Raw genomic sequence first — 69,237 nt, 5'->3', positions numbered from 1 at the left:
TGGTTTCTCTTCAGCTGGTCAATTTCCTCATCCTTCTCAGCAATTTTCCTGTCGACCTCAGACTTGACTTGGTTCAACTCCAGCTGGATGCGCAGGATCTTTCCCTCTTCATGTTCAAGAGATGCCTTTAATGACAGCAAGGGGTGACATTAGCAGGGAATGGAAGTTTATATAGTATTCTAGAAATAGGAATTAGTTCTTGCTCTTGTGCTGCCATAACACATCTTTATTCCATTGTTCTGGAAATTTCTACAATGTGTTGTTGATTTTATATATTTCTGTCTCCCCAGCTAGATAGTGCCCTTGACGGCAGGGACCTTAACTTATTCGCCTTTGTTTTTTTTCAGTGTGTAGCGCAGTTCCTGACATATAGGTGTGTTAGTTGCATGCATGGTCGATTCTCCATCCCCATACTGAGTACAAAGAGTCAGAATTACTTTTCTTTTCTCTTAATTTAAGAATTTCATCAATTCTTACATGCGGTAGTCTCTAATTCCTCTTGTAATTGTTTTAGAATGTACAGTAAAATGTCTACCTCTGCCTCCTCTAACGTGGCCTGAAGTTCAGACTTCTCTTGTTCCACTTGCTTCTTTATCTTCTCCAGTTCATGGATACGTTTCCCTCCTTCTGCAATCTGCTCAGTGAGATCAGAAATCTCCTCTGTTGGTGAACAAAGATATAAAAATTTGTTCAGTGAGGGAAAACATTTTTTAGATCTTTGCTTAAAGAAAAGGTGAGAAGTGCTCACGTTGCAAATTCTTATTTTCCCGCTTCAAGGTTTCAAGTTGGTCTAAAGATTCCTCATAAGCATTCTTAATCTTGAACAGCTCTGTGCTAAGGGAGCGGGACTCCTTTTGGGAAGCTTCAAGTTCAGCATGAGTTTCTTCATACTTCTGTTTCCATTCTGCCAGGATCTGAGGGGCAAAGAATGGCCCAGAAATTTAATGGATAAAGTTGATGGGACGGACACCATCTATCCTGGCACATGTCAGAGTTGAGATGATCTGGAACTGACAGATCATTATGAATGAGACGAGTGGAAACCATAGGCATTGTCCCCCCCCCCCCCACTGCCTACCGTGGAGCAGGAGCTACTGAGAACAGCCCTCAGGTAGTTTGAATAAGACACACTGAAGATAGCAGGCTGGCTTTCATCCTATGTTGAATACTGAGGCAGAGACTACTGCATGCGTTACCTTGTCGAAGTTCCTCTGCTTCTTGTCCAGGGCGGCGCAGGCCGCGTTGGTTCTCTCCACGTCAATCATGAGGTCTTCCACCTCATTCTGGAGCCGCTGCTTCGTCTTCTCAAGGGAAGCGCATTTGGCGTTCACGGCTTCTACGTGCTCCTCAGCATCCTGTAGACGCTGAGCCAGCTTCTTTCTAAAAAGTGAAATAAGGACAAGAGAAGTGAATGGCCATCCACACAACTGGATGCTTCAAAGTAGGTACGAAAGAGTGATTTCCAGAACCAGACTCCTAATACTTTGCTTTTCCATCTTGTTTTGTAGGCCCAGTTCTGTGTTAATTCATTCCCACTCTCCTATGAACTAAATCCTGAAAACAGTCTAAATTTCAACATCGCCATACTTCGTACTCAGGTTTTAAGGCCATCTGTGATCAGCCCAAGCAAACATTTTACCCATCAGTGGCTGGTTTGCTCCTCCTCTCTAGAATAATAATATCTGCTTTGAATTACTGTTGTTTATATCTTGTCTCCACTGAATTCTCATCTCCAGAGGGTGGAGTGTGTATCTTGCTCATCTTTGTTTTCTCATAGGCTGTCACACATATTAAGCGCTCCAGTGTAGGATGAATTGAATTCAAATGAATGAATTCAACCTCAAATCAAATAGACTTGATTTTGGCTAATCGTGTCCCTTATTTTTCCTGGCTTTTCATAAATCATTTAATAAAAATAAACTTTTCCAAATCATTATCAGTTTTGCTTTGCGAGCTCCACTCAGAGGATCTTCTAAGGCATCCCCCCACCACGATTCCAACTACATGGTTGTAGATGAGTCACAGCATAAGTAACTAGATCTCTCCTGAAACTTCCTGTTAAATGAATAGTTTTCTTCCTGTCCAGTTTCTCCATTTTTATAGTTCCATCTTGAACTGTTGATTGCATTGAATATTTGGTCCTTTGTGAAATGTTGTGTATCCTTTCTTATTGCAGAATTTATATTTTCTTTTTAGTCTTTAATAATATACGTCTTTGTTCCCCTACGAATAGCTATGTTTTTACATCTCAGAAGGAGTTGCTATGTTCTGAAGCCCAGTTATTTTTCCCTTACACACCTAACATCTTGGACTGATTTTCCCATTAGTGGCCGAGAGGGAGGAAAGTTACAAGGAAGTACAGTTAACACTTACTCTGTCTACACCTTTATAGATAGAATGATGTCAAAAGTTGTCCTTCAATGTCCTCTTGCCTTCCTTGCTTTCTTTTTCTGCCCTCTAGCTTAATTTCTTTTCCTGCACCGCCTAGATTGTTTGTCGTGCTTTGGTTTATGTTCATGCATGTTTTTTTCCTTGGTTTTCCAAATTTGTTGTGGGAGCAATGGACATTTTCCCATATAGTGCTTATGGCAGATGTGCTTTGTTAACAGAAATATTTCCATTTCAAGTAAGTCTAGAACATACTTGGCCTCCTCCAGCTCCTCCGTGCGCTGGATGGCATCTGTCTCGTATTTGGTCCTCCACTGGGCGACCTCGCTGTTGGCCTTGGACAGCGCCCTCTGCAGCTCGGCCTTGCCCTCCTGCTCCTCCTCATACTGTTCCCGCAGCAGGTCACAGTCGTGGCGGGAGGACTGCAGGGCGTGGGCCAGAGCACTCTTGGCCTGAGAACATAGAGATCAGAGACTTAATTTGATATCTTTAAAGTGACATTTTGTCCCTAGGCTCCTGCAGACCATCAGAAGAAAATCTGTAGAAGTAAACGAAACAACCTCAAAAATAAGGATAGTGACAAGTAGGGCTTACCTTTATTTCCTCTTCAAGCTGCCTTTTCAGTTCCTCGATCTGTTGTGTGAATGCTTGCTTTCCCCTTGAGAGCTGAGAAACTAACGAGTCCTTTTCATCTAGCTGGCGTGAATATTCACCTGTTAAGACCAAGATGGAGAAATCTCAACCTCCCTTTGGAAATCAGAACTCTGGATTAAAAGCTGGATCAGGGAAAGGGAGCTGAGTTTGAAACACATTGGAGAGTACGGATTACAGCAAGCCACCAAACTCCACTTCAGTTCTGATGAGCAAATCTATGTAGAAATGAGAAGTATGGAAAGCTTGGAGGCTGATTACATACTTATGAGCCAACACAAAATATTTTGGAAGATATTTAAGATTATTTATCGCAGTAGAAATTGGTCAAGAAGGATGTAACAAGAGATGTTAGTATTTAGTAAGAATCACAACTTTCTTTTTTTTCCATACCACTAAGTTATAGAAAGGACTTAGAAAAGTGTCTACAAGGAGCATTTTGAGTCTTTGAGATTACAGGTTTTTTTTTTTTTCATGAAGTGTACTAACTACCTGTACAACAATAATAAAAGCCTGACTTTGAACTCTGTCAAAGAACAATATTTCAATGACTATGAGAGAGTAAAGTGGTTCTCCAACACGTTGATCTGCCTATTACTTTAATAGTCCAGGTGACCCATAAAATAATTTCTATCTTGTTATCTCTCACTTGGGGAGGTGGAACTTCGGTAAAAAGTTGGGTGGATTGATTAGGGGACAGAGGAAATTCAGAGACTCTCCAATTTGATAGTCAAAATTCCACAAACATCACTTAAGGCTCCTGGGCTGGGTTGTAGTGCTGAATATTGCTCTGTGTGACTGTGCCAGCTAGCAGCGTTTGGCCAGACTTCAGAAAGAGGAGCGGAGTAAGCATTCCTGGACAGTCACTTCATCACTGCCATAGTCTGTCATCTTTGAAATGTGGATTCCATTACAGAGACTGTTGAGGGTAATAAATAACTTATGCAAGCATTTTGAAAAGTGCAAATAAATACTGTGAAGCTACACTTTTAATTTGATAACTTGATGAAAGTCAAATCTGCTTTAAAATGTATAAAAACAGAAGAGCCTGCTCTCTTTAATGGAAGTCACAACTGTAACAAAAAAGAAAGCAATCCATGCCAGCGGTCAGTGATGTGTTCATAGTGGTGGTGATGGGTATCCCCAGGGGGTAATATGTGATCTCAACAAGTCAGTGCAGTTTTTCAGCAAATTAAGCATCCAAGGGAAATTTATCATTCAAGGTCAACACTGGTACATGGCCCACCTGCTTCCGTCTGCAGACGCGCTCTCTGAGCCGTCAGGTCGTTGATCAGCCGCTGCTGCTCCTCTTCCTTGGTCTTAAGTTCACTCATCTGGTCTTCTAGAGTGCGACACATCTTTTCAAGGTTCCCCTGCATTCCAAAAGTAGTAGAAGGCATCTCAAGCAAGCATTTGGACCACAGGAATTTTTCATAATCCAAGCATTCCATAGGGGCTGGGGCACTTATTTATTTTGAGAATACAATATCCTTATAAACGAAAACTAGAGAAGCCTAAGGTTATGAAGGAAAGAGTAACAGATGACATAGTCCAAATATGCTACCAGTAAACTGCTTTGTGAATTCAAGTCTTTACTCGACTGGCTTATCTTTGATAGGAGAGTAATGATACTTGATTCAATTCTCGGTGATTTTTTCGAAAAACATATTATGTATTTGTGCTTAAGGGGCAAAACAGAAGCTTCATCAAGGTGAGGTGTTTTTAAAATCCCAAAATGTATAGTTGAATTGTAGTTTTTATTTGGAAGAGCTAAACTTTTCACTCTGTATGTTCTTTGGGTGTGGCCGTTCTCACAACCAAGAGCGAGTGCTTCCCTCATCACACCTGAGTGTCTGTCTTTCTGCTTGCACTGTCTGTAGTCTCCTGCCAGTTACTGAGGATTCTTGAGCGGCTCACTCACACCTGTCTCACAGAAGTCTCTTTAAGACTTAAACCATGATTGTACCTTGGCTTTGGAGACTGTCTCCATGTTACTGGCAAGGTCATCAATCTCCATCTTCAGCTCGCTCTTCTCCTTCTCCAGCTTCTGCTTGACCCTCTGCAGGTTGTCGATCTGCTCCCCGAGCTCGGCCACACTGTCTGCGTGCTTCTTCCTCAGGGTGGCTGCCGTGGCTTCGTGCTGCAGGGTGGCCTCCTCCAGGTCTCTGCGCATTTTCTGGAACTCGGCCTCGCGCTTCTTGTTCATCTCGATCTGGGCGGAAGTGGCCCCGCCGGCTTCCTCCAGGCGCTCGCTGATCTCCTCCAGTTCCCGGGAGAGGTCAGAGCGCTGCTTCTCTGCTTTGGCCCGGGAGGCCCGCTCTGCCTCGATTTCCTCCTCCAGCTCCTCGGTGCGGGCCTGGGGGTGACACAGCAACGTGAATGCCAGCTCCTGGCCGTTGTGATTCCTGGAATGTGCAGAAGAGGTGGGGGGGGGGTCCGACTCACCTGTAATTCCTTGATCTTCTTCTGTAGCTGCATTGCGAGGGCCTGCTCGTCTTCAATCTTGCTTTGCAGATTGCTCATTTCAAACTCTTTCCTGTTAGGGGAGCATTTTATGTCAGTCACAGATATAATAACAGTAATTTCCCCATGGAAATGTTGTCCTCATTGCTTACTTTTTGAGTTTCTCATCGAGTTGCTGCTTGTCATTTTCGACATCCATTGTGGATTCTTGAGCCAATTTTAGGTCTCCCTCTAGTTTTCTCTTTGCTCTTTCTAGATCCATTCGGATTTTCTTTTCTTGTTCCAAGGATCCTTCAAGCTAAAAGTTAATAATGCATGAATACAGTTCTAGGACTGTTATCATCTTTTATCGCAGGTTGGACTTGTAAACATTTAACTTCTATCTAATCAGCAGCTTATTTTGATTTTTCTGTGCGTAAGACAAATTTGTCCCATTCATTCCATTCCCTTTGCTGTTTACCTAGTACAAGAGTCATTATTTAAAAAGTGAACCATGCCTCATTACCATATGATTATAGTAAACTGCTAGGGAGATGTCATGCCTTTTGAATCTCCCCACTGGAAACCATTGTGATTAGTGCTTCGCCATACCCATACTGTAGCAATGTTTCTAAACCATGATTTTTGCCGGTTCCTCCCTTACTCAGATATTTACAGTGGGTTCTCTATTCGATATCAGGTCACATTTAAAGCTGAATTCATCTTCCACATTCCTTATTTGGAATCCCCTTTTTTCCTGTGAGAGAAAACCTTATGGATATTTACTACTTCTTTGCTCTTGCTGTGCTCCCCGCTTAGAGCACCCTCTCTGTTTCTTCCCATAGTCATTTGCTTTTTGATCCCAACCAAAATCCATTTTGTTTGTACAGTTTTTCTTGGTAAACAGAATAACCTTTCTTTCCCCTAACCCTTTTTACCCATATCGACTGTTACCTACAACTTTCTTTATTGATTTTTTTTTTTGACTCTATGGGTGTTCATCTTAGACCTTGTACCGGGGATGATGTCCTACACTAATTCATTGGAAACTCTTGAAAAGTATTCACTACATTATTAGAATGTAAACGCAGACTTACTTAGTTTGTTACTAAATAAAAAATTATTTTTTATATGATGTTAGGCTTACATCATCCACTTGCTGCTCTAGCTTGATTTTAGCTTTGGTCAGGGTGTTGACTTTGTCCTCTTCTGCCTGCAGGTCATCCAGGGTCTGCTGGTGGGCCTCTTGGAGGGCCTTCTTCTCCTTGGTCAGCTTTGCGATGGTTTCGTCCAGGCCTGCCATCTCTTCCGTGAGGTTTTTCACCTTGAAAAATTAAAAGGGGAAATGGTATCTGCTCTAAAGCATCTTAGTAGGGTGGCAGAACCTCTGTATGGTAGAACAGAATAGGATTCATACCTTGTTCTCTGTGGCATGCTTCTCCTTTTCAACCTTGGCCAGGGTCAGCTCAAGGTCGTCAATGTCTTTCTTGAGCTCTGAACATTCATCCTCTAGTTTTCTCTTCTTGGCTGTCAGCTCGGCGTTGATCTCCTCCTCATCCTCTGCTCTCTCAGTCACCTCCTTGATTTTGGCCTCCAGCTGGATTTTGGTTTTGATCAGCTGGTCACATCTTTCCTCTGCATCAGCCAAACTATCGGCTTCCTGAAAAGGGATAATAGACACTTTTAGATTTTAGTTCTCTGGACATCAGATTTCATTAATATTTTGAAACCAAACAAGTAAATTTTGTTTTAAAGCCTTAGGCTAATTTTTATAAGCTTTCCATCATCTAGGAGATATTTATTGGGTACTTATTATGGCACTGCAGATTTTTTTTTAAAGGAATTTAAGTCAGCATTCCTGGTGAAATTATGATACACTTCTGTTTGCTAACGATGAGGTTCAGGACACACTGTCCCTAAATATGGCACCTTGGCATATTGCATACCGTAAACTGAAGGAGTTTGAGAAAATGGCTGAAGTAGGAAGCCCACTCTGACCTCCTGTACTCACCCTTCTTCCCTGAAACAGGTCATTAAACTCTCACGTGAAAAGTACCCTCCCTGTACTAGGAGGAAAGAAGACATTCTTATCACCAGAGATGGGAATTGGGGGCCAAGAAGGCTGCAGAAACAACCTTGTTAAAGTAACTTTTATCTTCTTTAGTTACTTCTTCACCATTTACTACCCTTAGCTCAAACCCCTTTGTCTTATCAATTCTTTACAAATCTATCATTTGTCTAAAAGATATACAAGCTTCCTGCAGTCTTCAGTCTCTTGTAAAGGCTCCCGTGTACATGTAAAAATCAATAAATATTCATGCTTCTCTCCTATTGATTGATTTTTAAATTTTCAGACTCAGCCAGGGACCTTATTAAGAAAGGCTCCAGGAAAACTTTTTCCTCCCCTGCATGATGTCACCTGCATTTAATGTGTTGGTATATAATTTCAGATCAGTCACCTTTCTTTCTTTAATATTTATTTACAGAAAAGCTTAGTGTACGAGAAGCAAAATGGCCAGGTATCCAGCGGGTTGCTCAGAGGGAGGAGTAATACCAGGAAAGTGACTTAAAGGGAAGATGTCCTACAGAGTAACTGGGAATTACAGGGAACACATGGAAGAAGTAAGGGGAACTGAACATGTTCAAAGGTGGTGCATAGAGAAGTAGCGAGCATGTTTCTCATGAGAGGGAATAAGGGTTGGAATAGAAACTCTGTGGGAGCAGGGACCATGTCTCCTGCTTCAAGCTGTATCCCTAGCGCTTGGAATGTCCTCATGCATTTATTAAATGTGGGGAGTTGAATGATGCTGAAAAGAGGTCATACTTCTCGAAGGAGAGGAGTATGCCCAGAACAAAGAGATATGCCCTGCGTTATCCACTGGTTCTCCAAGGTGTGATGAACCTCTTCTTAATTTGGAAAACCCTGTTGTATATGAACTACAGGGAAAGGCACAATGCCAACCTAGGTAGGAACAGACCGTTCATCTTTCTTCAAGTTTCCTAGTTGAGTGTCCCAAGCCTAAATACCCAACTGGACCAATGTCGATTTGCTTCTGAATACAGCGGACTACAGGGTCCCTTTCAGGGTTTAGATTGTTGGTCTTAGTAGCAAACTGAAAGTCTCTTGTCATTTGAGTCACAAAAGTAGGTTAGACAGTGGTGTTTGATCAAATATTTCTTCCCAATCTTCTGGATGTTTTTTGGGACATGAGAACAAGAGTATCAACCCCATCTCATGCTAGCTCAAAAACTGACACTATCTATAAAAAGTATTGCCATTATCCTTGCACTGACTCTATTCTTTCAGGTACTGGAGAGTTTTTAAAGACAAAGTTGAGAGGGAAGTTGCCAGTTGTTTTCATATTGGTTTCAAGTTGATGCATTTCCATCACAATGTCTCCTCCCTCTTCACTGTGACTATGGTTCTTTTTTTCACTGGTCTTATGTGCTCTTTTCAGTAGGGAGAATCTTAAGGAGCAAAGATCCCCTCACTTTTTGCCCATATTTTGCTAGGAGAAACAACAGGGGGAAAGGAGGAGTGGTTTCGTTTTTTCTTTTTCAACAGCAAGGGATCCTACCACAGTGCTTGGTAGTAATGTTGCATCTGGGATTGTGTAGAACTTCTAAGGAGTTGTGAATTAGGAAAGTTTGATAGTGAGGTGGAATTTAGACCTTCCTCTTGCAACTGCTGAACTGAAATGTTAGCATCCAATTGCAAGAAATGGGCTCAGATACTCACAGCTTGGACCTGGAGCTGGAGGTCATTTTTCTCTTGCATGAGAGCAACCATTTTCTCTTCCAGCTCTTTCCTTTTGGCCTCAGCCTTTGCAAGGCTTTCTTTGGTCTTCTCAAACTCTTCCTTCATGTTGGCCATCTCCTTTTCTGTCTCTGCACTCTTGAGGAGGGGCTTGATCTTGAAATACAGCTTCATCCAGGGCCAGTGCTTGACGTTCATGAACGCACGGATGTTGTACTGGATGCAGAAGATGGACTCTCTGTGATAGGAGCAGAAGTGGTCAAAGTCAGGTTCCAACAGGAAGCAGAATTAGAAGGGTCTAGGCTGAGGGGGTTCAGTAAAGCATCTCTATAATACCTTCTCTCCACCATCCTCTGGTACTCCACTCTCGCCAAGTACCCTCTGCACCTGGCCTGGGTTCTAGTAATCAGCTGGGCCAGCTTTTCATCTCGCATCTCCTCTAGGAGCCCCAGAAGACCAGCTTTGAAAAAGACCTGTGCGTGGGAGGAGTTGCAGATCACACACTGTACATAAACTTCATAGGGAGATGGATAGCATCAGGTAGGCTTTAGAGACCATTACCTTGGTGTGACCAAATTTATACTGGGTGTGGTCAATGTCGATGGATGCAAGGAGCTTCTCAGAAGCCTTCTTGCTGTCAATGAACTGTCCTTCGGGGATAGCACTTGCATTTAATACCTTGTATCTGTTTAGGCCAAACAAATAAATGATAGCGCTCTTGTCACCAACAAGATATCTTCTTGCCTTGCTATAGAAATGACATAGGTTTCGGATAGTCTAACAAACATAAACAAGAAATCATATCCGTGTCTTTATTCTCTGTATATCAAAGGGTGTCAAACTTTTAGTATGTCAATACAGAGTCTGTCGAATGTGTTTCTCTTTCCTTCAATTATAATAGAAAGCATATAAAGGATTTTTCCATTGAAAAAATTAAAATGAATAAAAGAACTTTTTAAGATAATTTTCAGTGAGAGAGTCTGACCTCTGTTTGAAATCTGCATAAAGGATCCTGCTTGGGAACCCCTTCCTGCAGATGCGGATCCCCTCCAGCACCCCGTTACACCGCAGCTGGTGCAGGACAAGTTCATGCTCCATGGCCCCTAAAAGGCAGAATACACATGCCTTACTTCATGGTCTCAAGCAAACAGCCTGGAGTTGTTTGGGTATCAGATGGGTCTTACCTGGAGTCTTGGTTTCATTGGGGATGATGCACCGTACAAAGTGGGGGTGAGTGCTCCTCAGGTTGGTCATCAGCTTATTCAAATTCTCCTGTGGAATTTATGAATGTTGGTTTTAAAAAGCACTGTTTTCATGCATTCATATTTACAGACATAATCATTGTGACATTGGTGCAATTCTAATAGTATCGAATTATAGGATCCAGTAGTATCTAATTCGGATACTATCTGAATAGTATCCAGATTTGAAAATAAGAAGAGTTATTTCTGGAATTTCCACATTCCCAAAATGTCCTTCTCTTTCCTGTTTTTGTGCATTATAAACATATTTTTCTATTAGTCGTTGACATGGTCACTGCTGTTGAATTTCCTAGCATGTATTGTAGATTTTGTATGATATTCTTTTTTTTTAAATTTTTTATTATGTTAGTCACCATACAGTACATCCTTAGTTTTTGATGTAGTGTTCCATGATTCATTGTTTCTGTATGACATTCTAAATGCAGGGAAATATTCTACCCGGACTCTTTGGTCTAGATGTATGATCTGACTTTACAAATAATTCAGTGTCTTTTCCTAATCTCTCATTTCTTTCTTTACCCTATTTTAAATTGTATCTGCTTCTCTATCACATTCCTATTCCTTATCCTAATTACAGAGCTGTGTCCTCCTCCTCATTCCACAGGAAGTGGCCTTTTAGTGCCTCACTCTGGGAATTGGCAGAACACCAACAGCCATGTTACCAAGTGTGAGAAGAAGTATTGCAACTTGTGGAAATCCTGGCTTTTCAGAGTCACTTAAGTTTCCATTGTTACAGATGGGACTGTCCTAAGAAAAGTAAATTTTCCTTCAAGAGCTATTTCTTACCACATCTGGTTTTTTACTTCCTTTGTTTAGAATCAGCCTCCAGTTCTCAACAGTGATCTTCTTTTTTTTTTTTTTTTTAAAGATTTAATTTATTTATTTGACAGAGATAGAAACAGCCAGAGAGAGAGGGAACACAAGCAGGGGGAGTGGGAGAGGAAGAAACTGGCTCATAGCGGAGGATCCTGATGTGGGGCTCGATCCCGTAACGCTGGGATCACACCCTGAGCCGAAGGCAGACGCTTTAACCGCTGTGCCACCCAGGCACCCCTCAACAGTGATCTTCTGTCTTCAGCTTTCAAAATCCACTCACTTCAGTTCTGAACCAGTATACACCAAGGCACGTACTTCATTTGGAATTTCCCACAGGCTCCAGCAAATCTCATGTTTTGTTTAGTCCTATCCTAGCAGAACCTTTTAAATGTCAAATGACCTTATTTCCTGGCCCCCAAATTTAATTTTACCATCTGATGCTGACTTCTGCAATTCACTTTCATCTCTCCTGACACCCTGTCTCCTGTATACTTAGGTGTCTCTTCCAAATGACCCCAAACTCTCTAAGACTCTGTTCTACCACCACCCACTGACCTGTCTCTTTGAGTCACGTCCAGTTCTGGAATCCTTGCAGGATTACTTCCCTTTCCCCACAAATACAGTAAAATTTAATTCCCTGAATCTAATAAGACAGAGCAAAGGAAGTTCATACCCTGAAGAGAGCAGACACTGTCTGGAAAGAAGAACCCTTCTTCTTGCCACCTTTCTTACCACCGCCAGCCTCTAAGGGGGGCAGAGAGTACAAGCAATCATAGCACAGCTTTCTCAGTATATGTTTGATACATTAAATAAAGAATAACTTCTGTTGGAATTTACCTGCTTCAGCAGTTGTTGTCCCAGAGAAGAGGAGAGCCAGAGTCTTCATTGCAGACTTCTGGTACAGCCCAACCACAGTCTCGTTCAGGGGGTCCTTGTTCTTGTCGAGCCAGCCGGTGATGTTGTAGTCCACGGTGCCAGCATAGTGGATCAGTGAGAAGTGTGCCTCGGCCTTGCCTTTGGCAGGCTTGGGCTTCTGGAAGTTGGCCGACTTCCCAAGGTGCTGCTCATAGAGCTTGTTCTTGAAGGAGGTGTCTGTGGCTTTGGGGAACATGCACTCCTCTTCCAGGATGGAGAAGATGCCCATGGGCTGAAAGGATGAAAAGAAACAAATGCCTTTGAATTTTGTGTGCTTGTAGAAATAATATGTGACATCTTGATCCTCTTTGAGTAAATTCACCCTTTAATTTCTTAAAATTAATGAAAATTCATCCCTTGGGTCAGAAGTTGTTAAATTAGCAAATATTTATTGAGTGCCTATTGAGATCCAGGTGCTGTGTCGGGCTCTGGGATGTGGTGGCGAGGGAGAGGAATGAAGAGCATACTCTCTTGGAGTTCATGTCTTGCGCCACAGCTCCACAGCCATATTTCTCCAAGTGTGACTTGCAGATTGGTTGCATCAGAAACACTTGGTGAAAATGCAGATTCTAAGGCTGAATCCCACACTTCCTAAAAAGTTTTCCCAGGGGTGAGATTAAGGAATTCTGAAATTTTATTAAGTACCGTGGTGAGCCTCAAACTGCTTTAAAGTACTAGAAATTTGCATTTCAGTTGCTACTAAAAATGAATCTAAGGATGACAAAGGGATGCTGAGTAAAAAATATTCTTTATAGTGCACTTTTATAAGGAAAGGTGGTTTTAAGTCCTTGCATTGTGAACTATCGGGAAATGGAGAGTTCTGGATGCTAGAGAAAATATTCACTCTCCTTTTAGCAGACTTTCTCCGTCAGAGTTAGCAAAAGAAGGAGCTTTCCTGATAGTATTTATGAGTAGAAGTGTTTTAAGATTTTTCTCAGCAGTATATAATCTGTGACCTGAAAAAAGCAAGCGGACCTTCTCGATGAGCTCAATGCAGGCAGCCAGGTCCATCCCGAAGTCGATGAACTCCCACTCAATGCCCTCCTTCTTGTACTCCTCCTGCTCCAGCACGAACATGTGGTGGTTGAAGAACTGTTGCAGCTTCTCGTTGGTGAAGTTGATGCACAGCTGCTCGAAGCTGTTGAACTAGGTGTTGGAAATAGCAAGGAGTTGGAGCGAGTCTGGAAAATCCAGTGGGGATTCGGCAAAGCAGACACAAAATGGAAGGGCCTTAAAAGGGCATTTATCCAAACAACTCACATCAAAGATCTCAAAGCCGGCGATGTCCAAGACCCCGATGAAGTACTGTCTGGGCTGCTTGGTGTCTAGCTGCTGGTTGATGCGGGTGACCATCCACAGAAACATCTTCTCGTAGACGGCCTTGGCCAGAGCGCCCACTGCATTGTACACCTTCGTGGACAGAGCAGTGATTGTTGGCGCTACTAAAGACATGCTCTGAAGGCCTGGGATGGGGGTCATTCACTGAGGTCGTGCACTCACCTGCTGCACCGTCTGGCCTTTGGTGACGAACTCATTGCCGACCTTGACCCTGGGGTAGCAGAGGGCTTTGAGCAAGTCAGCAGAGTTCAGGTTCTGGAGATAGGCCGCCTTGTCAGCAACTGCAGAGACACAATTCAGGCACCCCGCATGACCTACCGTGGGCCCCACAATTCATCGGGGCAGAGTGATGAGTGAACCACTTTATAGAAAGTCTGTATGGAGGTGAATTTGCATATGTTCATCAGAGGCTCAGCTGTAAAGAAGTAATGAATTTGTATGATCCAGCCATTGCACTACTGGGTATTTACCCCAAAGATACAGACGTAGTGAAGAGAAGGGTCATATGCCCCCAATGTTCATAGCAGCTTTGTCCACAATAGCTAAATCATGGAAGGAGCCGAGCTGCCCTTCAACAGATGAATGGATTAAGAAGTTGTGGTCCATATATACAATGGAATATTACTCAGCTATCAAAAAGAACGATTCCTCAACATTTGCTGCAACATGGACGGCACTGGAGGAGATAATGCTAAGTGAAATAAGTCAAGCAGAGAAAGACAATTATCATATGGTTTCTCTCATCTATGGAACATAAGAACTAGGAAGATCGGTAGGAGAAGAAAGGGATAAAGAAAGGGGGGGTAATCAGAAGGGGGAATGAAGCATGAGAGACTATGGACTCTGAGAAACAAACTGAGGGCCTCAGAGCGGAGGAGGGTGGGGGAATGGGATAGACTGGTGGTGGGTGGTAAGGAGGGCATGTATTGCATGGTGCACTGGGTGTTATATGCAACTAATGAATCATCGAGCTTTACATCGGAAACCAGGGATGTACTGTATGGTGACTAACATAATATAATAAAAAAATATAAAAAAAAAAAGAAGTAATGAATTTGGAATGAGCTTTTTGTTTGTGTTACCTTCGGTGCCATCCGGCTCGGCCTGCTCCTCACGCTGCTTCTGCTTGAACTTCATGTTCCCATAATGCATCACGGCCCCTGTGAGCTTGTAGATGGAGACTCTTTCATCAGAGGTGAAGCCCAGGATTTCAATGGCACTCTACCAAGAAAGATAAGAGGACAAAAGGGCAGAAGACACTAATTTATTTAGGGGAATTTATACCATATCCTTAACCATGCCTATAGAGGGGTGTTATTGTCATTCCCATACATAATGGATTTAAAGAAAAAAACTATGTATGTGACTTACATCTGTGGCCATCAGCTCTTCTTGGTCATCAATGCTGGGGACGGTGATCTCCCCTTGACTGACGAAGGCATAGTCATATGGGTTGGTGGTGATCAGAAGCATTTCTGGGGACATAGAATTCAGGGTATACGTTTTACATTAGAAGTTAATAAAATGATTAACTTCTAGCTTACAAATTTAAGCTCCTTCTTACCAATTAGGTCTGGCTTCTTGTTAGACATGATCTGATAGAAAATGTGGTAGCTTCTTTCTGCCTTCAGCTGGAAAGTAACTCTAGACTTCTCCAGAAGATCTGTAATGGAAAGTAGACACTGCTCAAGGGGGAAAAAATTATAAAGTTCCTGAAGTGATTTTGGAATTTGGGATGATTAACTAAAAAATCTCACTGGCCTGTTGAGATTTCAGCTGAATGTTGTGCCTCTACAAACACCATTACAAGTGCTCTTACCACCTCTAGAAAGAAACTAAAACATGCCTGGCCCAGGACAAAGACATTTCTCATGCAGAAGATCCTTGACATTTGGGATATAATTGATTCTTGAGAACCCCTCCCTCCTCGGGGTCTTTTCTCACTTTATACTAGAGGGACCACTAAGAGCACCATTTATCAAGTCTCAGGCTACAAAGAAATCACCTGTTCTCAACCGGAAGGCAACTCATTTACCTTGGTGTTAGTGTTTTCTCAGAGAAAGTTGGAATTCGTTCTGAGGCTGGAATGTCTCAGACAAGCCCCATGGCTCCTGGCAGTTCTTAAAGAATCATTAGCTCATGACTGGGATAAAGCACACTGTGGGCTATGGATAAGACTGGCATTAACCACGGGCATGTTTGGCAGCAGACTGGTGTTTCACAGGCTCCAGGCTCAGCAGGAGCTGCAAAATGTTCCTCCAGACCATCATTTGTCATTCTTGGATTCTGTTTAGGAGGTCCTGTTACTCACATGTTTCAATATCAGCAGAAGCCAGTTTTCCCGTGGTACCAAAGTGGATCCTGATGAATTTACCCTTGCAAGTAAAAATGATGATGTTAAATATAAAACTTGAAGCACTCAAAAAAATGAGATGGAGATGATAAATCAGGCATGCTTTCTCTGTCATGGAAGGGCTGAGAAGACCTCTGTGACCAGGAAACTTACAAAGCGAGAGGAGTTGTCGTTCCTCACAGTCTTGGCATTGCCAAAGGCCTCCAGTAGGGGGTTGGCGCTGATGATTTGATCTTCAAGGGTGCCCTGCAAAGGCAAGAGCGGTCCTCACCTCTGGGGCTCCAGACTTCCTGAGAGCCCTGAGAGTCTTGAGTCTGACCCCAGACCCACCTGTATTTTGCCAGAAGTAACTTCCTCCTTCTTCTTTTCCCCAGTGACTGCAATTGTTGCAAAGTACTGGATGACACGCTTGGTGTTCACGGTCTTCCCCGCACCAGATTCTCCGCTGTCAAACAGAGACCAAACATACGTGAGGAATTAAGCTATGTGACAAATGAAAGTACTTCCATCATTAGCATTTACTACCTTATGCATCCATCTTTATATGTCTTTGTCAATTTTTCCTAGCTCCTTCTCTTCAGCCTACTATAGCTCATATTATTTCTGTTGTTTTGCACTGACAAGAAGTAGGGAAATTCATTCATTAATCACCTAACACATATTTCTTGAGTGCTTAAAATGTGCCAGGCTCTCTTCCAGATGCTGTGGCCTGGGCTTGAGAGGTCCAAAATGCAGACACCCAACAGCTATGTGGGCGATGAAACCGTAAAAAACTCTATGAAACAATGGGTATGTTTTTCAGTTTCCTTAGACTAAAAACATAGCTCAAGTGAAGTCTTGAAGGACTAGACATTTCTCAAGTAGGCCTTAAAAATGAGCCACTGGGAACATTCCCAAATGGCTCAACGTTCAGAAGACTGTATGTTGTTCACTGCCATGTACCGGGTCCTGACTGTGCACAGAGAAAGGATTTGTAGCCCGTACTCTTAGGAAAGTTCTGGGCAGCTTTTAAGACTGGACTAGCAAATGACAAAGTTTAGGACTTTGTTATTTTACATTCTGATGCAGTCTAAACCCTACAACAAAGTACAAACGGTATCCAGGTCCAGGCTGATCGGCAAGGCTTCAGTATGGCAGCACTAACTAATTTCTTTTAGTTTGTCATTTTCCCAGTGTGAATAAAATACTAATACATCCTAGAATAGTAATACATACGTGATTAAGATGGACTGATTCTCCCGATCTAGAAGAAAAACAGTGGACAATCAGCATCATACCAGTTACCCAAACAGAACTTTCTATAGGGAAACATTTGGGGCATTGAGTGTAAATACTGTGTCATTTTAAATGGAGTTTTTAAATATATTATTGTTAAGTTATATATGATATTATTCTTAAATGTCTTAAGTTGAGTCCATAATCTCTCATGCTTATTATGGACGCTGGGAAACAAACTGAGGGCTTCAGAGGGGAGGGGGGTGGGGGATTGGGATAGGCTGGTGATGGGTAGTAGGGAGGGCACGTATTGCATGATGCACTGGGTGTTATACGCAACTAATGAATCATGGAACTTTACATCAGAAACCAGGGATGTACTGTATGGTGACTAACATAATATAATAAAAAAATATTATTAAAAAAAATAAATGTCTTAAGTTGAAGAGAAACATAAAATGTTGTTATATCTTAAATTCCTTAAGCCCTCATAGTAAGTGTGTCCTTCTGGTCTAAAATAAAGAGCAGTACTTTCCAAAGCCAGAGACACTCTCTGGTTGTCATCTGTGGATTTCAGTAGCATGCTGTCTGCTGATTCATGCATGGAACTGAAAAATGCAAAATGTGCAAAGGGCTTGGACTGTAGTGTAATAGGTTTAAACAGTGTTCATCAAGCCAAGGTTGAGATTTAGTTTCTAAATGAGTCATTTGGCCTCACAAAGAGAAGGAAAAAAAAAAGTATTTTACAGCCACAGCCTGCAACCCTAACTCTGATCAGTCCTGCCAAAAGTGTGCCATCAGGTCAAAGAAAGATCAGTTGAGAGAACTGACTCAATCAGAACAAAAATCCTTTTAAGGGAGGAGAAAACAACAACTTCTCTTTCTGTGCATGTAGCCCCCAAATACCATCTTTATTCAAAGAGAGGCTGTCTTCTCTGAGATGGTCTCTGATGCCGTTAGAGATAACAGTATTCCTCAAAAGCATCAAATCTGTAGTCAACAAGAAACTTAAGCACGAGAGGATGGAACATATATTTTTCATTTCCATTCAGATAATGTGATTCCACCGTTACTTAATCTTAGCTATTGTTACTTAAAGCTGTACCATAAATTATGTATTTCCAAGGAGGAGACTGCAAGCAAGTTAAGTTTAACAGGGGTAGAGCAGAGGTGTGGCCTGGTAAAATCATGGAGGTGGGTGGGTTCTGGAGGGCTAGGTTTTAATTCCAGCTTTGACTGCCTCTCCCTCTCGGTGCTTCAGTTACCTCTTCTGTACAACCAGGGACTTGGATTAGATTATCTCCGAAGATCTGCTTATCTTTAACACTTTGTGACTCTAGGTGGTCAGATAATTTGCATGCGAAACACTGGAGCCACTCACCAGTCAGCATGAACTGGTAGGCGTTGTCAGAGATGGAGAAGATGTGGGGCGGGGCCTCCTGGCGCTTCTTGCCTCGGTAGGCCGTCACCACCTCTGTGTTGTACACCGGCAGCCACTTGTAGGGGTTCACGGTGACGCAGAACAGGCCCGAGTAGGTCTACACCAAAAAGAAAATAAAAGAATATAATCGTTTCATGGGGACCTTAATCATCTATTTGTCAAACTAGTAACTAGCTGCATGAGCAGAAGGCCATGAGAATGAACTCACGTAGATCATCCAGGCTGCGTAACGCTCTTTGAGGTTGTACAGCACCGCGGGCTCGTGCAGGTGGGTCATCATGGCCATGTCCTCGATCTTGTCGTACTTGGGAGGGTTCATGGGGAAGACTTGATCATCTTTCACTGTCAGAGTCTGGCAAACAGGGAAGATAACGGTTCACGTCAACTGAGCGAGGAAACACAAGAATTGATAAAACGTGGTCAGCTCCAGGGACTCCACTCACCGCTCCAGCTTCGGTCTTCACCGTCACTTTCCCTCCTTCTCTGCTCTGGATGGTCCCTTTCACAAAGGATTCTTTGGGCTCCGCCACAAAGACAGATGTCTTGGCATCAAAGGGCCTATTCTGGGCCTCAATGCGCTCCTTTTCAGACTTTCGGAGGTACGGAGCTGCCTCCCCGAAAATGGCCATTTCCTGGTCTGAACTCATGGCTGCTGAACTCAGCCCAGTCGAAGACCCTGCCTGGGAGGGAAAGAAAAGATAGTCTAGAAATTCAGATATTTGATGTCACGTTTAGGAAAAGAAAACATTTTGATTCACTGAGCAGTTGAGCACTTAGCATTGTGTTGAGTATGACCACCTACCTCCCTGGCTTGGCTGGAGATGAAATGTCAGTGTCTGTGTTCTGTGCCAGTGCTGATAGGTACTTAATGGAGCTTCTGCAAAGAGACCGTGGTTTCTGGCTCACGGTATGATATTGCAGCTGCTCTCTGTGTTTTATTTGTTATGTATGTTTATTTCTATATGCAGCCTGTGATTGGTTTATACAGAACACAAAGCTAAGATGATGGCCGGGTGTCCTCCAGCTCTTTCGTTGAGAGCTCTTATCTTCCAATTGGATTATAAGCACCTTGCAGGCAAGGGAGCACTTTCTTTGAAGGCATCCTTTACGCCTCCTAGGACGCATGCTAGGTACAGGGAAGGGCTCAAAGCTGGCTTTGTGAATTAAAAGTACAATAGATTTATGTTGTGAAAATTCTAGCAACTATTTTGTACGTAGTGAAAATCTTTTCATTATAGATTTGGGTTCATTATAGATTTACAAAGGCTACCTGATAAAGGAAAGCAGAAATGTAGGGAGCTCTGCTTTACACTGCTTTGTTTAAAAAAAAAATTTCTATTTTACATCAGTTTCTCTTGTTTCCATACCATAATTTTGACAAATTTGGCTTTTTCACTTGTCTTTAGTATTTCAGTATTTCTCAAAGACTTATTATAAAATATTATTATCTGTTTTCTTTATTACCGAGATTCTCATAAAAATTTCACAAAACTTTCTTTTTAAGATCCATCCATCTCTTGCCATTTTAATATTCATTAATCCTGTCAATAATGATCAGAGGTAATTTGTTTTATAATAATAAAGATTTTTTTTTCCCCGAAGAACTCAGAGCACTTGTGTAAACTTTTCTACATTTTCCCATTCAAACTGCAGTGATTTGGATAACACAAAATGCTTTGTTTTGCTGAAAATGCTCACAATCATTTTTCATAGCGTTTAAAATTTTTTTTCCATTTTATGGACTGTGGCACAACATGTGAATTTAAGCCACTTTTCCAAGGCAAGGACTCAGTTCATTCAGACAGCATCTCAGGTTTTTTATTTTTTATTTTTTTATTTTTTTACATTATATGGTGCTGAGGAAAAGCTGTAACAGGAAATTTACATGTTCTCTATAAATGGATAATAACACCAAAATGTTGTATTGCACGTTGTCATTTATTTAAAAGACAGACTGCAGTGCTGGAAATAGAAAAAAAAAATTGTGCATAAAACTCCTCAAAACTCTAAGAAAGCATTTTCAGGTATTGCAGAGGATATAAATTAATGAGAACGAGTATCTAAAGTCCCTCTCAGAATTTTTCAGGGGAAGCATGATCAGCCATGAAATGAAAACGCTTTCGTTTTATAACCTCCTGAGCACTCTCCAACCCCTGTGGAAGATTTCTTGCAGCCTGTGAAGAGCGAGGAAAAAAAAAAAAATCAGGATCTTACCTTAGAAATGCAACCTGGAAGTGGGTCAGAACTGTAAGAAAAAGAGCAAATTTCTTCTGGTTAGACTCTAACCATTCCCAATAATAGCCTAATTCTTAAGTGAGAATCAGGAAATGACTGGGGACACTAAAGCAGCTAATTAAAATTGCTACGGAGTAAGTTGGAGCCTCGCTGGAAGGGCTGCCGGGGCAGTGGGAGCCAGGGTGTGTGGCATGCGTGCGGGCAGCCAGAGATCCCTTACCGCCTCCCACAGAGCCCTGTCCTCACACACACTTACCTTCAAGCTTTATGAGGAAAGACGAGTCACACCCATTCCAAGGGTCCTTTTATAGGGTCAAATATGGAAAACACATAGCCGCCGCCTCTTTCTTAAAACATATTTGGCAAAACGTGTTTTTGGCAATGAAGGTCTCCAAGCATAATTCCCCTCATATTAAAGATGTTTGGATATAATTAGAAGTATTTCCTCTCACATTCGGTTAAGTATATGAATCAATCTCCTATAAATAATTCGAGAGGTTGGCCGTGTGTAAGCGATCTGCCCTCGGAATAATGCAAGGTGTCGTGTCGGAGAGGCTACGTTCCGCAGTCCCTGCACTTTTGTTGCTGCCGCTGTTCTGTTGCGCCCATTCGCACGTGTGAAGTCTTTTCAACGGCCCGCGCAGTTGCAGATACTAGGCTGGAAGGGAAGTTGCTGCTCTTGACCAGAGTGTTAGAAAAAGATTGCCCGTTCCTCCCCAGAAGGCATGGTTGTTTGTTTTTGTTTTTGTTTTTTGTTTTGGTCAGCATATTGTGCTTTGTCGAGGGTGCTGGGAAAGGTGATTTTAAAACTTGCTTCATGAAGAGCAGCTGCACACAGCGGCTTTTGTTGCTTCTGGTCAACTGTCCCCATTCATTGTCAAATCAGACCACTCCCCCCCCCCCGCCCCCCGCCCGGGCGCGCTCCCCCCTGCTTTGCCTCGCCAAGCTGAGCTGTCCTGCTTCTCTCACTTCGAAACAATGCAAGTTGCTTGTGAAATCCTGTTTCCTCTGTGACAGAGCATTTAGACAACAGGGCATTTCTCTGTCTAAATATGCAGCATCTAGGGCTTCTCCATCAGCTGCCCATGGTATACATTCCACATTTTCCTTACAAACGATATCTGAACGTTGTTTTCTGTTCTGATTTTTAGTTTTTAAAAAATGATGTTATTGTCTCTTTTGTCGTGTCTCTCTATGTCAGCCTTGTCCGTCTGGGACGGAGACCAAATTTGCTTCATATGCCCTGTTTTGCAACAATTCCTGTATTATTATACTTGTATTTCAATCGATTTAATGAATTGGATCGCCTTAGGAAAGTGGATATCTGGAGATACTGGTTGTAATGCTCACATGATATATTACTGACTGGAAGGGACCATCTAACCCGTATTCCTCATTTGACCAAGAAAACAGCTGAGAGCCAAAGAATAGAAGAGAGTGACCACAAATCACACAGCAGCCTAGAATCTGGGCACCTGATTGGCACGACCGCCCAGTGTGCTTTGCTGCTACCAGTCTTCTACCTGGAGTAGATTAAAGCCATCAGGAAGATGGCTTTCCAGGAGTCATGTGTCTGGTGGGAGCCTTCCTCGCCATCTCTCAACCCGCTTTGGGCCCACAGGTATAGCATTTTACTTTCTTACATATCCGTGCTGGTTTTTTTTCCCACATCCCTTTTCTTCAGCAGGCATCTGAAAAATGTGGGCAATGCTTCTCAGGAAGAGAGGACATTTTCATAATGTTCTCAGTAGGATCTGATAGGAATATTAAGACCGCCTTTTGACCCGTGCTGGAAAGGTTTTGCAGTAAGCTTGTTAGAAGACATCGTTTTTTGTTTATTACTGCCAAGTTATGAGGCACTTCAGCATTTACAGGTGATGTGGAACAAAGGGAAAGGTGGGCCAAAGCAGGGAGAGGGGCGATGCCACACCCTTCCTTGGGCCAGTGGGACAATGGGAATCCTCATTACCTGCTAAGCTGCTCCCACGTGTCTGATGTAAGTCATGCCCCCACGGTGCGGTTTAAACCCATATACTCTTGCTTTCCATTCAGATGAATAGTTACCACTTAGCCTTTCCTTTATGCTGTCCAGGAAGGTTATACTTTGGGCTATGTGTCTCAACGGAACCCGGTTTAAGAAATCTTGATCATCTAGGAAAACTTCTCTGAGTAATTCAGATTGCTACCATTTCTGGGTTTTGCACCAAAGTCATACTGATGGTTGCGTGCGTTGAATTTGCACCCAAATTATCTGTTTTAGGACTCATATTTTATGGACACTTCTGATAATTTATTTTGGCCCTTCACATGATTATAAAGGCAGCCATCAAGTCTGGAAACATAGGCTAATAAATAGCTTATTGGTATTAAATTATAGTATATAGAATAATATTCTCTTGGCCTCCAGACCTGAGAGGCACCCTGTCGCTTTCATAGGGAAAAGGGTCACATCCCACTCATGTCATACCCATTACCTGGTGCACATTCTGTGACTATATGGTGTATGGGTATTCATGATGAAAATCTTTATGGGCTATTAATAATACTTTGGATTTGTATTCTTGATAACATCAAGGAGAAGTAATAATAAGGAGGGCACGTATTGCATGGTGCACTGGGTGTTATATGCAAATAATGAATCATGGAACATTACATCAAAAACTAAGAATATACTGTATGGTGACTAACATAACATAATAAAAATTATTAGAAGATTAAAAAAAAGGGAAGTAATGATATAGTGTAGTCTGAATCCCTTATTTGAGAATATAGCCAGTGCCATTCTTTGTGTAGACCTGGAAAATTAGATTCATGTCAGGAGGGATCAGGAGCTTCCTAGGATCCTATTATATCCTGGTATTAAGGAAAGGTTAGAAGGAAATAAAAGGTGACGTCCAGATTTCTTCCACAACAGGCTTCCCTGATAGGCGACAGTTATTCCTGTAGACTTAAAAGTGAATACTTCTTAGTGGCAGGTTGAGTGTAATTGTTTGATAGCCTTATGATTGTTCTAGCTTTGACACCACTTTAAGAAAGACCATTCTAAGGATGTTGTTTGCAAAATACCCTATGCTCTTTATTTCCTTTGCAATAGGGTAGAGTGGACAATGATTACAGAGGGGAATGACCAAAGGTTTCACATTTTGTGCCTCTCTTCAGTCATTCCATAGCATCCGGACATGATCACTCTTCACTTATGATTTTCGTGTGAACCTCTCGGCTCTTCACCCGCAGCTTGTTGACCTGGGACTCAGCAATGTCAGCCCGTTCCTCAGCCTCCTCCAGCTCGTGCTGGAGCTTGCGGAATTTGGATAGATTTGTGTTGGATTGTTCCTCCTGAGAATAAAAATGGAATTGTAAGGAACCCATACTGTGCATCTTTCTACACTCTGTGGGCTTAAGGGAAGAGAGGACTTGGTATCTGTGGAGAACTTAAAATACCCAGCAGGGAACATTGTTGCCTTACCACCTGCTGGGTTTTGGTTATCACTGAAGTGAACATTATGATTTATTTGGGACTTAGTGTCCCATAAATAATTGCATACATATTTTTGCAACAAAAGCCTATTAAAAGTATGTACCACAAGTAAAGCAAGAAAAAAATATAAGAGCAGAGAAGGCAAGGGTACAGGGCACATGGATGACTCAGTTGGTTAAGTGTCTGCCTTTGGCTCAGGTCATGATCCTGGGGTCGTGAGATCGAGTCCCACATTGGGCTCCCTGCTCAGTGCAGAGTCTGCTTCTTCCTCTACCCTTCCCCCCCTGCTTGTGATCTCTGTCTCACCCTCTCTCAAATAAATAAATAAAATCTTTTCTAAAAAAAGGCAAGAGTACTGAAATCTGTCTTCTTGTTAATGCTTGCTATAAGATGACTAGGCTTGAGGTAGATGTTTAACATCATATTAAGGATGAATTTCTTAAAGGTCTCTTTAAATGGAAATAAATGTTGAATTTTATATATCATATTGGAACATTTCAAAACAATCATTTTTCTCCTGTTGTGGATGTAATGATTCTACTGACAAATTTGCTAATATTAAGTAATCCTTACATTGAAGGAGTTAACCTGTTTAATCACTGATGGCAATCCCCTTAATAAAGTAAGGATTTCAGTGACTTAGTTATTTATCTTTGCTGAAATTACACTCATGAGTAAAACTGCCTTTAGTTCCATCCTTCCCCCAACACCCCCCCCCATTCTCTCTTGGACACGTTTTGGTATGAGGGTTACATGAGCTTCTTAAAATGATTTGGAAAGCTTTCCATCTTTTCCCATGCTCTGGAATGGCTTACATAGCTCAGGGATTATCTGTTACTTGAAATTTTGAAAGACCTGTCTGGACCTAAGTCCATTTTCAGAAGTAATTCTTAAATAAGTTATTCAGCCAACTTAGTAACTTATGACCTCCTATAAAAAATCATCAATTTCTTCAAGATTTCAACTTTGTTGACAGATTTATATTTTACATTAAAAAATAATTTTCTACTTGTATGGTTCCTTTCTTTCTTTCTTTCTTTCTTTCTTTCTTTCTTTCTTTCTTTCTTTCTTTCTTTCTTTCTTTTCTCTCTCTCTCTCTTTTTTTCTTCTCTTCTCTTCTCTTCTCTTCTCTTCTCTTCTCTTCTCTTCTCTTCTCTTCTCTTCTCTTCTCTCTCATCTCTGTGCCCAGTGTGGGGCTTGAACTCATGACCCTGAGATTAAGAGTCTCATCCTTGGGGCCCCTGGGTGGCTTAGTCTGTTAAGTGTCCGACTCTTGGTTTTGGCTCAGGTCATGATCTCAGGGTCATGGGATTGGGTTCCCACACTCAGCACAGAGTCTACTGGAGATTCTTTCCTTCTCCCTCTCCCTTCGCCTCTGCTCCTCCCCCTGCTTGTGCTCTCTCTCTCAAATAAATAAAATCTTAAAAAAAAAAAAAAAGTGGCATGCTTTTCTGACTGAGCCTGCCTGGCAACCCCTCTTTCTCATTTCTAATGTGGGCTTGTATTTTCTTTCTCTTTTTCCTTGATTAAGCTAGTTTTAAGTGTATTTATTTTATTAACTCACCAGAAATTATCAGATATTACTGAAATTATCATATTAGAAAATAGTATACTCTAATTTATCAATTTCCACCTTCAACAGTACTTCTTTCATTATTATTTTAAATTTCTTTATTGGACTGTCAATTTTTTAAAAATTTTGATTCATAAGCAATGAATTTTCCCCAGGGACAGCTTTGACTACATTCTTTAGGTTTGTAAAACTAGCATCTTCCTTGAAATTTTATTTATAATAATTATTCAGTGGTTTTTTTCTTTCCAATTTAACCCAAAAATTATTTAGGAAAGTTAGTTTTTTAACATTTAAGCATTTGGGAATTTATGTTTATATTTTCTAATCACTTTGCAATTTTATCACACTATGGCTAGAGAATGTGGCCTTCATTATTTCTGCTTTGAAATTTTTTGAAGTTCCTTTGTGGATTTAGAATTTACTTTTAAAATCAAGTTATTAATATTAAGAACAGTAAGCAATAAGTACAAAAATGTACGAATGTTTTTAAGAAGTACAGTCTTCTAAAAAGCAAATGGCTTATTTTCTACAAGGAGTGGTAAATCTAATTATTTGTTCATTAGCTTTTCTTAACAAGGGCCTTCTCTCTTCCCTTCCATCTTAAGGATACTTACAGCCTCCTCAGCTTGTCTCTTGTAAGACTTCACTTTGGCCTGAAGTTTATCTACCAAATCCTGAAGTCTGAGAATATTTTTCCGATCTTCTTCCGTCTGAAAGATAATGAAAACCACAGGGACCTTACTTCAAAAGCACTTGATTGTTGTTTCATTGTATATGAGTGTTTTATGTATGTACGGGGAGCACTTAGCTGATAACAACCATTGCTGTACCTGGTAAGTGAGTTCCTTCACTCTTCTCTCGTGTTTGCGCAGACCTTTCACAGCTTCTGCACTACGCTTTTGCTCACTCTCAACCTCTCCTTCCAGCTCACGCACCTGCAAATAAGTAGGCTCTTCAGAACTTTGAACTAATAAGGCACTGGGAGGAAATAGAAGTAGACAGAGATTGAGAGACCCACCCTGGCCTCCAGTTTCTGGATCTGCTTCTTCCCGCCCTTCAGGGCCAGCTGCTCAGCCTCGTCCAGACGGTGCTGCAGGTCCTTCACCGTCTGCTCCATGTTCTTCTTCATGCGCTCCAGGTGGGCGCTCGTGTCCTGCTCCTTCTTCAGCTCCTCGGCCATCATGGCCGCCTGATGAGCAGTAAAACAAAACCGGTTAAGAGAGCTGAGCGAGCACATCAGGATTCAAATGTGGCCATTATGGCATTGCCCTCTGCTTACATCAGTGATGGCCTTCTTGGCCTTCTCTTCTGCGTTGCGGGCTTCCTGGATAATGTCCTCCATTTCTGCTTGCATTTGGGAAATGTCTGTCTCCAGCTTCTTCTTGGTATTGATCAGGCTGGTATTCTGTTTAAAAATAAGTTACAATTTTTTTAAATCTTATTACCAAAGTACTTATTGGTAGCTATTTTTGAAAATAATTTCAGATAAAAATTTACAGGTCAGATGCCCTTTAGTTATTAGTCTGTTATATAGTATAATTAAATAAAATAGAAATGTTATAGAATATTCAGCATCTTCAAGTACATAGTCCATAATTAGACCAAATAGCTCTATAATTTTGTAATTGCCATTTACCAGTGAGACCATTCACAGGGACAAAATTATAACAGATGTCCAAACATACCATTTCTCCAAAATAAAAATGCCAATATTGATAACAAGGGTCAATAAAGATACAAACACAGGAAAATATGGGCAGCTTTAGAATATTTTAGGAAGTGAATCAATAATTTATGTAAAATTAATCAAAGATTTCTCAATAATACAGTAAAAACTTTGTAGAAGTATAAAACCTGGCTGTTACATAAAACATTTAAGCTTTATATGGTTTGGGAAACATAAGCATTTATTGAAGTAAGTTCTCTGTGCCAAACCCCACCTGGGTGTGGAGGAGCTGGACACGCTCACTGGCATCCAGGAGCTCCTGTTCTGCGATTTTCCTGCTCCTCTCCGTCTGCTCCAGAGTGGCCCGCAGCTCCTCGATCTCGGCCTGCAGCAGGTTGGCTCTGCGCTCCACCATGGCCAGCTGCTCCTTCAGGTCCTCCTGGCCGCGGAGGGCGTCATCCAGGTGGATCTGGGTGTCCTGTGGAATGAACGATCATGGAGACACCTCGTTCTCAGAGCTGAAGTCGCCCCAACCACCTTGGGGCCGTCTTTTGAACCTGCTTACTTTGAGGATGGCTTGGGTGTTCCTGTAGTTCTTCAGGGCCTCTGCAGCCATGCGGTTGGCGTGGTTCAGCTGGATTTCCATCTCATTGAGGTCTCCCTCCATCTTCTTCTTGAGCCTGATGGCATCATTCCTGCTCCTGATCTCAGCATCCAGCATGGTCTGCATCGACTCCACGACCCTGACGTGGTTTCTCTTCAGCTGGTCAATTTCCTCATCCTTCTCAGCAATTTTCCTGTCGACCTCAGACTTGACTTGGTTCAACTCCAGCTGGATGCGCAGGATCTTTCCCTCTTCATGTTCAAGAGATGCCTTTAATGACAGCAAGGGGTGACATTAGCAGGGAATGGAAGCATTTGGAAGTTTTTCTTCATACCTTTCCTTCCATTAATTTTGTGCTGTTTATTTTTTTTATTCGATCTATGTGGATGGGCAATGTCTTTTCTGACCTGATTTGTTCATAGTGCACAATTGGACCTATACCTCTGCTTCTTCTAACGCAGCCTGAAGTTCACACTTCTCTTGTTCCACTTGTTTCTTTATCTTCTCCAGTTCATGGATACGTTTCCCTCCTTCTGCAATCTGTTCCGTGAGGTCAGAAATCTCCTCTGTTGTTTGGGTAAAAGACAGAGATTTGATCAGACAGAGGACCTAAGGGAACGGTTCCCAAGGCGTGAATATTATTGAAAGTGGAAGGGACTCACGCTGCAAGTTTTTGTTCTCTCGTTTCAAAGTTTCCAGCTGATCCAAGGATTCCTCGTAGGCGTTCTTCATCTTGAACAGCTCAGTGCTGAGAGAACGGGCCTCCTTCTGGGAGGCCTCAAGCTCAGCGTGGGTTTCCTCATACTTCTGTTTCCACTCCGCCAGGATCTGAAAAACCGAGAGGGGTTACCTGCTATAAAGCACAGAGGAAAACAGCAGAGAGCAGAGGCTGCTGCATGAGTTACCTTGTCGAAGTTCCTCTGCTTCTTGTCCAGGGCGGCGCAGGCCGCGTTGGTTCTCTCCACATCCAACATGAGATCTTCCACCTCATTCTGGAGCCGCTGCTTCGTCTTCTCAAGGGAAGCGCATTTGGCGTTCACGGCTTCTACGTGCTCCTCGGCCGCCTGCAGCCGCTGGGCCAGCTTCTTCCTTGAAGATTATATATGTTCGTAGAGAGGAGTGAACCAGAACAAGAATTAGGAGCTATTGCCATGCTGAGAAGTATTGGTAACTTCATATTAAAAATATCCATTCATTCATTCAACAGATACTGATGAGCTCCTTTTATGAACCAGAGACTAGATATATAGCAGTGAGCAAGGCAGAAAAAGGGCCTGGACTCATAAAGCTTCCAAATAAGGACAAGAGAGAAACACTAGGCGGGTGAGAAAATGCATAATAACATATTGCAAATGTAAATGCAATGAAGAAAAGTAAAATAGAGTAAGGGGTGGGCAGCTATTCTAGATATTCAGGGAAGGCCCCTCTGAGGAGGTAGCATTTGAGTCAAGATCTAAAAAGTGAGACTGAGCTGGAGGGAGATCTCAGGGAGAGTATTCCAGATGGAGGGACCAGCAAGTGCAGAGCCTTGAAGCAGCAACGAGCTTGGTGTGCTTGACAAACAGCAATAAGGGCTAGCTATCTGGATAATTATTTGTTACTCATTTCCTTAAGTAGATTTTAGCATAGGAGGGCAGGTATCATGTTTGTTTTACTCATGCCTTATTCTCAGGGCCTGATAGTGCCTGGCCAAGAGGAGCTAATTAATGAACGTTTGTGGGCTAATTCACTGAAGGTCGTATCCTTCTGATTCAACGTGCAAAGTTTTCTACACATTCTCTCATATCTGCACACGTACTTGGCCTCCTCCAGCTCCTCTGTGCGCTGGATGGCGTCCGTCTCGTATTTGGTCCTCCACTGGGCCACCTCCGTGTTGGCCTTGGACAGCGCCCTCTGCAGCTCGGCTTTGGACTCCTGCTCCTCCTCATACTGTTCCCGCAGCAGGTCACAGTCGTGGCGGGAGGACTGCAGGGCGTGGGCCAGGGCGTTCTTGGCCTGTGGAGGTAGTTACGCCTTCATTTTACTGGATATATTTAATGACTGAGTTTCAGAACCCTTTGAAAGTTGGTGTAAATGGACTCCAGTTAGGGTTAGGTCATACAAAAGACAGTGAGTGTGACAATATTATCATTTACCTTTATCTCTTCTTCCAGCTGCCTCTTTAATTCCTCAATCTGTTGTGTAAATGCTTGTTTGCCTCGTGATAGCTGAGACACCAGAGCTTCTTTCTCATCTAGCTGTCGTGAAAATTCACCTGATGGACGAAAGAAATGGCGCCATTTTTAAAAGTGAACAAACAATTTTGCAAGCCCATATAGAAATAAGTTTTAACTCTTAACTCTCCCCTACTGAGTGCTCAAAAGATTGAATTCTCTGTTGCCGTCTTCATGCCTAATGTCAAATTTCTGATTTTTGTGGAGAAACTTACATACGAATCTGAGTGAATACTGACAGCTGAAATCCTTTTTGTTCTCTCTATAACTAATTCTTTCTGGGTGTATGATAGTGCGTAAAAACTGGTCCTGGGAGCCAAGATACCGAATTCGACATCGGTCTTTTGAGTTTCATCAGTCTTTTGAGAGACAGGGTTATCCATCCCCCTTTCAGGAATTTGGTTCAGTTTGAAGGACAGAGACAGAAGCTTGGTCTGCGGGGCGCCTGGGTGGCACAGAGGTTAAGTGTCTGCCTTCAGCTCAGGGCGTGATCCTGGCGTTCTGGGATCGAGCCCCACATCAGGCTCCTCCGCTATGAGCCTGCTTCTTCCTCTCCCACTCCCCCTGCTTGTGTTCCCTCTCTCGCTGGCTGTCTCTCTCTCTGTCAAATAAGTAAATAAAATCTTAAAAAAAAAAAAATCCCAGACCCAGGCTAGTGTGACTCCTAACCCCAAGCATCCCCTCAGCGCAGCCAACTACTCCAGGCTTTTCTGGAGCAGACCTAGATCCAGTCCTATGGATGTCTTTATCTCCAACTCTGTCCCCAAGTGACCTTGCAAGTAAGTTGGAAGTCTGAGCTGTTCAGTAAATCACACATGTTCTCCGCTGTATTTATTAGGCTCTTGCATTACCAAATCAGTTGTTTTCAATCACATCATCTCCCTTCTTAGTGCCCAGAAGACAAGAGTTACCAGATTCAGTTTGCAAGCGTCCTCTCTGGGTGGTCAGTTCATTGATCATCCGCTGCTGTTCCTCCTCCTTGGATTTCAGCTCACTCACTTGGTCCTCCAGAGTGCGGCACATTTTCTCTAGATTTCCCTGTGTGAGAAAAAATAAAGGAAGGAAACAAAGATATTTAATAGAAATTTAAATTAATTAATTAATACTTTTGGCATGAAATCGAATTCTTTTATATGTAATTGTGATACATAAAAATTTTTTTCTTTATATTTTGATTGCTATCCTCAGTTGAAAATGCATGTTGGGATCTTTAAAGAGCTAATTGTGAAGTTCCGTGCCCTATTAATACAAAAAAAAAAATTAAAGACTATGGTCTAAAATTTAAGATTTTGTAAGAATTGTATGGTGTATTTTTCTAAAAGATGTGTGTAAATACTTGATGGCCTTTCTGTACAATGAAGCTTGGCTTATCGAATAATTGAGAATATTGGAGACCTAGTTCTCCAGCTGGAGCCTGAGAGGATGCAGGTGACCTTTGTTCAATAGCTGGTCCTGGGGTGCTTGGGTGGCTCAGTCCATTAAGCGTCTGCCTTAGGCTCAGGTCATGATCTCAGGGTCCTGGGATTGAGCCCCGCTTTGGGCTATCTGCTTAGCAGGAAGTCTGCTTCTCCCTGTCACTCTCCCTCTGAACTCTCTCTCTCTCTCAAATAAATAAAGTCTTAAAAAAAACCAAGCAAACAACAAAACAAAACCAAAAGCTGGTCCTGTCATTTGTTCATGGTGTGATGGGGCCACTTGTGCTTAACTTCTTTGAATTTCATTTTCTTCATATGTTAAGTGGAAATAATACAATTGTTAGTATATTTTTGCTTATCTCCTAGATTACTGTAAAAAAAAAAAGACATAATGTGTGTAAAGTACCCTGTGCAAACTATGATGTATACAGGAAGGATCATTGTCACTAATAACTATTTTCCAGGCTCTAGTACCTTAGCTTTAGAGACTGTTTCTACATTACTGGCGAGATCATCGATCTCCATCTTCATTTCGCTCTTCTCCTTCTCCAGCTTCTGCTTGACCCTCTGCAGGTTGTCTAACTGCTCCCCGAGCTCGGCCACGCTGTCCGCGTGCTTCTTGCGAAGAGCAGCCGCCGTGGCTTCATGCTGCAGGGTGGCCTCCTCCAGGTCCCGGCGCATTTTCTGGAACTCAGCCTCGCGCTTCTTGTTCATCTCGATCTGGGCAGAAGTGGCCCCGCCGGCTTCCTCCAGGCGCTCGCTGATCTCCTCCAGTTCCCGGGAGAGGTCAGAGCGCTGCTTCTCTGCTTTGGCCCGGGAGGCCCGCTCTGCCTCGATTTCCTCCTCCAGCTCTTCGATGCGGGCCTGGGAGTGGTGAAAAGCACATACTTAGCTTCTCTGTGTCATAAGTATGCCTCTCTAAGCCAGATTCATAGAAATCTGAACTTACTTGCAGCTCCTTGATCTTCTTCTGCAGCTGAATGCCAAGGGCCTGCTCGTCTTCAATCTTGCTTTGCAGATTACTCATTTCAAACTCTTTCCTTTTTGGAAAGTAGCAAAAAATAACAACTGAGTGTATATCCACCCATTGAAAGCAAGGTCATAAGCAATTCTTTCACACTTACTTTTTGAGCTTTTCATCAAGTTGTTGTTTTTCATTCTCAATGTCCATTATGGATTCTTGGGCCAACTTGAGGTCACCTTCAAGTTTCCTCTTAGCCCTTTCTAGGTCCATGCGAAGTTTCTTTTCTTGCTCCAAGGACCCTTCAAGCTAAATATAAATAATGTTTAGTCTCAAGGAATGCCTAGCTTCCTTTTGAAGAAAATCATTTCTTTGACAATCCTGGACTTACATCATCCACTTGCTGCTCTAGCTTGATTTTGGCCTTGGTCAGGGTGTTGACTTTGTCCTCTTCTGCCTGCAGGTCATCCAAGGTCTGCTGGTGGGCCTCTTGGAGGGCCTTCTTCTCCTTGGTCAGCTTTGCGATGGTTTCATCCAGACCTGCCATCTCTTCCGTGAGGTTTTTCACCTTAGGAAGCAAAAATACTTTGCATTTCATGTTTTATTCTGGTGGATTCAGTTTTATGTTTGTACTCCATAATGATAACAAAAACATCACTTTTTCCTGTATATGTTTCATACCTTGTTCTCTGTGGCATGCTTCTCCTTTTCAACCTTGGCCAGGGTCAGCTCAAGGTCGTCAATGTCTTTCTTGAGCTCTGAACACTCATCCTCCAGTTTCCTCTTCTTGGCCGTCAGCTCAGCATTGATCTCCTCCTCATCCTCTGCTCTCTCAGTCACCTCCTTGATCTTGGCCTCCAGCTGGATTTTGGTTTTGATCAGCTGGTCACATCTTTCCTCTGCATCAGCCAAGCCTTCAGCTTCCTTGAGTTGGAAACAAAATTAAAATTGGAAAGAAAGAATGAAATATTTCACAGTGATAACAATGGCAATCTCTGATGTTGGTTCTTTGGATTTAGATTTTATGAGCCACCTCCTGTGTTCATACGCTGTGGGAAAACCAAATGTCCTATTCCTTCAGAATAGTATATTCTCTAGTAGATTAGAAAGCCTATACCCAAAAGCTATCATGAATTCAGAAAGCAGTTTGTGATGGAAGAGATCAGAGAAGTTCTATTAGAGGTGGTTTCCTGAATAAAGTGACATTTGAACTACACCTCGAGAGGTGGGCAGGATTTCATTTTGTAGAAATCAAATCATTGGGGGATGGAGCAGGAGGAGAGAAGGCATTCCAGTGGGGAATTCAGGGTGAAGATGCTAATGAACTGCTTCCCTTTGTAGTACTGGAGGATGATCGTGGTTATGATGTTTTTTGACATTCAAGTTGAGGCATAAAGTAATCAAGAAATTCCTAGCAACTGCTATGTTTCCAATTAAGAGGGTTGGGAGTGGACAGGATATGAGCGAGAAACTGATAAATATATTCATCAGTGAGCCTCCATACCAGCCTTTGAATACATAAAAGAGTAAAATGTGCTATGTGTACTCATGTAGCAGATATAGTGGTGTAGGACAGATTCTAAGTAATTTTCTGGGGACAACAGAAGAGCATTCTGGATAGATTTGAAGGGGCTGGGTCAGAAAAACAGCTCTTTTTCCTTCTATAATCTAGAAGAAAGGGTTATTACACTGCCCAAACTTGACAGAAGAAACTAATTTTAATCAACAGGAGAAATATATGATTTTGTGGTGAGTAGATGATACCAGACCAATTCAGTTCACTCCGGATGAAGGATGGTCTTATAAATTACATTTCAGAGTTGATGGAGGCAGTTCTCAAATGACTGGTGCAGGAGTGAGCAGCAAGCGGGCTGGATGGAGGGGAGAACTGGGGGCAGGCAGAGCATTTGGGGTGCCGAGGCAGTGGTCCAGATGTCATGTGATGGGGCACTGTCTGTGCACATGGATTGGAAAGAGTGAATCTGAATTTTGGAGGTTAGTGACAAACAACAATTCTGTAAAATGTGATGGAGAACATTGACATCTGTCAGCTGTACATATCGTGATTTAAAACTCCTGGACATCAAGAAGTTTAAGGAAGGTTCAAAGATTAAAAAAAAATCAATCTCTGCATGCTGTCCTCCCCTTAATATTTCTTTTGGGGTAGTTTTATGTGAAAATCACTTTCAAGGACTGACTTCAAAGGGAAAAGAAGTCATAAGTCCTGTAGTTCAATGAAATAGTGGAAAATGGGTGACAGTGGTCGGTTCTACCTTATTGCCCCAGTCCTGGTTTGGACGATGAAGGGATATATGGACTGTACTAGAACCATCAGAGTGCTTTGACCTTCTCCCTCCAGTGAGTGTCCCTACGCTGACTACTCAGCTCCCTGCTGCTATTGGCCAGAGTTCTACCACTTGCGTCCCGATGAACAGCACCCACTGTGACATCACCACTTACAGCCTGAACTTGGAGCTGCAGGTCATTTTTCTCTTTTAAGAGAGTGACCATTTTTTCCTCCAGTTCCTTCCTTTTCGCCTCTGACTTGGCAAGCTCATCTTTGGTCTTCTGAAACTCTTCCTTCATGGTGGCCATCTCCTTCTCGGTCTCTGCGCTCTTGAGGAGCGGCTTGATTCTGAAGAAGAGTTTCATCCAGGGCCAGTGCTTGACGTTCATGAACGCGCGGATGTTGTACTGGATGCAGAAGATGGACTCCCTGAAATTTAATTGATGCCAATTTGATATCGTGTGGATGAAGAAATGAGATGAACTTGGCAGTGAGAGCTGGAGGTTCTGCCCCCATCGTGTGCCTTGCCTACCCTCCAAAGCACAGATGGAAGAAATTCTATTTTGGGATGATGGTCAAGGACTCATTAATCACTCATTTCTCTACATCAGAGCCTCTCAAACTTCTGGTGTGCATAAGAATCATGAAGGACTTGTTGAAATGCTAGTTCCTGAACCTTATCCCCAGAGATTCCGTCAGAATATCTGAGATGCAGTCTAAAATGTGCCTTTGTAACAAGTTTGCAAGAGATGCTGATGATGTAGGTCTAAGGACCACCCTTTGAGAACTACTGCTGTACATCAGTGCTTCTCAAGCTTTCCTTCTGGAACACTGCCCAGAACAGTGGTGAAAATCACCTTCAAGACCCCTGAGGGATGAGAGCAGGGAACAAATGGACTCATTAAAAACAGAATTTCTGTGAAAATCTCTGGTTTTACATTTTATGTGTTATGTGAATTTTGCATTCTACTCTGTAATATTATCACATTTAAAAATCTAATTTATTTAAAATATTAATTACCCTCCTATATAGGCAATTAACTGCCCAAATACGTATATAATGGGTTATGACCAAACTTACTATTTTTAATAAACTAGAATAAATAGAAAATATTAACATAACTCTAGGTGATAGAAATATTTGTTTGATGTAAATTACACATATATTTACACACACACACACACGTATGAATGTGTATATGCCTATATAAAATGCATTTCTAACTGTGGGTCCTGTTCACATGCATTCTGCAGTTTGAAACACCTGTATCTTTAGACTTAGAACTCTGTCCCTGCATCAAATCAGATTACCAGAAAGCCACGTACCTTGGTGACATTGTATTAACTTACTGAAATCTTTCACAGATAAATGCCCTTAATATTTTAAAATCATAAAAGTTTGATGATAGAAATGATCAGATGGAAGAAGTTGTTTCGGCATCTTGTATAAAATCACGTTTGAAAATGCTGTCGGCTATTCAGTTCAATGTATCTAATTTAATGATCTACCCACTAAATTCACACTGGTATATTTTTATACTGGTGTATTTTCTTTTGTTAGGTAAGAACTGCCCACGCTTTATGCTCTCTCTCTCTCTCTTTAACCTGAACACTCAGAATATGTTTCATGGTGATGATCCCAACCTTCAGTTTCCTGGTATACGTATACCCCCACTTCAGTATAGGACTCTTTATTCATTCTTGCTTATGTTTGTGGCCTTATCGCATCTGGGTCTTAAACCAACTTAAATGTGTTTCTGAAGCAGGAAGATAGGAATAAATAAACAATTTATGTGTATACCTTCTCTCCACCATCCTCTGGTACTCCACTCTTGCCAAGTACCCTCTGCACCTGGCCTGGGTTCTGGTAATCAGCTGGGCCAGCTTTTCATCTCGCATCTCCTCTAGGAGCCCCAGAAGACCAGCTTTGAAAAAGACCTGTGCGTGGGAGGAGTTGCAGATCAGACACTGTACATAAACTTCATAGGGAGATGGATAGCATCAGGTAGGCTTCAGAGACCATTACCTTGGTGTGACCAAATTTATACTGGGTGTGGTCAATGTCGATGGATGCAAGGAGCTTCTCAGAAGCCTTCTTGCTGTCAATGAACTGTCCTTCGGGGATAGCACTTGCATTTAATACCTTGTATCTGTTTAAGTAAATAGAGTTTTTTTTAAAAGTTGGTTTATGATGACACTAATAGGAGATAAATATTAAACGATCTATTTAGAAAACCAGAGCTTTAAAGAAAAGTATCCTTCTTTGTTCACAGGAAGGACTTTGTATACATTGGATGGTAAGGCTAGCATCAACAGTTTCATTCCATTCCACCCTCCTGCACAGTTGCAGACTTTCTGCTTCATCAGACCTTGCTCTCAGGAAGGGATCCTATGATCTTGTTCACGTTAAGATGTAGACGACCAATAAAGTGTAACATGTTTTCCTGGCTAGATTCATTTGCTTTTTATGATCCTGAGTCCCAGAAAGCAAGTTTTTAGTGAGGAATCTGTAGGAAGGTCCATTTTAGGTAGGAGGAACTGTCCTGATAACCTAAACTCACACGTAATGGTGCTTTGGGTTTTGCGTGTCGGAGATCTCTGCTGACCCCACTAGACCGAGCCTTAGGAGAGGCTAGTTCCCTGGAGCTGCCATGAGCTCCTTGTCCCTTTGCCTTCTATTTGATTCCCAAGATGGACTTATCTAGGGAGGAGAAAGAGTTGCTGAGGAGCTGGTATTGGGACGTGGTTCTGGAAACCCTGGGAAACCAGTGTGTGAGGGAGAAAGAGAGAGAAAGAAAGTGAAAGAAAATGACTCACTGGGAGCTCTGTACCTACCTGGGCGAGTTCCTAACTTAGCCACCAACACCCACGTGACTTTGGGCAGGCAGATTAATCTCTTGAGCCTCAGTTTATTCATTTATAAGAGGAGGTGTTGATAGTACTTACATATTACACATGAAAAAATGGTAGTTCTCCTAATTATTGAAGTTAATGTGTATTTTTATGGGCTAAGCCAGGAGCTCAGTAAAGCCCACGAAAAGTCTGGAGTACAAAATAGGTGGTATTATCTGTATTTTAAAGGTGGTTTTGAGGCTTATGATTTTTCACTCTTTTTTGGTGGCAAATTAAACATGAATGGAGGCATATTTTCCACTAAATTGTTTTGCTTGCAGTAAATACATTTATACTAAACTTTAAGATGCACCATAATTCAGAGAGTCTGACCTCTGTTTGAAGTCTGCATAAAGGATCCTGCTTGGGAACCCCTTCCTGCAGATGCGGATCCCTTCCAGCACCCCGTTACACCGCAGCTGGTGCAGGACAAGTTCATGCTCCATGGCCCCTAAAAGTATACATATGGATTACACTGAAGAGTTGTTGTTGTTTTTAAAGGAGGTTTGGCAGTCATGCTTTGTGTCTTTGCTCTAGAGCTTCTTACCGGGAGTTTTTGTTTCATTGGGGATGATACAGCGCACAAAATGAGGATGGGTACTCCTGAGGTTGGTCATCAGTTTGTTCAGATTCTCCTGTAAAGTCAGGGAAAAGGCCGTTATCTTCGACGTTAGCCATGGTTGTGGGCATTTGGCAATGTCTGTAAACTCAATGTCTATGGCTGAGTTGAATGACCGGTATGGACAATTTCCATGTAACGTAATACCTTGCTATCCTTCTCCGGACATGCAGGCTTCTCCTCATTACCTCTTTCTCCACTTGAGTTGGCAGGAGTTACACATGTGAAGCAGCCTCACACAGGTGTCCTTCCTCCCTGGTCCACGGCCTCCCACATACACTCACAAGGCCATTGCCTTCCTATACTAGATGGCCACACTTTCTCCCGCCCAACTCCACGGTTCTCCAATGAGGACATGCAAGCCTGTACCACACTGGGGCTTCTCTCATAAATGTAGCTCCCCTTTCCAACCCAATTAACTTTCAGGGCATACATGTTATCTAAAGGGGAACAACCCTACCAGTTATAATTGAGGACTGACTGGATTAAGGACAAGGATACCATATTAACCTCCTTATAGGCTAGCTGTTAGATTTTCATTAGCCTTACTGCTAATTTAGTTTCTCTGAGTACCGTGTCATTGCTTAGTTTCATGACTTGACTAGACTATGAATGGTAGAATATTCAGTTTTATAAAATTTCCTGTAAAATATTTGGCATTATTTGTCTTGGCATGAAAAATGAGCTAATAATTTCTGAGTAATTTAAACATCTTTTCTCCAAAGCTAGATTAACAGAAACCATTAATCAATGTCGGTCTTTTTCTCAATGACTGTGGAAAGAACTCTGTGCTTTCAAAAACAAATTCCTAAAGTAAGGGTGGGGGAGTGTCAAAAACAGTTTTTTCCTTACTCTGAAAAGGGCAGACACCGTCTGGAAAGAAGAGCCCTTCTTCTTGCCACCTTTCTTGGGCCCACTCGCCTCTGGAGAGCAAATAAGAAAAGGTGTCATTCAAGTATAGTTTTGAACTGACAGGGCTATTTCTTACTTATTGCCAATTTCTGCGCACATCTGGCGGAACAGTTTTTGGGCACACTGGCCTCTCTATTGGAGCCCGAATGACTCTTAGCTGTCAACTAAGCTTGTATCCACATTTCTGTGATTTCTTTTCTCCATTAGAAGATGAGGTGAAGAGCATTCACTTCACCGTATAAAGATGGATCCTTAATGTTAGGAATGTGGGGACACAATAACTCCAAAAATCATCAATAGAACCTAGTCTAGATAGGGAAAAGTTTGTCACCCCATTGCCTTAAATATCTCCCGATACTCAATATCCAGCAGATGTGGAGGAAGAAGTAGGAGAGAATCATAGAAGCTGAGGCTTTTCGTTGGTGAGATCATAACAGTTCCTCTCTGACTCTTTGCAGTAGGGCAGGCCTCTGTCAGTGCTAGAGAGAGACCCAAATGTATAATTGCAATGCAGCCTAATTAGTCAAAATTTGGAAGAACGGTGGATCTGGCCCTGCAATCCTTCTGGCAGGCTTATGAGATCAGCCTTGATCTAACAGCACTTTTTGTAATACCTAGAGAAAATGTTAGATTTTTTTAGCGTTACCTGCTTCAGCAGTTGTTGTCCCAGAGAAGAGGAGAGCTAGAGTTTTCATTGCGGACTTCTGGTACAGCCCAACCACAGTGTCGTTCAGCGGGTCCTTGTTCTTGTCCAGCCAGCCACCAATGTTGTAGTCCACGGTGCCGGCGTAGTGGATCAGAGAGAAGTGAGCCTCAGCCTTGCCTTTGACCACCTTGGGCTTCTGGAAGTTGGCCGACTTTCCAAGATGCTGTTCATACAGCTTGTTCTTGAAGGAGGTGTCTGTGGCCTTGGGGAACATGCACTCCTCTTCCAGGATGGAGAAGATGCCCATGGGCTGGATGAAAGCAAAGCAAAATGCATACAGGGTAAATACGAGCTGCAGGATGAGCCAGAGTTTACGAGAAGAGGTTACTGAGTGGACAAATCAGGAGACCTTCTCGATGAGCTCGATGCAGGCGGCCAGGTCCATCCCGAAGTCGATGAATGTCCACTCGATGCCCTCCTTCTTGTACTCCTCCTGCTCCAGCACGAACATGTGGTGGTTGAAGAACTGTTGCAGCTTCTCGTTGGTGAAGTTGATGCACAGCTGCTCGAAGCTGTTGAACTAAATAAATACATGTGTTCACTTTTCTCGTGAGCAAGTTGAGCATTTGTAAATGTAGGACTTATTAATTTAAAAATATATGTTGAGTAGCCTTTAGATTGCAGATACCAAAATCATGGTGGTGGGGGGGAACACTATGAAATCTACTGGTTTCTTTGCTGCCATTTTGTTACAGAACCCTAGATTGCATTAATGCTCTTTCCCTGCACTGTCTTAAGCTTACACAGGGATTTTTCTGAGTTCCTACTTCATCATTTCATGTTTATTCCATTATCGTCTCCATATTCCATTGACTTAATTAAGAGCTAATGGGCAACCCATTAGGAGCTGTCTGGGAGGGGTCTCTGTAGTATGGAAATCACGAGGGTCAGCTTTGCAAGTGGACACTAATTGCCACTTGTTCTTCTTCAATGTGAAATGAAAACCAAATTAAGATACCAAATAACATATACAGTGTGATAACACACTTGTGCTAAAAAAACAAACTACGAAACGTTAACATTAGCTTGATATAAGTAGTGGAATTAATGGGGAACCCTTTCCCTCGATTTTGCATATTTTCTGCAATGTCCAAGTTTTGCTTTTATAATGAGAAAGAATAAGATAAACTTCTTAAAAACTGTAAGCGGGAAAACTATATTTCCTCAAATAGGGATTTTTATCTTATGATACCCCATTAATGAGAATAAATGCTGACTTTATAAGTTATTAACCTTTTCTCTGCTCTTCTTGTCTTGTCTAAGTGTTTTTGAATGACTTCCCCACCATATATTCAGAACATGTTATATGTTTCACATGATTACTTTGATATTTTTATGTTAACTTCATTTGGCGCTGCGGGAGTTTTAGAGCTCCCCGCCTCCACTGCCCCCCAACACTAAGCTAGCTCCTAACTCCTTTTGGGTCCCATAGCAAGTCAGAGTGGTCATCAAGTGCATGATTTCTCATAGAAGGGGGACTGCCACTGTGATAAATGCTTAGTGGTTACCCCATCATTCTCTTTTAAGTTTCAGCATAACTTTTTGGGAGTAGTGAGAGGTTATAATATTCGCAGATTTTTTTTTTTATTGATATTTCCATTGCCTTACTGTAAAATCCCTTTACCAACCAGCTACCAACTCACATCAAAGATCTCAAAGCCGGCGATGTCCAAGACCCCGATGAAGTACTGTCTGGGCTGCTTGGTGTCCAGCTGCTGGTTGATGCGGGTGACCATCCACAGGAACATCTTCTCGTAGACGGCCTTGGCCAGAGCGCCCACGGCATTGTACACCTTGAGAAACAAAAATATATCTCTTGAGGTTATCAGAGGACTGTAAGAATGCTTGACTCCTGCTGGTGAATTTGAATCGTGCACCTACCTGCTCTACAGTCTGGCCTTTGGTGACGAACTCATTGCCGACCTTGACCCTGGGGTAGCAGAGGGCTTTGAGCAGGTCAGCGGAGTTCAGACTCTGGAGATAGGCCGCCTTGTCAGCAACTGAAAGGAAGAAAGGGTGAAAAAATGTTATTATGGCCCAGAGTAACCCATTTTCTCAAAACAAAATTATTATTTTTTTAACCTATAGACATTTTGTGTGGTGTTTTCAGAATATCTCTTTGAGTATTCTTCCCCATTTTTTCCCCACTAAGTTCAAGACTTTCATTGTGGGTAGTGTGCCCTAAAGAACTTCATAGATGACAGGAAACATCTATCTAACATGATGCTTTATCTGGGTATACTTTAAAACTCAGTTCTTAAAAATGACTTTGTCCTCCTAGAAAAACTCAAGGGTAACAAGTTAAGAATGTGACTTTCAAACAAACAAAAAATCAGGGGGATGACTTAGTCGGTACCTTCGGTGCCATCTGGCTCGGCCTGCTCCTCCCGCTGTTTCTGCTTGAACTTCATGTTCCCATAATGCATCACGGCCCCTGTGAGCTTGTAGATGGAGACTTTCTCATCGTTAGTGAAGCCCAAAATATCAATAGCACTCTGCCAACATAACCAAGAGGGTAACTGTTACATTATGATCCACACACTTACTATTCATCGTTCACATTCCGATTCCTGACATGTTGGTCAAACTGAGGAAACTATCGCTGCTGACGGGGGTGCAAGGAACCCTTTAGAGGCTAGCACTGAGCATTAGAATTACAGGTGCAGATGCCCTAAGATTGAAAAAGTAAACTTAAGATAGAGAGCATGATAGTAAACTTAAGGAACTTGTTATTTTGAGAAGTGGTATGGATCCCATCCAGGTATATTACAAAAACAGTGGTTTAGATAAATTCAGAAATGATAGACCTTTAAAAGACTGTTCAGGGAAAGTCAAGTGTTGTAGGGCACATGGTCATCTTTTTTGGCTGACTCTAGGTGGCACACCCGTGCTCATCTTTGAACCCTCTTTTGCTATTTCTACTAGAAACTGAATATTTAATCTGGAGGGGCCATTGCTCTAACCCAGCATCATCATTCTGAGTTTCTCGTGTTGCACTTACATCTGTGGCCATCAGTTCTTCTTGGTCATCAATGCTAGCCACGCTGATCTCCCCTTGACTGACAAATGGGTAGTCATATGGGTTGGTGGTGATCAGAAGCATTTCTAAGTACATGGAACAGAGAAAAGGTAAGCAGAATTATCCCCTTCATTAAAACAAGGGCTGTCTAGACAATTTCTAAGACACTCTATGAAGCCAAAGAAGATTATCACATACTGGGACAAGTTATATCTACAAGAATGATCAGTACAGTGCTGACTCTTTAAAATCCAGAATTGGAAACAACCTAAATATCCTTAAAAAGGTATGGCTAAATAAATTATGCTTATCTCTAGAATATAACACGACACAACCATTAGAAATAATAATGGGGAGCTACAGTTGGTGACATGGACAAAACCATGATACATTATTGCTCAATGAAAAAAAGTACATCATAGAAGAACATTGAAGTAGGATTCCAGTTATCGTATGTATGGGTATCTATATGTACAGAAAACGAGTAGAATGATATTCACCCAAGTGTTCACAGTGGTTATTTCATAGTGATCGGATTTGAAGGTGTTATCTTCAGTTTCCGTTTTTCATTTCTATCATCAGCACACAAAAACTTACAAAGCTACTTTCGAAATCAAGGTGATAAACCTGACAAAATTCAGTCATGGAATACTAGGCTGGACCATGCATGGAGAAGTGCTGGTGCAATCATTCTGGAAAGGGATTCTGACATTTCTTACCAATTAGTTCTGGTTTCTTGTTCGATGTGATCTGATAAAAAATATGATAGCTCCTTTCAGCCTTAAGCTGGAAAGTAACTCTGGACTTCTCTAGCAGATCTGGAAGGAAATAACAGAGCAATGCAAAAATTCACTCGGGATGCACATTTTACGTTGGGTTGATTTTACAGGTTAAGGAAACAGAAATGTCTGTAAATGGGATCCAAGCACTCACATGTTTCAATATCAGCAGAAGCCAGCTTCCCTGTGGTGCCAAAGTGGATTCTGATGAATTTACCCTTGAAAAGAGAACTAATATTACTACTTTGTTTTCAAATCCTATCAAATCTTTGAGAAACTCAAAATACTTGGGCGGCTAATGAGTTGATATTAAATCAATCCAGAGACTATTTGTATGAGGCAGAAAAGGTGTATCTCCTATTTTTTTAGGTAAAAGAATTTTATCTTTGATTTCCATATTACAAGTAATTATAGGTAATGACAGATGAGAAAGAACTCAGATATAGGGTCACATATCTTTTTAGATGGGACTCGGATCCATGTTATTACATGCTCAGAGGGAAAGGGGAGAGCCTGATGCAGTGTAATGTGAACGAAAAAGATTCAGAGAATGTATGCACAAACATCCCATACACCCTGACCAGTGAACAGCGTCGGTACTAATATCTGCGACTTACAAAGCGAGAGGAGTTGTCATTCCTCACGGTCTTGGCGTTGCCAAAGGCCTCCAGTAGGGGGTTGGCGCTGATGATTTGATCTTCAAGGGTCCCCTGCAAAGGCAAGAGCGGTCCTCACCTCTGGGGCTCCAGACTTCCCGAGAGCCCTGAGAGTCTTGAGTCTGGCCCCAGACCCACCTGCATTTTGCCAGAGGTAACTTCCTCCTTCTTCTTCTCCCCACTGACTGCAATTGTTGCAAAGTACTGGATGACACGCTTGGTGTTCACGGTCTTCCCCGCACCAGATTCTCCACTGTCAAGCAAAAACTAAGTGAGATGAGGTTCCAAACGTGGCAACTATCGCAGCCATGAGAAGAAAGCATAGAATTTACTTACGTGATCAGGATTGACTGATTCTCTCGGTCTACAAAAGAGGAATCATAAACATTTAATACTTTTTTTTTTGTATACTTGTGAATAGTAAGTAAAGTAAAATGGAATAAAAGTATTTTTCAGACTGGCCTTTGCAGTCTCTAGGGCTTCACGGGCCCTAGGCCTTCAGTCTTTTCCATTGCCCCTTCCATGGACCCCAGGACCTCCCCACACCCTACCCCTGACTTCAGCACACATGCATCCATTGAAACAACACTGCAACAAAGCACTGGACCTTTTCTTTGTAATTCTCTGCCACTAAGAACATATCAAAAGTGGACTTGAGCCTTTGGTCGGGTTTAGGTGACAACTCCAGTAGTGAATATTTATTGTAGGTACAAGAAGTGATGAAAAATAGGCATTTTAGCATGTGGGATGGGGTAAATATAGTACAGGTGGTGGCTTTGAAAGTCATCAAGGCTTTAGTCATAGTTTGGGGGAAACGTTCGTTTTACTGTTTTACTTTCTCTGAAGACGAATTCTCTAAGTCCTTTCTCCAACTAGCCAAGATTGGGCTGTCTGAGGCACTATTCTAGGGAGAAGATTCATGGCATAGCTGTTTTAATACCAAATACGCCTTAAAATCTGGAGCGCGTCCAGGTTGGCTCAGGGCAAAGGCAATAGCCTTTAAGCCCTTCCTGCATAGAGAGGACATTCGTTGGTCACAGTTTCTGATATCGAGGATGAGGTCACAGGGGCAGATTTTACTCTTCTGGTTTTTGGCGCTTGGCAAAGGAAGCACACTTGGTATGTGTGACGGTGTGTGTGCATACACATAAGCAATGTTTATTATATTTTTGCTGAAGCTTTTTTAGTGTCTGAGTCATTCAAAAGTAAATTCTCTAACTATACCGCCAACCCCTGTCGACTTTTAAAAGTTGAAGAGACCATGAGCAATTGCGTGAGGGTAGGGATTCCAAGTCATCTCTCACGCCCCCTCTTTCCTGGACCGCCTCCCTCACCAATACACCGGCCTAACCGGAGGGCTCAAAGAGCGAGCTGAGTTAGTTAGGGTCTCTTTCTCCTATGGTTCCGAAAAGATTACACACACGCAAAACACTTAACTCACCCGTCAGCATGAACTGGTAGGCGTTGTCAGAGATGGAGAAGATGTGGGGCGGGGCCTCCTGGCGCTTCTTGCCTCGGTAGGCGACCACCACCTCGGGGTTGTACACCGGCAGCCACTTGTAGGGGTTGACCGTGACACAGAAGAGGCCCGAGTAGGTCTACGCAAGGGAATAAGAAAGAGCTTTTCCTGTTAGGTGTGAAATTCACTTGTTAAATGAATTCTGACTCAAAAGAGCACATTTACATTTCTTGAAGGCATTGGCAGGAAAATTAGTCGGAAAGTTCAACAACGAAATAGCAAAATCCTTGAGGGAAGGGCTCACAGTTTCGACTTTTTATTGTTCCTCCTGGGACTTATCACAGTGATTTTCACATGTAGGAGCTCCACAGATGTGTGTGTGTGTGTTTTAATGTGTAGTGGGAGACATTTTTACTCTGTTTTAGGAGATATGCGTGTATTTCCTTTGCAGCATTAAGATCGTTCAAATGCATGAAAACAGAAGTTTGGACACAACCGAAGTGCCCAACAATATGGAGGTGGTTGGGTCAACTGTGGTAAAGCTTAAGACAGTATGATGCAGGCATGTAATACAGTAAACCTGAAAGGATCCAGCAATCCTGGGGCAACATTTGCAAGACACTATTAAGCTATAAAGACACAGAACACAAAATGATGTAAATATATTATGATTAAACAGGGAGTGTTTCAAAATCTTAAACAACTGGTGTAAAACAGGCACCGACCCGTCAGACGGATGCTGACCCTGATCGCCGGGGACACCTGTGTGGGTGTTGTCCGCCTGAGCATCAGCACTGGCTGAACTACACAAAAATGTCAATGTGACATAATCAGTTCAATTCTAAGATGTTCACCGGGTGTGTATTATGTGCCAGACCCCTGCAGGGCATCTGGAATGAAGTGTGAATGAGATGCGTTCCTTGGGGAGCTCCCGTCTACAGTCTACGCAGGGGGCAGACGTGTGAATGGATGGTGGTGGACAACCAAGGGCGGTGCCGGGGCAGAGACCGTAGCACAGGGCATCCGCTCTGCCTGGGGAACGTGGGAGGTTTCCTTGAGAAGGTGGCACGCGTGTAGAGGGGACCGTAACACACAGATACAAATTGCTGTCATTTTGGAAGACTGAGAAGGAGCGAAATTTGGTCTTTAAAACAGTATTTTTATGTGTTAAAGTGTAAGTGTATCATTTCCCTCTGAATGATTCTACAACTGGAATGGGGGGGTGGGTAGAAATGTGGGCCCATGGCTGAGATATAAACAGTAGCTGCTCCAGTGTTTCTTCAGGGAACATGTGGCAAACCCAGTCCACATGGACAATGGCCTTGTCCGGCTTTGGATGGGAAGACAAAGGATGAAGTACTGGCTGTTCGGTTGGGCCATTCCAGCAGCAATAGTGAACCTTGTAAGTCATTAACTAACTGATGTACTAACTGGTTAACTTGTGTGCTGACCAGTTACACTTCTGGAGAAAGCAAAATGGGTCATTGCTTTTGACCCATTTATATACAGTGGAAGCAACGGGCTGGCAGGTCCAAGGTGATGGCCATAAAGACCACTTGGGCGGGGGAGGCACTCACGTAGATCATCCAGGCTGCGTAACGCTCTTTGAGGTTGTACAGCACCGCGGGCTCGTGCAGGTGGGTCATCATGGCCATGTCCTCGATCTTGTCGTACTTGGGAGGGTTCATGGGGAAGACTTGATCATCTTTCACTGTCAGAGTCTGGCAAACAGGGAAGATAACGGTTCATGTCAACTGAGCGAGGAAACACAAGAATTGATAAAACGTGGTCAGCTCCAGGGGCTCCACTCACCGCTCCAGCTTCGGTCTTCACCGTCACTTTCCCTCCTTCTCTGCTCTGGATGGTCCCTTTCACAAAGGATTCTTTGGGCTCCGCCACAAAGACAGATGTCTTGGCATCAAAGGGCCTATTCTGGGCCTCAATGCGCTCCCTTTCAGACTTTCGGAGGTACGGAGCTGCCTCCCCGAAAACGGCCATTTCCTGGTCTGAACTCATGGCTGCTGAACGCAGAGGTCCTAAAGGAGATGAAGCATTTCACATTAGAGATTCTGGGCTGTCATGTATATCAGTAACTCTCTCTTTATTGGCGGTGATAGTTCATGGAAAATCCAGTATTTGGAAATTTCACCAGGTAGGCCCCCCGTGCACCATGCTGTAATTACTGAAACAAACATAATCCCAAGGTCTCAAATGCATTGAGGGTCACTATGTAGCCAACAATGAACTCTGGACTAGACATGCACTATTTTCTTTCAATCCCCGAGACTAGCATTCTTTTTTTTTTTTAATGTTTTTTTATTATATTATGTTAGTCACCATACAGTACATCCCTGGTTTCTGATGTAAAGTTCGATGATTCATTAGTTCCGTATAACACCCAGTGCACCATGCAATACGTGCCCTCCTTACTACCCATCACCGGTCTATCCCATTCCCCCACCCCCCTCCCCTCTGAAGCCCTCAGTTTGTTTCTCAGAGTCCATAGTCTCTCATGCTTCATTCCCCCTTCTGATTATTCCCCCTTTCTTTATCCCTTTCTTCCCCTACCGATCTTCCTAGTTCTTATGTTCCATAGATGAGAGAAATCATATGATAATTGTCTTTCTCTGCTTGACTTATTTCACTTAGCATTATCTCCTCCAGTGCCGTCCATGTTGCAGCAAATGTTGAGAAATCGTTCTTTCTGATAGCTGAGTAATATTCCATTGTATATATGGCATTCTAATCAGGTAGCTGGGCGTAGTCTCTGCATGCCGCCGAGGAGCTGGTGACCTGTGAGCTTTTCGAGCCACAGTGCCCCCTTATAAAAGAGGGATTAAAATATCTGCCTTTCTTAATTCACAGTCTGTGAGATACTGGACAGATACTTTGAGAACAAAGTTACACGATGACTGAGAAAGCAGTTTGGAATAGTACAGGCTCCCATCTCGATGGAAAATGGCATTTATTGTAATGGAAGAAAATTCCATTTCTTGTCATATACTGCAAGAGAACTTCATTTCCTCCTTTAGATATTGAGCCAGAAGTGCTCAAGGTCAGGTGTTTTGGGGATGATAATTTTGTTTACTTCTTTTTCTTGAGTTGTGTGCTTACTAGTGTTTGCCTAACATAATTCCTTTGCATATTATTATATCTTATAATTGACATATTATCATCCAGTTAATCGGTTAACCTAATTGAGGATAAAAGCCATAGCAAATGTTATCCTCATTTTATTATCATTTTAAATTTATTTTAAATTTATGTCATCGAAGTTCAGTCCCTATGCCGTACTGTATTATCCTAATTCTTCTGCATTGAAGGGCTCCCTTTGCCCTTCCAAATTTCCTGCTGCAGAATGCAGGCTTGGACTTCTCCACTCTCTGTTATCTGCAGGCCGCCAACGGCATCAGTAGAATCAAAGGTTTGGCAAAGGATGCTCCTCAGTCCCTACGGGATCCAGTTACTAGAAAGTGGTTTTGATCAGCTACCTACCAGTGTCTCCCTCCAGAGATGCGGTGTGTAGGAGTTGGGCATATTAACACCTTTACATGTGTAACAAAACGTCCCCCGTGTCTTCATTTCATGCTGCACACAGCACTGGGCAAGGTAACTTCTTACAGGTTTTTAAGGAGCTTAAGGAAGCTTTTTTTTCTAGGTACCTTCTTTCTTACTTGTTAGATATCATGTTTATTTAATGAATTCTAATAGCAGGATACTTTTTTTTAAATCAAATTTGAGATTTTTAGCAAGAGAATCTTATTGCAGAACTCTTTTCCCTACAGAATGATATTCTGTTAACAAACTAGCAATTCCATTAGCAGTTTTCTTGTTATGATGCCCCCCCCCCCGCCAATGCTTGCATCCTGAATGAGTCTACGTGCATTGTTCTGAAAGGCAAGACCCCCCCCCCTTCCCTTTCTCTCCAGCACCTTTCCTGAAGTACAGTTATTAAGCTATTTACTGAGACCAGCACTTTCTCAAAGGCTGCTAAGTGACAACAGATCCATCCCAGAGGCTCTCACCTTCTCCAGGGACTGGTTAGTCCAAACCTTACCTTGTTAGCAAGTGAGAAGATGTAACCAGGAATCAAGACGGTTCTGTAAAAGAGAAGGGAAAAGCATTTCATTAGTTAGTCAAAAGCACCCCCTACACACCCACACAAAATCCCATTTGTGGCGTTGCTGGCTGTTGTAAACAGAACGCTACAAAAGTCATGGATGTACAAACGTGCAGTATCCAAAGAAGCAGTACCGAGCTAGCAGCTGCGGCCGACGCAGGGCAGCGTGGCCAGTGTCCCTCTTGAAAGCCCGTTGCCCGTTCCCACTTACCTTGGAGCTTTTTAAAGCAGGACGAGTCAGCCTCATTCCAAGGGCTCTTTTATATGGATAGCTATGGAAACAATGCAGCCGCCTGTTCTTTCTCAAGTCAAAAGGAATTGTTTGGCAGAAAAAGTCTTGGCAGTCTTGCGTCCCTGCATAATTCTCATTCATATTAAGAATGGTTGGATATAATTAGAAATATTTTTCTTATTGAGTATGTGAACAAATCTTCTATGGATAATTTGAGAAGATGATCTGAAAGGAAGGTTCAGGCTGGTGGATAAAGACAGTGGCAAGGCCGCCAGAATTACTGGCTTCTCTCATAAATTCTCCCTGGCCTAGCTGGGCATGCCATTCAGGTCTGCCTTGCGTCATCTTTCATATTTCACATATTCGACGATAGAAATAAAACACAAATGTTTGTTTTGATTTTGCGACGCTTAATTTTCACCTCTTGATCTTTCCTTCCCAGCCCTGCAAAATTGAGTAATGTGTCTTCGACAGTTTAAAAGGAAGGAAGGTCCTCTCCTTGTTCCAGTGTTCTTGTAGTTTTCGGGGAATATCCTGACTCTTTCGCTGTTTTGCTTTTGCCAAACTAGTCCTCCATACAGGACGTTGTCTCCTGCCTGCCTACTCGTGTGGCTTGCCTGCAGTGAAAAAGGTTGAAGATTTTCTGAAAGGTGCTTTTGGGGACTACTTCCCAACATTTCCCATGTCGGCGCCACCAGAAAGTAATGATCTATTAGTGTAGTTACACTGCAATAATGCGGACGTGATTTGGCTCTATCTGTAAAGGGCTTGGTAAGGACATTTCTTTGTATTTCTTATATTTCTTTACATTTCTTCGTGTGATGCATAGAATGAAGGAAACTTAAATACTGAGTGCGTCTAAAACTTCCAAATAAGATCTTTCTTAAACTTTTTTTTTTAAAGATTTTATTTATTTATTTGACAGAGATAGAGACAGCCAGTGAGAGAGGGAACACAAGCAGGGGGAGTGGGAGAGGAAGAAGCAGGCTCACAGCGGAGGAGCCTGATGTGGGGCTCGATCCCATAATGCCGGGATCGCGCCCTGAGCCGAAGGCAGACGCTTAACCGCTGTGCCACCCAGGCACCCCTAGATCTTTCTTAAACTTTTAAGGAGAAATTTCAGCTAGATTCCGTGAACAAAATTTGTTTATATGTAACTTTATACTTGCAATTATGACACATTTCCTGGTCAAAACTTTGAAAATAATGGCATACAGTATTTGCGTTCTTGATAATTACCATCGTGGGGAAAGTTTGTGCAAGAAGGCAGTCAAAATGTAAAACTATATATATATATATATTTTTTTTTTTGCGACTAATGAAATGATATCTTAACATTTTCCCAGCTCTTTTTTCTTTACTGACAAATACAATGTTGAAATTTCTAGGATAAAGAGAATAAATTTTGAATCTACTTGAACTCTTCCTCTTCCATATCAAATATTTCCAAAGATATTGAAGCCCTAATCTTCAAAAGTCTACGTGCTGGAAGGAGTCACCCTGTTGCTACGGTGGTCACCACTCAAAGGGCACATCTGCCAGGAATACACAGAAGTACCTGATGTATTCAACCTGTAAGATCTGGAGCTGCCTACACCGGACAACCTACTTGGCCTTCCAGCACCCCTACTCTGGCTGGCTGCACTCTGGGCTGCTTGCCCTGTCCAGGCATCCTGGAACACCTGCCTTCCCAGCATCTCCAGGGGTCTCTTGCCTGTAGCTGGCAGCATCACATTCTCAGCTGGCTGCTAAAGTAAATGTCCTCTTTGGCTCCACTCATCACATGGTAAACACCACTATTGTGCTTGCCTTCTTTGGGGATCGTAGGCCTCTAATTCAATAGCCCAGGCCACCCTTTGAGGCTCTCCCGGATAGGCTTCTCATAGCCAGAGACCACCTCCCAATGCTCTGGCCTCCCAGCCCATCCAGCCACCTCAAGACCAAAGGGCTCAACATTTCCTGGCACATCTGTAACTTTCTGATGCCAAGACATACTGCTTGGGCACCTCTGCTTTCAGATGAGCTGTGGTTCTGTTTCCCTATACTCAGCAGCCGTTTGTAGTACCCAGACCAATATTTTGATATGTTCTTATTCCATTCCTGCTGCCTCTGCACATTATCTTTATGCATCATTAACTCTTCATTATTTTGTGTTCTTTGCAAAATGTCCTTCACTTTTCAGTCATCTCACAATGGTATGTTCTGCTTCCTCAGTTTGTAAAATCCTTTGGTGAATACTGTAATTATAGGTAGAAGCTCTCTAATATATTGCTTTTTTGATGTAAAAAAAGAAAATCAGAAGCCTCATTCCCAATGAGTAAGAAATACACCTTCATTGTTCCCTGTGCCCCTTGGTTCATGATTTGTGACTCGTAAATGTTCTCTGAGAACTAAGGCCTAAGGAGTATGTCAGTCAGGATAATCTGCTTTTACACTTTGTGAGTAAATCAAAGATGTACATTCACTTCGGGTGTTTTTCTTGACTTCGCTAATATTTTGACCGCTGCTCTAATGAGTCAGGGACTTTCTGCTTTCCATTGCTTGCTTACCCTTTAGGATATCTGTCACGTTTAGGCCTAGTGATAACTCAGTAATAGAAGGAATTCAAGAGTGAATACTGGTCTGTGCAGGGCAAGAAAGTTCAAAGGGAATAGTAGCCACTGACCCTGTCTTCAGGAGGTTATAATCTAACTGAGAAACCCCGAGAGCACCAGTGAAGTGGCTCAGGTCACCTTCAGAACAGGGTTGATAGCAGCTTGAAAAAAATGCAGCGTACAAGATCTTTGCAGAGAAGGAGCCATATTTTACGCATCTATTTGATTCTTATCAACACCTAGAATGGTGGGGACATATGGAAAATGTCTCCCAAATTCTGTTTTACAAAATTCAGATGCCCCAGGTTTCTTTATCCTAATCATTCTTGTCCCTGTCAACTGAAATTGGATCTTGGATTTGACTTTCAACTACACACCAACTGGGTATCCTTAGAAGTTTACTAAACCTTCAAGGCTCTGTTTCCTGATCTATAAAATGTTTGACGAAGTAACACCCATAAGGGTTTTGAGGAATAAACAAGACAGTAGAATGCTTAGAAGCTTAGAAAAGTATATGGCAGCCATTACTAATTCAGTAGCTATTAACCATTGTGGTTACAATGGCCCCCATCTTCTGTTCCTTCTTACTCTGAACTTGGTTGCAGTGAAGTCATTTCCTTTCTGATTCCTCTAACACGACATTCTTGTTTCATTGATCATTTCAATTACCTGGTAAACATTTGCAGAGCATTACCACACGCCAGCCTCTTAGGTAAGCTCCCCACTGCCACCATGGAATGCCCTCCTTTCTTTTGTATCATTTGTATGTCTTATGTATATTAAAATCTAGATCAGGGGTACCTGGATGGCTCAGTCAGTGAAGCGTCTGCCTTCAGCTCAGGTCATGATCTCAGGGTCCTGGGATCAAACCCCAAATTGGACTCCCTGCTCAGTGGAGAGTCTCCTTCTCCCTCTCCCTCCCCCCTCTGCTCATGCTCTCTCTCTCTCAAATAAAGAAATAAAAATCGTAAAAAAAAAAAAAGTAAAGGCTTTAAATAAAATAAAATAAAATCCAGATCAGTCTTTCCTAGACACTTTTCATGGTGATTCTAGCTGATGAAAGAGGGTAGTTTGGTCTAGAAAGAGAAAACTGGGTGTAAGCTGTGACATTAAGATAGGTGTGGGAAAATGAAAGCCCAGTCCAGGGAGTTGGTGGTGGAAATGAAAAAGAAAAGATGCTCTAGAAATCGGTTAACTGGTGATCTTCGGGGAAGGGAACTGAATATTTGGTAACAGGGTCAAGGAGAGACCCTGATGTTTCATTCTAGACCCTTTGTACCTTTTGAATGCCATGCTGGTTGCATGTATTACTGCTTTAAAAATACAAAGTGATGCTTTATCAAAAAAGGATCTCTCTAAAGTAGGAAATAAAAGAACAGACTCAGGTCCCTGGGTGGCTCAGTTGGTTAAGCATCTGCCTTCAGCTCAGGTCATGAGCCCAGGGTCCTGGGATCGAGTCCTGCTTCAGGCTCCCTGCTCAGCAGGGAGTCTGCTTCTCCCTCTGCCCCTCTCCCTGCCCTTGCTCTCTCTCTCTCTCTTTCGCAAATAAATAAAATCTTAAAAAAAAAAAAAACCCGATGCAATTGAAAGAAGTATGACTACAGAATTAAAGAGATGAGAGATTAAGTCTCAGAGGAGTCGGAGTCCAAGAGGTGAGTTTTCCAGCAGCTACCTCCCTCTCTTTTCCGTAGACTGGATCCCAGACCCAGCAGCTCACCCACTGAAAACCATGGGCATTGATGTTGTTCTCCAGTAGTGTTGCTCTTCTGACCCAAACTTGATACCTCTGTCCCAGCAGCCCCCATGTTTAAGGTCCCACCAGCAGGAATCTATACTTCCAAGTGTCCGGTTGTAGAATTTTCTGAGAATCTGCTTATTAAAGAAAAATGGCAAAATGGCTAGCAAAATAGCTTAGGGGAATGCTCATAATTTAAAAGTTTTTGAGAGAAATGGTGAGGATCATTCAAAAGCCATTTAGAATTTGATTTTGTCATCTGTTACATGGCTCTTCTCAGTAGTTGAAGATGGAGCTTTCAAATCATACGTTACTCAGTCTGAATTTGAAATAGGGAGAGGGAAAACCTGTGTCTGTGAGTGCTCATGGGTAGAATTGTTCAGGAAGTTTCCGGGAATGTGCTGCACTAAAATATAAGAATCCCAAGGCTAGTTGTATGCAAAGCATCCAATTTGCCCTTAGGAACGAGGAAGTGTGGACCATACTTGGTGCCAATCATTCTTCTAGCACAGAGCACATAACCTCTGGGTAGATAAGGGGAGGTTGGTGAACTTTCGTGGTGAAATCTGGGAGAAGCAAAGCTAACTCCTTTAAGACTAACCCAATGTTTGCTTTTTCTAATTACAAAAATAATATAAGCAAAGGGATATTCTAGAAATTTGGAAAAAGAACAACAAATGAATGAAAGTCAAGAGAACTTATTTCTTAATGGTGGTTGTAGAGAAAAATCCACTTACTTCTCTGCATGTCTCAGCATTCACTTACCAAATTGTATCAGGCTAATTATCCAATTAAGAGGAATAATCAGTATGTGTCCCTATTTTCCTCCTGCTTATCAAATTGTAGGCATCAATACATGTTAGTTGAATAACAAACATTAAGGAATAAATGAACATTATTTTGCTAATGTCACTACGTACGTAACATTTTATAGCCTGTGAACATCTCATATATGTAACTCTGACTGTTGCTCATTCTAGAATTACTCTGATTCCTTTAGGTTGACCATTAGGATGTAAGTTAGTAAGCTGCCTGCTAGCCTCAACCATGTGTCCTGCAACATTGTGCAGAAGGTACGGACGTACCAATAATATAGCTGTAGCTATTCCAGAATGTAGGAAAATTTTAAGTACAGAGATCCAGAGGAGATGAGATGGAATAGCGGCTCTGCCCTCCCCCACCCCTTTGCGCTGACTGTGACGATACATGCAGATTTCTTTAATGAAGCGATGGCATCTGTTGAGAGATCAAGGGGGACTTCATAAAAATGACATCTCTGATGGTTTGTGAAGGAATGGGTTGGATTTGACAGGAGGAGGTCCGGGAAGAAAGGAGTTCTAGGTGAGGTGCAAAGAATGGAGACAGAAAGGATGGAGGTGGAAAGAGGGGAAGTTTGAAGTCTGTTTGGGGAAGAGGGAGTTGTCTGGTCTGACTGGAGTTGACCCCATGTGTAAGGGACAAGTCTAGAGGGACAGACTGAGGCCACACGTGTCAGAAGCTGTTTCTATGACCTACTTATTAGAAACAAAATATCCTGTCCCCAAACTATAACGAGGCTGACCAGACCACCTGCTATACCAGCTTTTTGCCTTTTTTCTCGGACCATTTACCCCCCCCCCCCCCGATTTCCTTATTTTTCACTCAGTTCTGCACTGTGATTGGTTCTCCATCCCTCATATCCACTGCTGGGCTCCTCCTCTGTCCTTGATCTCTCCCTCCCCTGACCTCACTAAATCATTCTATCAGAGCACCTAATCCTTCACCCTCTTCTTTGACCATGGTCCTTCCTCCTGCTGACCCTTATTGAGACTGAAAACAGCTATGATTTCCACCAGCTCCTACGCTGCCTTCCCAAACCCACCCACAGAACGTGATAGCAAAAGGCCTTGAATGCCGGGCATAAGAGTTTGACTTGGATTGAATAAATATTTAGCTCCCCAGATTTGGGGCTATTAACCAAAACAACACGGCCATGAATTTAGAATGCTATACATTGAGCACTAAAATCATCACATACTCAATTTAAAGTAAAATCTATCTAATGTTTGTCTCAGAAAATTTTATTTTCCTCGATTGTAATGAGATTCAAAGGCAATATTTAGGAATGAACAAAAGTATTCAGTTAACCAAATCCTGATCTCTTTATAATAGTGGCAAGAATAAAAACTCAAAATAATTTTTATTCTATCATGCCAAGATCATCCCCCCTCAAAAACAAACAAACAAACAACTCAAGAAAAAACAAGGGAGCATGAGTTGGGGTTGGGATTGGAATTCTCCTGGCTGAACAAGGAAAGATTTTTGCTATTTCTGGGATCTGGACATTTCAAGGAGACCCAAATGTGGATCAGCTCCCTCAAAACTGCTGCTGCTTCTTTGTGCTTTTGGCTTGTCCCAGTCAAACAACTGGTCCAGTGCACAGGCGATGATGAAAACAAGGCTGCCCTCCAAGGCTGAGGAGTATTTTTAGGTCTTGAGGAAGAAGGTTTTTTTACTTGAAGGAAAGGATGGTAATGTCATCCAAAGTCCTGTGTGGAAGCTGGGACTTGGCAAGACTCGAAAAGCATACTTCAAAAGGAACGCGGCCAAAGGCCAAGCTTTGAGAGACCAAACGCTATGGAGACCCAGTTCTTGTGGTCTATCTGAAAAACTGGATAGCAGAAATTTGAGTGGATTTTCTCATTCCTTGTCCCTTTTATAAACTGTCGGTGAACACAGGCATTTGCTCTTTTCGAAGGCCTTGTGGGAGGCTCAAGCCTGTATTCTTTCCGTTTGAGCAATAAGAACAAAAATAACCTCTGAAACTCCTAAGATATGTCATCACCTAATGGGAAAATGTTAGGTGGTCAATCTCGAACAGTCCTCAAAGTAAACATTATGTGAAGAAACGATGGGCTGAGGACCAGACACCCGTGCGTATACATACATGTGGGTGTGGTGTGTGTTTATATACGCCCAGCACTCACGTCTGTGCTTAATCAAAGGTGCCCTGTGGAGGGGCGCCTTGGTGGCTCAGTTGGTTAGGCATCCGACTCTTGGTTGTGGCTCAGGTGATCTGGGGATTGTGAGATGGAGCCTGAGTCGGGTTCTGCATTAATGGGGGTCTGCTCCTCTCTCTCCTTCTCCCTCTGTCCCTCCCTCCACTCATGCACCCTATCTCTCTCTTTCAAATAAATAAATCTTTTTTTTTTTGTTTTTGTTTAAGTGTCCTGTGTAGATAGGAGAAAGGCAGGAAATGCAGAGCTACCTGTCTTTCTTGGACTGCATGGGGTCTGGGTGGGGCAGCCAGGTGTTTAGTTAGGCCCCTCTCTGTGAGCGAATTCTAAGTTCAACAGTGATTCTAAGTTGGCTTTCAGGAAAATCAAAAATTGAAGTGAACTGAAGCAGCTGAACTCTGGAATCTGTCTCCAGTTGAATCTTGGGATGTTGGTTGAACTACTCAGGACCTAATACTTAAAAAGAAGTAATGCACATAGGGGCGCCTGGGTGGCACAGCGGTTAAGCGTCTGCCTTCGGCTCAGGGCGTGATCCCGGCGTTATGGGATCGAGCCCCACATCAGGCTCCTCCACTATGAGCCTGCTTCTTCCTCTCCCACTCCCCCTGCTCGTGTTCCCTCTCTCACTGGCTGTCTCTATCCTGTCGAATAAATAAATAAAATCTTAAAAAAAAAAAAAAAGAAGTAATGCACATGTTTAATTTTGAATTTTCTTTGTTGGCATTTCATTCAAGAAATACTTATCAGTGGGAGGAAGGACCATGGTCAAGGAAGAGGGTGAAGGATTAGGCGCCCTGACACTATGATCTAATGAGGTCAGGGGAGGGAGAGATCGAAGGCAGAGGAGGAGCCCAGCAGTGGATATGGGGGATGGAGAACCAATCAGAGTGCAGAACTGAGTGTGAAAGGTTTACAAACAAAAAAGTCTTTACCTGTAGACTGCTTTTAACCATCCCTCATATTTGCCTCTCGGGGAAGTTCTTCCAGAAGCACCATAAACTGGCTTTCCTCACGTTGTGTCCTTTGGACAATCAGTCCAGCACCACTGATGATAAAGGGATTTTGTGGTCACATAAGCTTGAGACACACTGCACACCATGTCCTTCTCCTGAAGAGCGACCACGCACACTGGCATTGTAAAAGGTCTTGGCACAAGTCCACCTTTATTGTTCTAAGTTTTTCACATATTTATTTAGACATGGGCCTTTTTCTTTTCTATTTTGGACTTGCAACTTACTGCCAAAAGCAAGAAAGCATTAACACAACATAGAGCTATGTCTGAGGTCTATTTTTCTGTGTGAGTTTCTGTGTGGACAGGCCACGTCGGCATCACTTGCTTATTAGAAATGCAGATCTTGGGGGCGCCTGGGTGGCACAGCAGTTAAGAATCTGCCTTTGGCTCAGGGCGTGATCCCGGCGTTATGGGATCGAGCCCCACATCAGGCTCCTCCGCTATGTGCCTGCTTCTTCCTCTCCCACTCCCCCTGCTTGTGTTCCCTCTCTCGCTGGCTGTCTCTCTCTCTGTCAAATAAATAAATAAAATCTTAAAAAAAAAAAAAGAAATGCAGATCTTGGGCGCCTGGGTGGCTCAGTCTGTTAAATGTTTGCGTTTGGCTCAGGTCATCATCCCAGTGTCCTGGGATTAAGTCCGAATCAGGCTCCTTGCTCAGCGGGGAGCCTGCTGCTCCCTCTGCCTGCTCTGCCTGCTGCTCCCTCTGCTTGTGCTCTCTTTCTCTGACAAATAAATAAATAAAATCTTGAAAAAAAGAAGTTTAAGAAACCCCAATATAGGTGTTCAGTCAAAAATGAGGCCAAGTATTACATTTCTTAGATGATAACTAATCCACTGATCCTTATGGATTCTCTCCTTGGTCTTTAAGGCCCCACTCACCCAACCTGTCCAAAATTAATCTACTTTTATCTCCAACTGGACACACGTCAGAATTACCTGCAGATACGTGGGTTCTATGCCTTAGGCTAATGGTTGTCACCGTGTGGTCCCCAGACCGGCTATATGAGCATCACCTGGGAATTTGTTAGAAATGCCAGTTGTTGAACCTTACACCAAACCTACTGAATCAGAAACTCTGGGGGTGGAAGGGACAGCAGTCTGTGGTTTTGATCCACGCTGAAGCTTGAGAATAAATGCCCTAGGGATTCTGATTCAGAAGATAACGGAGTAGAATTCAGAAAACCGTGTGGGAGAAGTACCATTACTCAGTGAACTCCATGAAGTCAAGAGTACCGTCTGGTGTTGCCCGCCATTGTATCCCCAGGGCCCGTCTCAGTACCTGACGCATGGTCGGGACTCAAAAATATTTGTCAAGTAAAAGGAAGGTGATTTTTGAAGTCCATGAATTGAGTAATGAGCATCTACGCGTCTGGGCATCTAGTGACTTCTACAGGAATTAGGTGCAACAAGCTCTTTGGCTGATGACTATTCCCTTTGAGGGTGCCATTTATGTCAAGAACAACAATTATTTAATAGATGATGCACTTGGGGCTTATCTGATAGCTCCAGCTAGTGATTTGGGTTGTGGGAGAATTTTGAAAAACAAGCCAAAAGGTCAGACTTTTCAAACCAAAATGACTTCACAAAGTAAAATTTCACATGGTTTTTTTCTATCCGGAGACCTTGCCATGTTGAACCCTCCAGGGTTTTCTGATCTTCTGACTACAGCGAGTATGACATGAGCTCTTGCAGCCTATGGAATAAAGGAGGAAAAGTCTGCATTTCACCCTCAGATATAGGTAGAATAAACTAAAGCCACAAAGGACTGTAATTTCCAGAAGACAGTGATTTACTTTCACATAAAAGTGGTCAGAGAGTGCACTTTGCTCTTTAAGTAGTGTGTCCTACTATGTGCAAATCGTTAAGACAAGTCTTAACATTGAAACAGTATCCCTACTCTCCAAGAGCCCACAACCCAGAGAGATGAAAGCAGGAAGGCAGATAACTAGAATCCTTCCTCTTCCTCTTTAGTGCCTGACAGAGCCCTTACCCAATGTTTTCTCTTTTTTATTTATCTATTCGCTTGCTTGTGAGTTTATTGTCTTTCCCCACCACCAGAATGTAAACTCCAAGAATCTCATTCACCGTCCTATCTGACCAGTTAGGGTACTCCCATGGTGGACACAATAAGTATTTCTCGGATGAAATGCCAATGAAGAAAATTCAAAATTAAACATGTGCATTACTTCTTTTTAAGTATTAGATCCCACGTTTAGGTCTGCATTTTCATGTCCTCTGGTGAAGAGCCATGCTGTAATTCCCATGGCTCTGCGGGTTTCAAGTCTTGGTTCCGAAATTTACTGCCCTGTGACCTTGACTGCGTTGCTTTGCTTTGGACTGTCGCTTCCTTCCTTGCAGGATGGTGGGGACCGACGGACAGAATGCGGCTTACCCCACTGCAGGGCAAGTGTTCACTGAACATTTGAAGCCTGGTCTTCTTTAACAAAACTTTTTTCCTAAACACAACTTTTATTTTTATTTATTTATTTATTTATTTATTTATTTATTATTTATGTATTTTTTAAAAATTTTATTTATTCATTTGACGGAGATAGAGACAGCCAGCGAGAGAGGGAACACAAGCAGGGGAAGTGGGAGAGGAAGAAGCAGCCTCCCAGCACAGGAGCCTGATGTGGGGCTCGATCCCAGGACCCTGGGATCACGCCCTGAGCCGAAGGCAGACGCCCAGCGACTGAGCCACCCAGGCGCCCCCGAAACACAACTTTTAAAGCCTTATCACTAGCTAGAAATTATAACTGAAAACAGGAACTACAGGCACCAGGTGGCAGTTGTAAGAAGAAGCCTTGAAGGGATGGGAGGCTGTTGACTCAGGCGTTGTGAGGATGCGTGCTGAGCTAGCCGTCACATCTTGTGGGAACAAGACTAGCACGTAGTTACGTAGATTCACAGTAAACCCATAGTTGCTCTGTTCTTTTCCACTCGAAGTTCAATTTCTAAGTCTCTTGGTTAAGATGAGCAAAGACATGCCCTATAACATTACAAAATGTGTTTCTCCAGTTCCGAGCACTGTTCACATACAACCTTGAAGCTACGATGTTTTTATAAAAACAAACAAATAAATCTATGTATGTTACATTTAAATTTCTTTCTTGTTATTCTTTGTAGAACGCTTGTTAGTTCATGTCAAGTAGTAAACGATGTCATAAGAGGATAATTTTTCTCAACGACCTTATGACAGTTAACTCACCATGACTTCCAAATATAGCTCCAATTTACTCAAGCAATATTAAAGGACTGTAAGATTAGGAGCATAGCTAAAGAAATTCCCTTGTAGCAACGAGCAAAATTATATAAGTAAAACTGAGGTGACTGACAATAACTTTAGAACCAGAGGCAGGATTCACCTTGAGAGTATTATTGTTGATTCTGTTGGAAGTAATTTTGGACTGCATTTCTATTATTGGAGGCATCCATAACTCTAGCAAAAGGAGTTTTTATGTATGTGTACAAATATATGTGTTGTATTTATATAATCACTAAGAATTTTTTACAACCATGTTTTTCAACCTGTCTTTCCCTTGCTGAACTGAGATTGATCTTTCTATGTGTTTTTCTAAAGAAGTGGCAGTGTTTCCTCTGGTGTGTTCTGTGGAACGTACTTCTGATGGCTCAGGGACCTTACTTACGTGCAAGCACCCACCTCGAATGGTCCTGGAACCTGGTGACAAAACCGTTGTCAGATCTCTTCAGGCTTCTAGTTTCTTATCTGTAACATTAGAGTCATCGTAACACCTGTTCTGCTTTAAGGATCAAATACAAAGCGGTGTGTAGAGGGTTTTGTATGTGTAAGCCGTTACTGCTGATGTTCCCTCATGGCTTGCTGGTATAGATCTCACAGGGAATGCTTGTCAGGGGATTCAGCGGTCTAGTGATTAGCTATTCTCGCTCTAAACCTCACTTAGCAACACTGAATACAACTGGCCACCGCATTGAAGAGCACGAGATAGAGCATTCTTTTCACACTGCCTTGGTTTCTTGCTTTCTCCTTTCCTTGGTTTTATTTTTCTTGTGAAAACTCTTGGAAAATGCAAATTGCTAAACTTGCAAAACCTGGATCTTAACCAGAAGAGTCTTCTTATTCCTCGACAACTACTACTTACCGGGGAACTAGGGCCCTGGATGGCAAAGGGACAGGCCTGGTCTGAACGAAAAGCCTTCCTGGCCAAGAGGGTCTGGCAGGCACCTTGGCACAAGTGTTCCTTCTCTTGTGACAGCTGCTCACCGACTGCACTGAGCCTTTCTCAGACTCCCATGGCTCCTCGTGTTGGGTACATAGTGAAGAAGTCAGTCAGTTTGTTGACAATAAATAATACCTTTCTGTGTGCAGTGATAAGGCTTTAAAAATGAGGTATATAGAGTAGAAAGTGAAGCCTCTTCTCTTTGCCTTCTGTTCCATAATTAATTTGGAGCATGGCTCTTCAAATCATGTTGTGTGCAGTTTTAATACGTACATCCAAAGATCTTTTTTTTTTTAAATTTAATCTATTTGTTTGGGGGGTGGGGAGAGCATGGAGGGGGAGGGGCAGAGGGAGAAGCAGACTCCCCTCTGAGCAGAGAGTCCAACTCGCGGCTCAATCCCAGGATCCCACAATCATGATCTGAGCCGAAGGCTTAACTGACTGAGCCACCCAGGTGTCCCCAAAGATCTTTTTTAATAAAGAAATCATTCTCTACATTTAGCTGTGCACCAAAAAAATCTTTTCGTGTCAGGACATACATTGATATACCTATTCCATAGTATGAATTTATGTCATTTAACTTCTGATGGGCGTTTCTTTCTCTTTCTTCTTTCTTCCTCTTTGCTATTATGAAGGATGCTTCGGCAAACATTGTTATAACACACGTGTATGCACATATTTCTGAAGAACACTTTTATAATCTTGTTTCATACAATTAGTTCTTTAATGCAGCTAACATTTATTTTTATACATAATGTGATATAACTATACTTTAAAAGAAATAGATAACCCATTTGTTCTCAACCATTTATTGTATAGTCCAACCTGTCGTTCTTAATGGTAACTTTACCATAAACTAAATTTGCATGTACGCCTGCTTCTGATTCTTCCATTGATATGTTTTTCTACAGATCCATTTCTCTGTACCAAGCAGTTATGATAATCTTACAGGACATTCCAGTTATGATAATCCTATAAGATATTTTCAAATCTGGTAAATCAATTTTCAAACATTTTTCTGCTTTAAAATGTTTCCATTATCCTCATACGTTTTTCTCTTCTGGCTGACCTTCAGTATCAGCTTGTCAAGTTCCATTTTAAAATGACATTGGATTTGGGGCGCCTGGGTGTCTCAGTTGATGGAGTGTCTGACCCTTGATTTTGGCTCAGGTCATGATCTCAGGGTCATGAGACCGAACCCCATGGCAGGCTCTCTGCTGGGCATGGAGCCTGCTTAAGATTCTTTCTCTCCCTCTCCATCTGCTCCTCCCTCCCTCTCTAAAATAAATATATAAAAATAAATAAATAAATAAACACACAAAATTAGCATATAGTCAAATTGTATGGTTCTGTGAGTTTGGCACAAGCATGGATTTGTGGAGGCACCGTCACAGTTGGTATACAGAACAATTTCATCTCCCCGGAACTCCCTCCTTCTACCCTTTGGTTGTCATACCCTCCTCCAAACCTGACTTCTGGCTACCACCGTCGATTCTGTCCCTAAAGTTTAATCTGTTTGAGAATGTTATATAAATAGAATCCTCTAGTATGTAGCCTTCTGAGGCTCACTCAGCACAAAGCCTTTGAGATTCATCCAAGTTCTTGAGTTTGTTCCTTTTTATTGTTAAGCAGCAATCGCATTGTATGAGGACAGCACAGCTCATCCACTCTCCCCTGCTGAAGGACATTTAGATGGTCTGTAGTTTGGGGCCGTGACAGATGGCCTTTGTATTTTTTTTTTTTTAATTTTTTTTAAAGATTTTATTTATTTATTCAACAGAGAGAGACAGCCAGTGAGAGAGGGAACACAAGCAGGGGGAGTGGGAGAGGAAGAAGCAGGCTCCCAGCGGAGGAGCCTGATGTGGGGCTCGATCCCGGAACGCCAGGATCACGCCCTGAGCCGAAGGCAGACGCTTAACGACTGCGCCACCCAGGCGCCCCGGCCTTTGTATTTGATGCTTAAAACAGAACAGGTGTTACGATGACTCTAATGTTACAGATAAGAACATCTGTACACTCACGTACAGGGTTTTGTGTGAGCAGTTTTCATTTTTCACGGGTAAATACCAAAAAGTGAGATTGCTGGGTGCCTGGTGAGTGCATATTTAACTTTGTGAAAAAACCTGCCAGACTGTTTCCCAGAGTGGCAGTGCTGTTTTGCACTCCCATCAGCGATGCTGGGGAGTTCCATATCCTCCGTGTCCTCACCAGCGCTGGTGTTGTCAGTTTTTTCTACTGCAGTCATTCTGATCCGTGCACAGTGGTATCTCACTGAGTTTCAGCCTGTGACTCCCCAGCGGTTCATGGTGTTGACCACCTTTTCATGTGCTTATCTGCCATCCTTGTCTCCTCTTTGGCCAAGTGTCTGTTCAAATATTTTGCCCATTTTTAAGACGGGTTGCTTGTTTCCTTACTATTGAGTTTTGAGAGTTTGTTGTGTTTTCTGAATACAGATGTGCTGTTGGCAGGGATGGCTTGTGGGAGGGTGACCTGTGCAGTCACACAGACCCCACGCTGAGAAGGGCCCCCCACTTCATTTGACACTCTACTGGTCATAGTTTGAAATTCTTAATAATTTTCAACAAAGGGTCCCACATTTCCAGTCTGTACTGGGCCCCAGGCATTATGTAGCTGGTCCCTGTGTGTTGATTGTGTAATTTGCAAAGATTTTTTTCCCCAGCCCATAGCTTGTTTTCTCATTCTCTTAACAGTGTCTTTCCCAGAGCAGAAGTTTTAAATGTTGGTAAAGTCCAATTTACCTATATTTTTCTTTGATAGATTGTATTTTTAGTGTCATGTCCAAGAATGCTTTGATCACAAAGACTTTTTTCTTCCATTACCTTGTAAATGTGTTACAGTTTTACGTCTCACAGGAAGATATATGATCCACTCTGCTTGAATTTTTTTATAGTAGATGAGATTTAGGTTTTACGTCAGAACTTTGGTGATATATTTAATTTATAGATTAATTTAGGAAGAACTGACATCTTTACAATGTAGCAGCTTTATATTCAGGAACATGATGATGTGTCCTTCCCTTATGCAAGCCTTCTTTCATGTCCTGTAAAGTTTCACAGCTTTATTCATATACAGTTTTCACATTTTAATATTTATTCCCAGATATTTTGTAGTTTTCATTGCTACTTGATATATGAGACTTGTTTTCCATTAGATTCCCTATTTCTTTATAGTGGACGAACAGAGTTGAAAAGAAAGCTGTTGCTGCTGTTTTTGGGTTGATTTTGTGTCACAGCTACTTCCTAAAGGGTTTTGCTAATTGCTTGCTTTAGGCAGGTTCCCAAGGAGATGACTTCTTCCCCTCATGTCCTCTCTCTCCCTTTGTGAACCTGAGATGGCAGTGGGGTCGGGGGGTTGGTCAGGTGAGCCCCCCATTGCTGCAGAGTGCTGAGTGCTGTTGTTCTCAGTGGTGGGTTTCAGGAGCTAATGGCCTCAGACAAACAATAAATAAACAACAAGCACATTTCATCAGTTCATATTGATTCAGCTGCAAGGAACAGACTCGTTAAGTGGCATTTACTTTTTTTAAAAATATGTTTCATTTTTCTCATGCAACAAGAAATCTGTGCAATAATGCCATTGGGAATCCAAATTCTTTCCCTTTAGACTTTTTTTCAGAATAAATTTTTAGTTTGTAATTATTTTAGACTCACTGGGAAATTGCAAAGAAAGCACAAATAGTTCTCATATACTCTTCACCCAGTTTGTCCTAATGCGAATTTCTCCTATAACTATAGTATACTTGTTTAAGAGTAAGAAGTTAATGTGGGTTCCTTATGATTAACTTAATTACAGACTTTATTGAAATTTCATCAGTTTTCCCACTACATGAGCTTGTCCTGTTCCAGAATCCAAGCCAGGGTACCACACTGCATTCATGTCCTCATGTCTCCATAGGCTTCTCCTTAGCTGTGACAGTTTCTCAGTCTTTGCTTGTTTTTCATGACCTTGACGCCTTTTGAAGAGTGTCTAGTATCTTCTTAGAACGTTCCTCAGTTTGATTTTTTTTAAAGATTTTATTTATTTATGTGACAGAGAGACAGCCAGCGAGAGAGAGAACACAACAGGGGAGTGGGAGAGGAAGAAGCAGGCTCCCAGCAGAGGAGCCCGATGTGGGACTCGATCCCGGAACGCCGGGATCACGCCCCGAGCCGAAGGCAGACCCTTAATGACTGTGCTACCCAGGCGCCCCCTCAGTTTGATTTTTGTCTGATGTTTCCTCATAGTCTGGGGTTCTGGGTTTTGGGGAAGGATACCACAGGGCTGGAGGTATGTGATATCAACATGACTCATCACTGGTGAGAGTCAACTGATAATGTTGGGCTTGATCGCAGAGGTAGTTTCTGCCAGATCTTCTAGTCTTTTTATTATGGAGAATTCAAAATACACATAACAGTAGAGAGAATATGCATCTATATTTAGCTTCAACAATTATCTATTTATTTCATCTATACCTCTGTCCACTTTTCCATCAGCCCCCCGCCCCCCGGGCTATTCTGAAGCAAGTTCCAGACATCACATTTAATCTATACATGTTTCAGTGAGGATCTTTAAAAGATAAGGACTCCTAGGAAAATAGCCACAAGATCATTAACATTCATAAAAAAATGTAACTGTAATTTCAAAGCACTTTCTGTTTTCTCATTCTGCCGTCCTTGGCATGCGGTTCTTTATCCTTGTTGTTTAACGGTTGCAAAAGAGCCTCTCTGGCTTCAACCATCCAATCTGAGTTCAGGACAAGTTGCCGTGGGGCAGGCAGAGTAACAAGAGATCAGACACTTTCCCAGATCCCTCTTCCCCTCACCCACACCAGCAGTCTTCCAAATATGTTTCCTTGGACGGAACTATGTCACGTGGCTCCCATGTGTTACAAGGGAGGTTGGAAAAGCTAGCATTTGGCTTCCTATCCTTTCTATAATGGAGGATGATATGGAACAATGAGGAATAGATGCTAAGTGAGCCAAACCCGTAGTCTTTTTTTACACTAATTTGGGGAAGAGAAAGGTTTCACTTGACACCCCTCTCCATTCTGTGAAACTAGTCTTTAGGACCGGACAAGGACAGGGTGGGATTGGCAGCAAGTATAGCTGAGCTGCTGAGCCATGGCAGTGCTCATATTTGCCCCACCATTGCTTTGACGAGGGCTTGGGCTGGGACATGGCTAAGCCTAGTCGTGGAGGCCGAAGCCCCAGCTGTGGGTGCTGGAGCCATGGGGGGCCGGGGCCGTGTGGGGCCGGGACTATGAGGGGGTGGAACCAGCAGCCATTTTAGTTTGTCTTCAAACAACTTGAGGACATGGTCATTAAAGAATGCCATTTATAGGACTAAGTTGGGGCACGCCTAGATCACCGAATAGAGAACTACCAAAGTAAGGATTCTGTGAGAAAAGTTTAATTTTTATTACTTTAGCAAGAATTTTGCAAAAAAAAAGAAAAAATAGAAGCTACCAATTTTTAGTGAATCTAGGTGGTACCATTATTTTATGTACTTCTAGGAAAGAAAATATGCTGCTGATAAACTATGAGATGCCATTTATTCTAAGGCACATCCTGACTTCAGAAATGTTAAAATGTGGGGGAATGTGTCTTAGTGTTGATGAAATATATTTTAATTATATTACACAAGTAAATTTTGGATTCTCTGAAACAATATTTAAACTTTCTAAAAGTTGAGGTATATACAGATTAATGGGATTTCATGTGTGTATACACTTATATAACCACCACGTATGTTAAGATGTAAACCATTTCAGAAGCTTTACTGTGTCTCTTCCCAGTCAATCCCAACCACAAACGTGGCCACTTTCTGTTTTTTTTTCACATAAATTCGTTTTTATTGTCCTGGGACTTCATATAAATGGAATCTTCAGTTCGTACTCTTTTGCATCTGGCTTCTTAGTTCAGCATAGTGTTTTCGAGATTTATCCATCTACGTAAAAATGTAAATGTGTTTATCCGTCTCCTGTTGGTGGACATTTGGGTTGTTTCTAGTAGGTTGTTTTTTGGTTTTTGAGGGTTTTTTTTGTTTTGTTTTTTTGTTTTGCTGTTGTTGACAGAGCTTCTGTGAGCATACATGTAAAAGTCTTTGGATGGACTTGTGTTTTCATTTCTATTGGGTAAATACCTAGAGTGGAATTACTGAGTCGAGGGTGGTGTATGTTTAACTTAATAATAAACTGCCAAACAGCTTTTCAAAGTGTTTTACCATGATATACTCCCACCTGCAAGGTATGAGAGCTCCAATTTCTCCACATCCTCACCAATGCTAGAAATGTTAGTT

General features: G+C 42.3%; 2 protein-coding genes and 1 long non-coding RNA gene across 4 annotated transcripts in view; 1 reads left to right on the top strand and 2 right to left on the bottom strand.

Moving 5' to 3' along the window:
* MYH1 (myosin heavy chain 1) overlaps positions 1–21,626 on the bottom strand; it is a 25,786-nt gene extending 4,160 nt beyond the window's left edge. The window contains exons 1-34 of the mRNA XM_044391720.3: positions 21,070–21,626; positions 20,793–20,823; positions 19,022–19,258; positions 18,787–18,930; positions 18,519–18,675; positions 17,138–17,165; positions 16,253–16,367; positions 16,076–16,168; positions 15,881–15,944; positions 15,134–15,232; positions 14,941–15,044; positions 14,652–14,790; positions 13,732–13,850; positions 13,492–13,641; positions 13,207–13,377; positions 12,154–12,463; positions 11,990–12,060; positions 10,423–10,510; positions 10,224–10,341; positions 9,800–9,923; positions 9,575–9,711; positions 9,221–9,476; positions 6,899–7,141; positions 6,629–6,805; positions 5,655–5,800; positions 5,485–5,575; positions 5,006–5,395; positions 4,286–4,412; positions 2,983–3,101; positions 2,644–2,840; positions 1,197–1,380; positions 749–914; positions 536–660; positions 1–125 (exon numbers count right to left, since the gene is read on the bottom strand). The exon at positions 1–125 is cut by the window's left edge and continues 184 nt beyond it. Of these exons, the coding sequence (XP_044247655.2) occupies positions 1–125; positions 536–660; positions 749–914; positions 1,197–1,380; positions 2,644–2,840; positions 2,983–3,101; positions 4,286–4,412; positions 5,006–5,395; positions 5,485–5,575; positions 5,655–5,800; positions 6,629–6,805; positions 6,899–7,141; positions 9,221–9,476; positions 9,575–9,711; positions 9,800–9,923; positions 10,224–10,341; positions 10,423–10,510; positions 11,990–12,060; positions 12,154–12,463; positions 13,207–13,377; positions 13,492–13,641; positions 13,732–13,850; positions 14,652–14,790; positions 14,941–15,044; positions 15,134–15,232; positions 15,881–15,944; positions 16,076–16,168; positions 16,253–16,367; positions 17,138–17,165; positions 18,519–18,675; positions 18,787–18,930; positions 19,022–19,225 (4,781 nt within the window). The 5' untranslated portion in view covers positions 19,226–19,258; positions 20,793–20,823; positions 21,070–21,626. The remainder of the gene's footprint in view (positions 126–535; positions 661–748; positions 915–1,196; positions 1,381–2,643; positions 2,841–2,982; positions 3,102–4,285; positions 4,413–5,005; positions 5,396–5,484; positions 5,576–5,654; positions 5,801–6,628; positions 6,806–6,898; positions 7,142–9,220; positions 9,477–9,574; positions 9,712–9,799; positions 9,924–10,223; positions 10,342–10,422; positions 10,511–11,989; positions 12,061–12,153; positions 12,464–13,206; positions 13,378–13,491; positions 13,642–13,731; positions 13,851–14,651; positions 14,791–14,940; positions 15,045–15,133; positions 15,233–15,880; positions 15,945–16,075; positions 16,169–16,252; positions 16,368–17,137; positions 17,166–18,518; positions 18,676–18,786; positions 18,931–19,021; positions 19,259–20,792; positions 20,824–21,069) is intronic.
* A 2,238-nt stretch (positions 21,627–23,864) lies between these two features.
* On the bottom strand, positions 23,865–50,816 carry LOC113271214 (myosin-2). 2 transcript variants are annotated; one of them, XM_026521007.3, is made up of 40 exons: positions 50,384–50,816; positions 50,110–50,152; positions 47,865–48,088; positions 47,630–47,773; positions 46,035–46,191; positions 44,930–44,957; positions 44,732–44,846; positions 44,555–44,647; positions 44,092–44,155; positions 43,878–43,976; positions 43,141–43,244; positions 42,496–42,634; positions 42,021–42,139; positions 41,783–41,932; positions 40,489–40,659; positions 40,080–40,389; positions 39,374–39,444; positions 38,450–38,537; positions 38,236–38,353; positions 37,037–37,160; positions 36,812–36,948; positions 35,184–35,439; positions 33,405–33,647; positions 33,115–33,291; positions 32,887–33,032; positions 32,712–32,802; positions 32,237–32,626; positions 31,259–31,385; positions 30,270–30,388; positions 29,933–30,129; positions 29,040–29,223; positions 28,797–28,962; positions 28,576–28,700; positions 28,096–28,404; positions 27,805–28,008; positions 27,144–27,269; positions 26,883–27,053; positions 26,695–26,799; positions 26,479–26,574; positions 23,865–24,149 (listed from the first exon to the last, which is right to left on the bottom strand). In XM_026521007.3, the coding sequence occupies exons 3-40, from the start codon at positions 48,066–48,068 to the stop codon at positions 23,997–23,999; spliced, it is 5,820 nt and encodes a 1,939-aa protein (XP_026376792.1). In that variant the 5' UTR covers positions 48,069–48,088; positions 50,110–50,152; positions 50,384–50,816; the 3' UTR covers positions 23,865–23,996. The 2 variants fall into 2 exon arrangements, with proteins under 2 accessions (XP_026376792.1, XP_044247654.1); XM_044391719.2 differs by having other exon boundaries at positions 50,307–50,401.
* On the top strand, positions 50,810–54,015 carry LOC130543575 (uncharacterized). The gene is made up of 2 exons (XR_008959026.1): positions 50,810–51,175; positions 51,793–54,015. It is a non-coding gene; the product is annotated as an uncharacterized LOC130543575 (long non-coding RNA).
* Positions 54,016–69,237: the final 15,222 nt, after the last annotated feature.

Source organism: Ursus arctos, unplaced genomic scaffold (assembly GCF_023065955.2).
Source record: "Ursus arctos isolate Adak ecotype North America unplaced genomic scaffold, UrsArc2.0 scaffold_14, whole genome shotgun sequence".
Lineage (NCBI taxonomy): Eukaryota > Metazoa > Chordata > Mammalia > Carnivora > Ursidae > Ursus > Ursus arctos.
This window is presented reverse-complemented; position numbering and strand designations above follow the sequence as displayed.

What these genes read in the sequence shown, in the direction of transcription:
- LOC113271214 (XM_026521007.3), bottom strand. Translation starts at nt 48,068, where the DNA reads ATGAGTTCAGACCAGGAAATGGCCGTTTTCGGGGAGGCAGCTCCGTAC. An exon ending in ACGCAGCCTGGATGATCTAC is followed by an intron (nt 46,192 to 47,629) that starts GTGAGTGCCTCC and finishes TCCCTTGCGTAG; the next exon opens with ACCTACTCGGGCCTCTTCTG. An exon ending in TATGCAGACTTCAAACAGAG is followed by an intron (nt 37,161 to 38,235) that starts GTCAGACTCTCT and finishes TTACTTAAACAG; the next exon opens with ATACAAGGTATTAAATGCAA.